The sequence below is a fragment of the Lactuca sativa genome, chromosome 2, assembly GCF_002870075.4.
Source record: "Lactuca sativa cultivar Salinas chromosome 2, Lsat_Salinas_v11, whole genome shotgun sequence".
Classification (NCBI taxonomy): domain Eukaryota; kingdom Viridiplantae; phylum Streptophyta; class Magnoliopsida; order Asterales; family Asteraceae; genus Lactuca; species Lactuca sativa.
In genome coordinates, this window is record NC_056624.2 from 180,743,463 (window position 1) to 180,815,167 (window position 71,705).

Genomic DNA, 71,705 nt, shown 5'->3' on the forward strand with positions numbered 1-71,705 from the left:
ATTTGTCTTGACCATGTGTTTTTTGGCATGGCCCATGCTTTTTGCTAAAATTCCAAAGAGTCTTCACTATTGGCTCCATCTTCATGTTTTCTGCCATGGAATGACCGGTTCATCTTCTCTTCATGTTCCAAAGCTCTACGCTCCAAGCATCCAAGCATCCATGCATCCAAGCTCCACGTTCCATGCTCCATAATGCCTGCAAAATAAATCAAAAATAGTGAATTACCAGGCATTCTTAATGAAATATGTAATTGCCCTAATAATCAACTAAATGCAAGAATTATGAAGTAGAATGCTATAAAAAGACGGAAATAAACATGCAAAATAGGTGCATAAAATGCACCTATCACTAATTCTCGACCGATTTTAAATTTAATAGTAGGAAGAGATTAGACTGTTAAATGACCGCGAAGAATTCGTAACTCCTTCATACGGACTTCGTTTTCGTCTGTCTTTTTACCGTTGAGTTCCTATTAATGAGATCTTCAACTCTAACTTAGGTTGCGTAAGCCAAAAACCGCTCGAACTAAAATTCGAGTTTCGGGCCGTGCACTGCTATGCCAAATCTTAGAAAAATCATAACTTCCTCATACGAAGTCAGATTTGGACGTTCTTTTTATGGACACTCTCAGTTTAACATTTTCTACTACTTTTGTTTAGATGGCTAAGGCTAAAAGTCACTCTATCATAAATTCAGTATTTACGCTTTCCGGTGTCGTGCCGGTACCGTCACGAAACTTTGACGGGTCATAACTTCTTCGTTATAACTCGGATTTCGGCGTTCTTTATTTCTACAGAGCCCTTGATCCATATTATAAAACTTGGTTAAGATTATTTATTCTAAATAATCCTTTGTCGAAAATTCATTTTCGACCCATATTATCTCCAAATTGATTAACCCGGATCTACGAGCGTGACACCACCATCCTAACTACCAAGATGTAATCAATAAACATATCATGCCATAATCCAAATACAAATATATAAAGGGCTAGCCTTGGTGCCTTGGACCCATTGGTATAGTGAGGATAGCTCACAACGCATTGTCGACTCGAAGATAAACTCAAACTCTTGGATTACCGGTACAACTCCACCACCTAAATGCACCATAGAACCATGTTTGTAAATTTCTAATTTCCCAAAATGTTCCTGAAGTCGAAAAGTCAACCCTTGGTCAAGGTCCAAGTCAACTGTCAAAGTCAACAGTCCATGTTGACCTCAACTCGTTGAGTACATCTAGCCACTCGTCGAGTTCCTAACATACTCACCAACTCGCCGAGTCACTTGAGTGACTCGTCGAGTTCCTAGTGTTAGTGGTCCTAACTCCTTGGCCAACTCGGCGAGTTTTCCCCTTACAAATCGCCGCGTTCATACGTGTCCAAAGGTTGGGAAAACTTTAGCCGACTCGTCGAGTCATCGACTGACTCGCCGAGCCCAAGACAATCTTCATCGGACTCGCCGAGTCGTTCATCCGACTCGTCGAGTCCATTCAGTCATTTATCCATACAGAGGCTTTTTAAGCCATGCTAAGGCTCCATATTGTAGATCCAGTCCCCCAAGGCATGTTTATCACGTAAAGTTGCAAATTTTACGTGCATGCAAAGCCCTAAAGTCTTAAAATGACAAACTAAGCTTGCAATGGAGGTTTTGCACTCAAGGAGAGTCTCATCTTTGCAAAAGTTGGAAGCTTTATGGACTTAAAGACCCAAGAGAGTTCAGATCTGAAGTTACAACTTCAGATCTTAGCTTATACACAAGCAAAGCTTCCAAACATACTAGGAAAGTCCTAAAATCCACCCAAAAGAGATCTAGAATGAAATGAGCCAAGGTAACAACCTAATACCTTCAGAAAGGGTGTCCACTGAAGTAGATCTCTGCTTCCCACGAGTTTCTTTGCTTCAATTTACTTGTTTCCCAAGTGTTTCTTCACCAAGATTCCTCTTCTAAGCTTTAACACACCAAAGAAACACACACACACACACACACAATTTAGGGTTTAAGGGTGCCAATGAGCTGTAAAAGGGAGGTTGAGGGAGGCCAATGATCCTTTAAATAGGGTGCAATACCCCGAAATTTAGGGTTTCATCTGCCAGCTCCTACTCGTCGAGTCCCTTCTTGGACTCGGCGAGTAGGTCACAAAATCACGCAGACCAACCCGCTGCTACTCGACGAGTAGGGCGACCAACTCGTCAAATAGACCTTGAAAACAAGAAAATTCTTATAAAATCGATACCTGAGAATTGAGGCATTACAACAACTCAAGGGTTTTATAACTTATGATACCTAATTGATTAATATTTTCTCTATATAACAACATTTTTTGTTTTATTGGTTACTCATACTTGTTGCTATTTTCTTTTTATTTCTGTTATCTACAATGCATAAAAATGAAAAAGAAGGTAGACTAGAAGAAATTTACAAAGAGAAAGATGATTAAAAATGATTTAACATATTTTATATGGGAGTTGATCCGTACACAACAATTTTTCTCCGTACACAACAATTGATGCTTTAAAATGTTGTATTGTACAACTATATAACGCATGAATTGTTGTGTATGATAAAAAACTGTTGTGTACAAATCACTTCCCATTTTATATGTAACGCCCAAAAATTTACAATAAATTTGAACTTTTTAAAACAATATTTATTTCAACCAAGTCATTAACTTTATTATCAAAAAGTTCCATAACCACTCCCAAAATCAACATAAATCTTTAAAACTCATTTGTAAGTTATAAATCCCAAAATTAAACGGAAACATTAATCAAATGTATTATGAAAACTCCAACATAACTAATTTGATCCAATGTATACGGTCACACCTTGCCATCCTTCGTACATGATGATACTAAAATAATATAGTTTTTAAGGGAAAGTGTAAGTACAAAACTTAGTAGATTTCAACACATACACAATATAACATTACACATGTTCTATCCCTTTCATAAGGATACAACTAACATATAACAACATAACCACACATGTAAATCTAAGAACAAATTAAAAAACAAGTATACATTATCTTGGGACACGTCGGCTAATGTTGATCCCATGTTCAGCCCTCCTATATTGCTTAGTTTGTCGAGCAAATGTTCTATATGTATTCCTCGGTATTTTGAGCGAATACCATACGCATATGCCTCATTATGTTGAGCCGATATCGTATACCTACAAGATAGTAACACAACGTAGTACTACCCACATACATCCTACAAGCACACACGAACTAAAATAAATGATTCACAACATCCATACAATATAGTGAGAAACTCATCTCAAACCGCAACGTGAACCTTAACCAAACCTCTTGGAAACCAATGAGACCAATACACCTCTATAATATCATTAAAATTGTATTAATACTAACCGTTTACCCTTAACACAAATATAAGAAATGCACAATTATGAAATATCAAGATGACATGGATTTAACCTAGGAACGTTTACAGAATAACAATGGGTGATAAAAATGAAAAACTTATAATACTTGCCATTCCCCAATGATTCTTGAAAAACACACAAACAAATTCAAGAAGCACAAAAAGAAGCTTCTGCAGAATGATAATGATCTCTTTACAGACTTACTTCGTACTTCTTAAAGATAATGGTCTCCTTCGCATACTCCCACCACCAGTTGGCAAATCTCTCTGGTTATCTCCCTCATCAAGAATCTTCACTTGTGTTTGAACAATGTTTAAAGCCTCATCATCACTAAAACTTTCTATCTCCATAGAACCCTTACCCTTCAATTCTCCTTCCTCAACTTCATTATCATCATCGCTATCATCCTCCAAAGAACTGTTACTAATAGTCGCCATACTTTCTTTCCTTCTTCCACTTTTAAAAGACAAGCTCCCGGATTTCTTATCAGAGAGTGGAATTAGGGATTTTGATTCTTGGGTCGTCGTATCTTTTCCTAAACTGTAAGTGGTGGAAAGCTTCCTCTCTATGTCTTCTCTTTCTCTCACCAAATCCCCGAGTTGTTCAATCTCTTCATTCGATGCTGCTTTTTTCTGAAGCTCGGTTATTGTCCTATCAAACACTTTCTTTTGAATCCGAAGCGATTTCTGCGAAATATGCGACAAATTGTTGGAGAACTCAAGGGTTACAAAATGGAAAGAGATGTGTATAAATAATAGTATACTATAATCCAGCTTACTCTTTTTTCAAGGAACTTGGCAAGATCTTGGTTTTTAACCTTCTTTTTCATCCAAAATATGCAACAAAATTGTACCAGGCCTACTAGTACTATCATTAGTATTGTTTCAAAGAAGAGAAATAATATAATTGCTTTCTCATTGCCTGTGTAGAGTGTAACATGCTTGGTTTCCATCATTGAACATCTTAATGCATGCTTCTCTTCTGTTGAAAATTGAAATATAAAGTTTATATATAAAACAAGATTCGATCTGATTATAACAAAAGTTATTGGATCATTACGTGTGCCAAAGCATGGAAATGGGTTCCCAGTATCTGCATCAAATAGAAACATCAACTTGTAAATCTCAATTGTACTAATTCGACATGACGAGCTCATTGATAACATTAAAAATAAAATAAAAACTTACCTGAAACAGAAAGAAAAGCAAGAAGTACACTCTCATCAAGAAGAAAATGCCTCAGATCACTCTCGTAGAATAAGTTTGACACCGAACCTATCTCGATTAAATTAAAAAAAAGTCAAAATTATGTAACTTTCAATAGTAAGTTGATGCAAGTGACATAGGAAACCAGATCACCAGGATAGCTTGCATTCCAATACACAGATCCTGTTGTAGGAACAACCAACTTGAAATCGGCATTCAATGGCGTCCCTGCTGAAACATAAGTGTATTCACCAATGATTTGGCTAATCTTTCCCTCGAATTTTCTCTGAGAAATATAAACCGCATATCCAGAGCAATCAAGAACCGGATTAACTACCATCACTGTATCATTGACATATATTCTTTGCATCCATATAACAGTTTTCTCTGGGAATTTCTTAAGAGTCCCAGATGGTGAAATTGAATACAGAAACCCATCCAATGAACCGATAGATATCCAACCACTGATATCAACAACTGGATCAGGGTCTTGTGTGCTTAATGGCCCTATATTTTGCGTCCATACAACGCTTCCAGTTCCAGCATCTAAACCAAGAACAATGGCTCTATCTGCTACAGTGATATACACTTTCCCATTGTTTCCAGCTGTAACTGTTAAATTCTTCCCAAATGAGCTAAGATTCTGAATCCACTTAAAATGTGGACTACGAATTGACACTGCATACAGTTCCCCTTGATTATTCCACACCTGTAATTGTAAAAACATCAGAATTTAAGAATTCAAGAGATAAAAAGGAAAGAAGGAGAAGTTGGAAACTTGACATACATAAATGTTAGCATCACAATGATCGATGACAGGGGCTGAATCAAAAAAGCAGTCTGTGAAGTTTTTCCAACAACCTTGGCGATACTTCTTTGATTGAGTAATTACAGGTCCAGTACTCCACCTTAGTTTCCCATCGTAACTGTAAGCAAAGAGTCCCGTTCTTTTTATAGTCACAAGTACACAAAAACTGGTTATGCTTATTGAGAGCCCAATAATCTCATTCATCCCTTCTACACCTGTTTCTGGACCCAAAAACACTTGTGTAGCATTTTTAGAAATTCGGGTGTTGGTAGTATCGACTCTTAGAACTCTGTTCCCTGCAACCAAATACACCTGCCAGTAGAAAAACAGTCATAAACCAGTTTTTATTTGAGGTCCTATGAATCAAGAGTTTGATAGATGCATACTATCTTTCTTGAAGCTCCAAGAACTGGCGTTATACCAAGATTGCATGTGTAATTCAGAGGTATCATCCTGGAAATGGAGCCGGTGTTATGGAAAATCATCAAGTTCTTTTCCAGACATGTGTAAATCTTCTGATCATCACCAATCAAAGGGTTTGATAGCCTGAGTGATTTAGTTGGTCGATCTTTATCTAAAACACATCATATAATTGGTAAAACAAAAAGAAAAAGCATGTATTGCAAATGTAAATTTCGTGAGTACTTTATCAATGCTGTAATCTACATATTATTCTGATCAATGCGGATATGAAGCTCTTCGAATTATACACAAAAGCATAAGTTTACCACATCAAAGAACAGCCAATAGTCGGCCCAAATTTCAATTTAGAATCTAGATATGATCATAAAATGCTAACTTGTTTTTTAACAGAGATCGAAACACCAAGGATAGCAGAAGACACTAAGAATTAATGTAAGATTACTTTGATACTGGAAACAAACCTGATATAAAGTGTTGATACGACGGGAGATTAAGAAAACCAGACTCCGAGGCAGCAGAAACTAATCGGAAAATGAACAGTATAAGAATACTGAAAACTTCAAGAGTAAGAGACATGGTTGAGTAAAAAATCGAGAAGGTTCAAGGGTTTTCATAGGAGAGTGAAGGTAATTCATACTCGAGGATTTCAAATGTACGAACGGTTATTAAACCGTCGCCGGAACAGTGTTCCTGCCGATCCACCTGGAGGAGTGGACTGTCAACTGTGGAGGCTAATTCGTCTCGTGGTCAAAAAAAAAACACAACGCAATGTCTCGAAATGAGGCCCTCTACGTAATGACTTTATTCGGTCAATATATGATGACATGAAACTTTTTTGGTTAAATATTTTTCACACTAAACCCCGTTGTTATTACTCGAATTGGGTTGAAACCTCTGATGTCCTTTAACATAAATAACCTATGCCAAAAATCAATATAAAAAAATATGAATGCAACCAAAACTGTTCAGCTCTATTTACTTTCTTTTTCTATTTCTTTTGAAGTGACAGTGAGTTATGATGTTGGTTTGCCAGAGTTTAAGGGCCAAAAATAGAAGGATGGTGAAGACGTCGATGTCACTAAAGATAGAAAATAAATATAATTTGCGGAGGATGAGAGATGGGATGGTGACCGGTGAGACTCAAATTAAATTTCTCAAATGTGGTTTCAGGTGTACGGTGAGGAGATACAGATATTTAGGGTCTATTAATTTTTTAAAATATATAAAAAATAAATATATAAATAAGAAAACTAATTAAAAAATAAATTAATAAATGCACAATAGTCTTTTTAGGTAAGACAGGGACCAAACGTGCAACAAAAATAAACAGTAGGGACCATTTGAGTTAAAAAAAATAAGTTATGGACCAAAAATATAAATTTTCCCAAACCACATGGATCATTTGTGTAATCTACTTTTACTTTTTCGTTTTGTTCATATTTAGGTAACTATTTTTTTCTATATAAGGTAACGAACTTGTTGAAAGTGTTCATATCTAGGACGTGACCTGCTATAGCTGGTCATAATGGTCATATGTGAACACTTCCAACAAGTTTGTTACCTAGATATGTAAAAAAAAATGAAGAAGATAGTTACCCACCGAGAAGTTAATTACCTTGCCAAGGCAAGTCATTTTCCCTTCTTTTAAATGTTTCCAACTTATAACCAATTATAAGTGGTCAATCTGATACTAGATAGTAACCTTAAGTTCACTTCTTTCTGTTTTGTGCGACCTTAGCATGATCAATAGAAAAGCTGGGAGCGATGTCAATTATTATGCTAATGCTTGTGCGTAGTTTTTTTTTAGCAACTATGTAGTTTTAGGATCGAAATCAAAGACCCAACTCTCTCTATATATACATAGATCTCAATGTATTTGTAAACCTTATTGTGGAATTAATAAACCGTTTTATTTTTACAAGTAATTATGTGTAGGCAAACCTTCATAGTCTTCAAATCGACTACAAGAGATCAAACAACACTAACTTTACAACACCAAACAACAATCGATCTACATACAACATTCCAAACTGTAAATTTAAATGCCTGCTGTGGTTTAATTATAAGTTTTAAGAATATAGTAACTTCCCTCCTTAAAAGGGGCTGAACATGGAAGCTAACATCAACATGGGTTCTGGACAAAGGCGTTTTCTTGGAGGTGCTGTAGCAACCTTAGCAAGTGCATCAGCATCACCACCATGTATGTAATCAACAATGTAATCAAATACCTCATCTTTACCCCCTCTTAGAGCATTCTGTCACAGATTGATGAGTTGGAAAAATCTCAAAAAACAATCAGTATTCAGTAGAGTTAGTTTGAATTAACAGTTAACAGTTAACATCAACTGTCAACTTACTTGAACAAATAAATCTGTATGGCTTTTCCCATTGCATAGTTTCAACTCAGCTCTCACACCAACTCTGTTAAGACTCGCAACAAAACTTATACTGCAAAAAATCAAATAGTATTTTAATTTCTAGATATCCGAATAGTACTAAATGTATCAGAAATCAAACCTTGCATCTGCTGGTATTGAATAGTCTGCAGTTCCATGGAAAAGGATAACATGGGGAAATTTAGAAACAGCATTCATAACACTTGGATCTTCAATCAAGATTTCAGGAGAAAAACGTTTCAACGATTCCTCCCCCTCCATGATACTATTAATTAATTAATTAATTACCAAAATATACCAATTAAAAAAGCATTTGGGATTAAAATTAAAAAAAAAAAAAAAATACTATTAATACCTTAAAAGTATAGAGCGGTGGAAGCCTCGGCTATCAAAATGTTCAACTAGACTTGGTAGATTGTAGCTGCATGAGTTGCAAAGTTTAAAGATTAATGTAATTTCTCATTTTAAAGAAAATAAATAAATAAAATAAGACAGATATATGGATGGTTTTTAGTTTTTACACTCCAGATAAACCAAAATAAGCTTTGATCTGAGAGACACTCCAAGAGATGGTCTCTCCTTTGGATTCCTTAATGGCCTGCTGAAAGAGTACACAAGAAGATATATGGGCACCAGCAGATTGTCCCATTACATAAATCCTGTTAATTAAACAAGGCTGATGTCAGCATATATGTATATAATGTCATACCAAATTTCAATAAATGTTAGTATACAAGTAGCTCACCTATTTGGATCACCTCCATATTCAGCAATGTTTTTGCACACAAAAGATATTCCTTGAGAAATATCTTCAACCATATCACTTATTGTACCCTGAGGATAGTTCCTACATGCAAACCAAATTATCTCTGTTTTAATCATAATTTATCTCTCAAGTCTTATGAATTTGATCAGTCAAGTCACCTGTAGTCAAGAGATGCCACTATGATATCCCTTTCTGCTAACGGAAGAGCGAAAAGGGCACCCAATCCTTTATATCTACATAACAGAAAAAAAATTATTTGGATCATCAAACACAGTGATAATGGAGACATGAAGTTTGAGTGTTTGCTTACCCTATCATCCATGCTCCACCAGTCACAAAGATAATGACAGGTTTCGGGCCATCTTTATCTTTTGGTAAGAATAGATCCAATCTGGAAAATAATCAAACTAAATGCATAAACAAACATAATGTGGCATCTAAATTACGAATCAACATGGCGACATTACCTATTTCTAGGCTGATCACCATAAACCACACTTCTACGGATATGGGTTGAGAGGCAAAATTGATATGCAACTGTAAAATTAAAAGTTAAATTGCAAAACATGATATTTCAAGATTGAGGTTCTAATAATATGTATGAAAAAACTTGATATGAGAGGGAAAAAAGTAACCCATCACCAAACAAACCTTTGAGCAAGCCAGGTGATATCAGCGATGTGTAAACCAAGAGGGAAACAGCCCTCGACTTATTTCGGCCTACCCTGATTCAAAAAAAAAAAAAAAAAAAGAAATTAAAGCGCCACAATTCAATGTAAGAATTGCTAGATTTTTTAATTGTAAACCCATTAAGAAACATCTGAAAGTTCCTCCAGAATGTTATGTTACATTCTGTATGGTCGCAATAACGGTACTCAACTGGAGCAACTCGATTTTTTTCTATGAACATTTCTCGCAATAACAATTTGTATATACAAATTTATGTAAAGAATCAATGAAACGCGTAAAGCTTCTCAAGCTATGTGGAAAACTTGTTCTTCAAACGATTTGAAGTCAACTGATATATAGTACGGAGAATTATAAAAAAAGAATTGTACCCGAGATAGCTGATGAGAGTAAAAATAAGACCAATTATTAAATAAGTTTCAGTAGCAGCATGTATCAAATCGAGACTGAAGGATTCTGATGGAGGTAGGCATTGATCAGAATTTATCACCGGCGAAACATTACTGGAGTTTCTCCGTCTCGTGCCACTGCCAAAGGTAGGGTTGTTGGTTGTCTTCATGTCTTCAGCGAAGCTTCGAAGCCTGCATTAACCAATTCCCGGCGTTTTTTTTTTTTTTGAATAAATGGATAAATTCAAAAATAGCAAGGATGTAAAAATGATATCAGGATAAAAAACTAAAAGAAAATCTTTAGGGAATCCAATTTATAATCCCTGTATAGATAAACGGATTATTTCTAGTGATGTTTGTATAATCCTATCCTTTTTACATAAATTTCAGTTTAAAAATAGATGTAGGTCCGTTATATATCCCAACTAATTGCCTATTGTGGATTCATGATCATTTAAACGTGTATTATATTTCGTTGTTGTTTGCTTATATTGTTTTTAATAATTTAGACGTTTATATGTTAAAAAACGTGTATTGGGTTTCTTAGGGAAAAGCTTATCAAGACAAATGTTGATTTTTGTTGTTTTAAAATTATTTTATTTATTTACTTATTATTATTATTATTATTATTTTATTTATTTAATTACTTAATTAATTAAATGGAAAAAATTTGCCATAAATTTGAGATGTTACAATTACGGAATTACCTACCCTAGGACGATTTCGTGCCCAAAATTGCAATGTCCAAGAACAAGTGGTGATATCTTCTTTTCATTTCCGACCCCGTCTTCCAAAATTCGATCTTGTCGAATGCTTCCACTTCACAAATACCAAGTCAATAATCTTCCTTCTCAACTTCTTGGTTTTCTTATCATGATGACTTCTCCTTCTTCAATTAAACACTTGTTCTCATCTACTCAAATCTCTTGGATAGGTAGTAGTTCCATTTTGTCTCCAAACCTAGCTTATACTCAAATAACACATGGAACACATTATGTATTCTTTCCAACTCCGTTGGTAACTTGAGCTAGTAAGTTTGCTTTTGACACACACCAAGACCTTTAATGGCCCAATGTATTGTGGGTTTAACTTTTCCTTTTTTTCCAAAATGAATTACTCCTCTCGAAGGTGACACCTTGAGCAAAACTTGATCACCTACTTCAAAAGTCATCAGTCAATTCTTAAGGTTTGCATAGCCCTTTTATCATTTTGAGTAGCCAACATCCTTTTGCGAATTATTTCAACCTTTTCTGTCGTCTTGTGAATTAGGCCCGACCCTATAAACACCTTTTCACCCGCTTGTAACCAACATGATGGGGATATACACTTCTTTCCATACAAAGCTTAGTATGGAGCCATCTTAATAGTTGAGTGACAACTATTATTATATGGGAACTCTATTAAGGGTAAATGTTTGTCCAAGCCACCCGTAAACTTCAAAACACAAGCCCTCAACATATCTTCTAATGCCTGAATTGTTCTCTCAGCTCGTCGGCTTATGGATGGTACACAGTACTTAGGCATAATTTTTGTGTCATCAATTCATTCAACTCTAAAGCTGCCAACTGGTAAGGAGCTTTAGCAATTGGTGTCATCCCTTGTGCCAAAGCAATATCAAACCTCACTTGACGATCAAGTGGTAATTCAGACAAGTCTTCCGGAAAGACTTTTGGGTGTTCTTTAACAACTTCAATATATTCCTTAGAAACTTTCTCCTTTGTTGCATCCACCACATATGCCAAATATGCTTGGCATCCCTTCATCAGACATTTACGAGTCTTCATCACATTCATTAGTGCTTTAGGCACCCTTCTTCTATCTACATAAATGTGGATTTGCTTCCCCTAGGTTGCATTTGCTCTAAACATCTTCTTTCCACACAGGATCTTGACTTCGAATTTTGAACTTTGAACTCAACCCCACTGCATTCTAATGTTACATCAGGATATTCTTTTTTTAACAAAAATATTTTTCACATTTGTTATTTCAACCGCCAAACTCTTTTCTAGCACACGCGAAGGAACTTGTAACTTATCACAAAAATCACTAGACGCAAACAAGTGGGTTGCCCCCAAAGCAAAAAGTAATAACTTATAGTAATTCAAAATTTAATAATATCATAATTAACAAAAACAAAACATCATAACAAATAAATAAATCATAAAATGACATGTATATTCATCAACAAAAAGTTATAAACCCATACAAGTTACTACTTACTACGTGTCTTGATTTCAAGGCACATGGAATTATGTGGATTATTTTTAGTTGTCAATCGCATTCCATCACATTTGCTCTTTTGCATCATGCTCTTCTCACTACTAGATTTCAAATATACAAACACATTGTTGACTTTCAAAGTCATACCCCTGAATAAGTGCTGCAGCCTCAATTTCTTAACATACCTTTCATTACAGCACAAAAACACCATAATCCAAAAATTCAAGAGAATCAACAAGATACCATCTCCTACTCAAACAAATAGATCCAAATTGCAAAATCACCAACATACAAATCAAAAACACGATCCAGGTTAGGTTAAACTAACAAGATTCGGATCTTTGTCTCAAAAAATCCTTGATGAAAAATCTTATTCTACTCTTCTCCAATGTTTCCTTTAGTGATGATCATTGCCTAAACCACCATTTTTGTATTGTAGATAAGGGAGTGTATAAAAATGGAGCATATTTATGGATGAGAGGAGTGGCTGTCTTCCCAACTTTAGCCCACACACTTTGATGGTAACCAGCAGTCACAGGTGCATGATACATCAGCTTCAACAGCTGCAAACCCAAAAATATATGCAAAAATTAAATAAATATCACAAAACATGTCACATAATCTAAGAATTATAACCATCAAACTAACCTGCCAATACATAAAAGTTTGTATAATGTTACGCTGCCACCTACATTTGCAAATCAAAGATTTTAGAAAAAGCAGCTCACATAAAGATTTATTTTAACTGATTAATTCTAGATAAATTAGATACTCACGATAAAAGAGAGATAATCAAAAGGAATCCGATTCCAATCTCAGCTTGTGAAGACAATATGCTAAGTGTTGTGGTGTTTGATTCTGCCCAAACACAAGCATCTTCCAAGTACTTCCTGTTGAAAATGGAAAGAAACTATGAAGATGAATACACATAACAATGACTCAAATGTGCAATTATGATGATCATAAAAGAAGAGTGGGGATATCATATCATATAACCTGTACAAGGGTGCTTGACTGAAATTATGTCTGAGGAATTTTGCAGAATGTTCTAAGGCACGACATAAGATGGGAAGCAAAGCAACTGTCATATCATTCAACATTGTAACAAAAATCAGATGCAAAGTTTAAAGACATTTGGAGCATATAAATGAATTTATAAGTAACACTAACATTTAAGTTGAAGATTTGAGGAGACAAAGGTGAGGCAGTAAATGAAGTAGATAAAATCTTTGGTTGCAATTACTGACTGAAGCCACACTTGGACTGCCTGCAAATTCCATGCCCTTGGTTTCTGCAAACGATAAGGAATACCAGCATCATGAAATGACAATCATATAAAAGGTTCAATGATGATGAAATTGAAGGTCATTATTACTCACCCCATATAGAGAGTAGAGGGAATACAAAGATGAACATAGAGTGCCCATAAATGAGAGGCGATATGCCCTATTAGAAAGACTTGCAGGTATGAATGGGAGCATAGCAAGCACAGCCACTGCAATCACCCAAGCATTGACAGAAAATTGTATTGTTTGTCTATCCCAACGCAATGGAGTTGAATTCATAGTCGATGCTCCTGTTGCTTGTGTAGTTGATCCTACAAAGTTCAATACCCCAAGGGGTTGAAGAGTAATGATGCAATTCAGATCAGATAAATGTGAAAGAAGATAATCTACCTGAGTTCTGAGATGGCCTGCGTTCTCTTGTAGATGATGATGGTGGTGGAGGTGATGATCTTGTAGGCTGAGAAGTATTTTGGATTGTCATCGGTTCCACTACAAAATCAGGGTCCTGATAGCGATATAGATTCCAAGTGCAATTAGGAAATGATACATAAATGCTAAATATGAGTTTACATATAAGACTGAACTGAAGATTCTATATTAACAATTGCAAATAAAACCAAAAGTCAAATTTTAAGATCAAAAGATGGTTCAACGTCAAGCTATTCAGTTAATCAAAATACACAAATCAATCAGATTAAAACGCGATGAAGATTGGAAAAATTAGGAGCGAATTGAGAAATGAGGGAGGAAGTGAAAGATGGGTACGGACAATGTAACGCTGATAGAATTTGCGTTTGTAGTGGGTGATAACATCGGAGCGAGAAGCCATATGAGGAGGGATGAGAATATTCGACCAATAATCGGCCCATTTAGGGTCGTTTTCGTAGTCATAGGCCGCCGCCGCTATCTTCTTCATCTTCTGTGGATCTTGTTCTTCCCCCATTATACCTACACTCTTCACTCTTCAATTTGATCGCTGCTTATCTTTATCAAGAAATTCAGCAACCACGACGGAGTTGTGATGATAGTGATACTGCACGATCGGGTAAATAACAAAACACCCCCTAGGTTTTCAGCTATTCACTCTCCAAAGTCCAAACCATTACTGTTGTCCTTTTACAACCAATTATATGATGTCTATTTTAACCCTTCATGAATTTTTGTTCACTCAAAAGATCTTTAAGTTATAGTTTACAAAAAAATGGGTTCAACATCTCTATCACCAGCTGTTGCAACCCTTTCCCGAGTTTTAGCAAAGAAAAAAGAAGTAAGGAGAGAAAAGAATAGAAAGAAAAAAAATTGTATTTTGTGTTCCCGAGTTATGAAGAAGCGAGAGAAAAATTAAACATTTTGTTATTTTTCTTCAAATCCTTCCAAATCGGAAGGAAAGTTAGAAGGAAAAATGATCATTATATTTCCTTCCACTTCATTTATTTAATGAAACTCGAAAACACCAATTTCTTTTACTTTCTTTCCACTTTCATCAATTTCTTTTTATTTATCTCCTTAAGGTAAACTCAGGAACATGAAAGTAACCGAATAAATCCACATTCTCATTTCTATTGGGGATATATAAATGCATCTACGTCTCGATCTTCAAACAATAACCCTAAAATGAAACTAAAGTTCTTTTTCTTGCTACAAAATTACAATTTTTATATAGATAGAAACTCAAAAAAATACAATTACAAATATAAGTTTATATATTTCAGTCGACGAAGAAAAACATTGCTTATCTTACTAACATAAGTTTACAAATTTTAAAATCACAAATATAAATGCGCTCCATGATCTACCTAATACACTCTGGTTTTCATAAATGCAATCCTAACCTTCCACGATGCACTAGAACCTTGCTAAATGCGCTTGAGGTGAGGAGAATGCATTGGTTCTCCTAAAGGTGCACTCTTGTTGTAAAGACCCTCTCTTGGTGCAAAGGTGCTCCATGTGATAGCTCTTCATAAATGCATTGCATGCATGAAGAATGTGCATCATGCATGGTCAAGGGCACTCTAGGTGTTTGGAAGGTGGCCATGCACATTACCTCAATATTGAAGATTCTAGAAGCAGTTGTATGGTGTCATGTGATTGGCTGACATCTATTTAGACCTATGAATAGATGAATATGGCCTATCAGGGTTTCATGTCTTATTCCTAGTCTATAAACATGGGCTACTAGTTAGGATTTATGATGGTCTTTTGTATGATCTTCTGATAGTCATTACGAGGTCTTTGGTTTGTATCGATTGTACAGTTGCTATGTTTGAGCTCACAAACAAGAATAATCTCTCATGTCGTGTAGACATAAGTCTCATTCACCAAACCACATTAAATAGTGTGTGTATGTGTGTGTGATTCTGCATGCTTTCTCGTTTACTTCCTATGGTGAGTACAAGTGTTCAAAACCAGATATCCGAAAATTTGAATATCCGAAATTTCAAATAGTTGATTTTTGGTATTAGATTTTGTATCAGAAATTTCGGATACGGATTCGGATGCCAAAATTGGATATCCAAAAATTTGAAATTTTATTCAAATTTTAAAGACATATAAATTTTTTAAATTAGAAAGACATATTTTTAAATTAAAAATGCATATGAAGTAATATAGGTATTTAATTAAGGGCACCGTGAATATGTTTTAGTTACTAACATTCATATCATAAGACATTTGTGATTAAAATAATAAATAATGTATAAACTAAAATCAAAATTTTCAGATATCGAATATTTGGGTTATCCGAAAAATCTGAAAAACACTATCCAATTCTGATTCCAAAAAATCGGATATTCGAAAATTCGGATAATTTGGATTCAGAAATAAACTTCGAATATGGATATTTTTGAACACCCCTAACGGTGACCATACCCGATGGTCATATAGTTGCTTCCCTTTCTTTTAAAAAATCATATAATTGTAATTTTTAGTTCTCATCATATACATAAAATAGTATAACCATTGATTATCTAGTTCTTGCAATCGTTTCCCTTCCTACAGATTCAACTATTTCCGTCTTTCTTCTAAAATTGTCTTCATTGTTGATGATTTTAGTGTTATCAAGTCATTTAGTATGTTCAGGATTAGCTGGGGAGCTCAATTTTTGCTATATTGTGAACTTAGGAGGTTCCCGAATGTATGATTGCATAAGTTGATTTGATCTCAAGGACACCGGGTGTGAGAACAATGCCTCGGGTGGAGTTTGAGGGGAGTGGGGCAGCACCCCGACCAAAATGATATCCATAGGTATCATGTAGTATATCTTGTTTGTTAGTTTCTTGCCAAAATCAACTGACATGTTTGTTCCCAATAGACACGATTTTCCCAGTCAAGTTTCTAACATAAATATTAATTGTCTTCGTTCTATAAATACTTTCCAAAACCTATAAGTGTATGGTTATGGTTTTACAGGCTTTATTTTTTTCCCTTTATGTTGCAAATTTGTTGTCTTGAAGAACATACAACAATAACATGTATTCTGTTATTTGAATCTTGGATTTTGCCTTAAATCAAGATTGAATTTTTTGGGATTAATTTCATGTAACCTTTTGGCTACAGGGTTGAAATTACATGTTTTGGAATGTGTTTCAAAAACGATCTAAAAAATATCCAAATTCAGTTTGATAATCATTGCCATGTTTTTCTAACAGTCCTTTAAAGATACAAACATCTTGAAAACAAATTTAAATATCCAGAAGATGGTATTAGTGTGGTGTTTGCATAATGTTGATGGAGGAGAGTATTATTAAATTTGGGAAACCAAATGTTACAATTGTCAATTGACTTGTAATATTAAGTATTTATTCGTAAATTTACTTAACTACCTTTACACGATGGTGGTTAATTGTAGGCAGTCGAGTTTGATGTTAGGGAAACAGTGCTAACAGAAACACCAGAACAAAGGATCACAAATACACATTGAAAGAGAAGAATAACAAGAAAAGATTCTTACATTGTTAGATCACATGGACAACAAAATTTACTTACATGGAAAAATTGGCACAAGATTTCCCTCCCATAAAGAATGAACAAGATGGCAACCACCATGTCAATTTTCTATACACCAAACGGGCCAACAGTGTAGTGTATGAGAATCACACAAATAAACAGCTCTGTGGTCACATACATACATACTATCTTAATAATATCTTTACTTGGTGGATAGAGAATTAGAAAAGAATGTGTGTGTTAATTATCAAAACATGTGTCGTGATCCTTCACTCTTCCAACTGGTCTGAGAATTATTATTAAAATATTCAGAACTGTAGTCTTGACTACCAAAAGCCATTCTTTGGAATAATCTAATTTGTGCAGACTGTTCTCGTGAATCAAAGATTTCACTCTGCCCTGGTTTCATCCCGTTTGACAGATCCGTTGTGAACTCAACAATCGAGTCCAAAGCTCTCACCACCTGCACCACTCATGATATTAGGGTTAGGGTTTCCATATTTTCATTTTTACCAGAATGAAGCATGGATGTGATGATTACCTGACTCATTCGTGGCCTTTTTGGGGCTAAATGGCGTATACAGGCTGCAGCTGCTTCAATCATCCGGAACATTTCAACCTGCACATAGTTCTTTTCCAGCCTCGGATCTACCAGTTCTTCAAAATCCTCGTGTTCAAGTGCCTGATTCAGCAATGGTCGAGCCTGAAACCACACATGATGAAGAAGAAAGATTAATTTAATGAAATTTTTTAATTTTTCTAGGTCAAAGATTGCCGAGCGAGTTATAAACCTACCCATTCAACCAGGCTCTCATCCCCCAGGGGCTGAGACCCGTCCACAGGTTTACGCCCTGTGATTAGTTCTAACAGCACTACCCCGAATGAGAAAACATCAGACTTTTCAGTCAACTTCCCGCTTGAAGCATATTCAGGAGCCATATATCTGAAATTTTTCAAAAAATAAATAAATTTAACAAAACAAAACAGGACATTATAACGTCCAAAAAAATGGATATAGTCAAGACTTACCCAAAGGTTCCCATGACACGAGTTGTGACATGCGTGTTAGTATCCATAGCTAACTTTGCAAGCCCAAAATCTGCCACCTGAGTAAGTGCCAATCACACAAATATAAATATGCATTTCAAAAATACTTAAATCACTCTACATTTGCAAACAAACCATTGTTCTTGATTGCAGAAAAAAGAAAACTGCAATACATCTTGCAAACAATGGTTGGAAAGGTTAATAAGATACCTGGGCATCAAAGTTGTCATCCAACAGAATATTTGATGATTTGATATCCCTGTGTATGATCCTCGGATGACCTGATAGATATACAACAAAAACATAACATCTTATCTTATACAATATACAAAATAAATAAATAAATAAATATTGAGAGCGTGAACTTACAATCTTCATGCAAGTAAGCCAAACCACGGGCTGCACCAGCAGCAACTCGAATTCGGGTGGACCACTCCATAACCGGCCTGTCTGGGCCTACAAAGCAAAGGGAGGAGATTTATAATTAAAAAAAAAAAAAAAAGCAAAAAGAAAAAAAAAAAAAAAAAAAAAAATTGGAATGGATTACAGAATTGAAAAGTTACCATGAAGATGGAAATGAAGGGTGTCGTTTGATACAAACTGATAAACAAGTAGTCTTTGATGCTCAGAAATACAATAACCAACAAGTGAAACTAAATGACGATGATGAACACGACTAATGATTTCAACTTCTGCTCTAAATTCACGTTCTCCTTGTCCACCACCAATTTTCAGCTGTTTAACAGCAACTTCTCTCCCATCTGTTAACAACCCCTTGTAAACACACCCAAATCCACCTTCACCTAAAATATTGCTTACTGAAAACCCATCCGTAGCCTCCGATAATTCTTCATACGTAAACCATGCCCTCGAGTTTCCTACACCACCACCCTCCGGTGAGTACATGGAAATGGAATTACTCCCCACCCCTGATGGGCTTCCACCCAATCGGTTATGAGCAGATTGTTGGGAACTAAGAAATTGAGCATCTGTAAGTTAAAAAAACATAAAAACAATATTAATGAACCCAACTAACGCAATAAAGGCATACCAGATGTAATAAATCATAAATGGTTGTGTGGTATAATAAATAATCACCTGATTTTTGGGAGGAAGCAGAAGGTGAAGGCATGATGTAGTTACCAGTAGGGCGTCCACCACGTTTCTTTTGTCTTTTTTTGAACCACACAGCCATTATGAAGAGACTGAGTGTCACAAATGTCACAACAACACCAATTGCCACTGCGCCACCTGTTCTTGGTCCACGGGAACCACCACCGGATGTACCATTTTGGTTAGCATTTGTGGTGGTGTTTGTTGCTCTTGCGGTTGGTTTCTCTGTGGGTGGTGCTAATTGGGATATAGGTGGGGTTCCGAATGCGGGAGTGGAGGAGTTGGTTGGGATTGGGGTTGATGATGGAGGAGGTGAGGATGTTGAAGATGGAGGGGTGATGGAGGTGTTTGAGGGTGGAGCAGGTGGACGTGGTGCGGGGATTTCAGGTGGGTTTGCATGTGGTGGGGGAGGAGAGGTGGAGAGGGGTGGTGGTGATGGAACGTTTTCTGGAGGTGGTGGAGAAGGAGAAACAGGTGCGGGTGGAGATGGAGAGGGGGGAGAGACTGTGTCGTCAGGTTGGTTTGGAGGAGGAGGGGAAGTTGTTGGTTCTGGTGGAGGAGATGCATCTGATGGTGGTGGAGGAGATAAATCTGGAGGAGGTGGTGAGTTTGCAGGTGGAGTGGCGGTGACAGGAGGTGGTAGTGGTGGAGGAGTAGTTGCGGGGGATTCTGGTGGTGGTGCTGCAGGTGATGGAGGAGGAGAAGCAGGTAGTTCCGGTGGTGGTGGTGGTGATGCATCTGGTGGCGGTGATGCATCTGGTGTAGATGGAGGCGGTGGACTGGCGACTGGTAGTGGAGGCAATTGAAGAGGTGGAGCTGAAGGGAGGGCAGGAGGCGGTGGTGATCCGGTGGCCTGATCAGGCTGAGAAACAGGGGAAACAGGCACAGGGTTTGAAGCAACAGGAGGAACCGATGAGGGAGAAGAACCTGGAGAAGGTGATGTCGAAGCCATTGAAATAAGATCAAACTTCTCTTACCAACAAAATGCTTAATTTAAATCCAAAATTCCCATCGATAATGTCACAATGTAGCAGGAAACACCAATCGTTAAATCTCAAGAACCCTAGAAATCTTTGATTTATAGAGTCTACTTATAAATCTAGTAGAGGATTCTCTGATGTAACGAAACCCCAAATCACCCAGTACAGAAATCTCACCCAAATCTCAAAATTCAAGATCTAGGCAAGAACACCAAGAATAATTCCAAACTGAAGATTCAGTAATCAGTAACAAAAAGTCAAAACATTTCACCGAACACCTAGTACGCAATTCTATAATGTAATCGGATCCCAATCTCAAAACTCAAGATTTTGGCAATACCACCATGAAATAACTCAAATCAACCCAAAACCAGAGTTCCAACGAGTAATCAAACGGCCAAAATCCAGATTCAAATGCAAATGCAGCACAAAATCAAGTATGATATAGAGTAGACAACGAAAAACCCTAAAAACTCTGCTTTAAAGCGATAACAAAAATCTTTTATCTCTTGCTATAATTTACCTAACCTTCTCCTTCAACCCACAGTCAAAAGACTGGGACCTTGATCATTCAAGTGAGGGTTTTGAATTTTCGTTAAGATCTTTGCTTTAGAGAAGATGGCAGGGCTGGTGTTGGTGTTGGTGTAGGCCTAGATTTGTGCAAAGTTAACGTGGGAGCGACTTTGAAGAAGTATTGAAACTGTTGATAGTGAAATTGAAGGTGATCGACATCGTAGAAGGGAAGTCAAAGCAAACATCATGAAGGGCATGTATTTGTGGTCTGTCATGTCATGTGATTGCAACCACGATTTCATATACGACCGAATGAAGACACGAACAGGGATAACATTTCATCATTCTAGACATTACTTTATTCAATCCTCCATTTTTGTGCTTTATTTATTTATTTATTTTTATTTATTGATTTTTGTTTGTATTAAACACAACGCACAAACTACAAATTGAAAAAACTTCGTTAGACATTGTATTAATTATCACGAAAAAAAAAAAAGATCAACTTCCAATTTAAATCCTTAAAACCATACTTTCAGATAATTCCAAAATAAAAACGATACATTTTAGGCTAAAAAAATAGTTTTTTTTTAATAACTATTATAAATATCTTGTTAATAGCCGAAACACCGTCAAAACAATACATTCATTTAAATGGAAAATCCATCTAATTAAAATCACATTTTTATTTATCAATACTTAATTGAAAACATTGATTTATAGAGTTATTTTATTAATATTAACTATTTTATCAACAAACTAATATCTAATTATTTTAAGACGACATGCATTAATAATAATGAATTACCTGGGCTTATTCCAAGGTACTTCTCCGACTGGTTTGTTAAACTAATCGTAATAAAATATTTAAAAATAAACAATTTGACAATATATTAATTAAATTATAATATAAACGTAATTGAAGTGTAATGTTGAGGCTATATTGAATAATTCATCATGTTAGTTGAGATCTCCAGCTATAAAATGCCTCTTCACACTCTTTCTTTACTCCACATTTATGCAACATGTCTTTTTTGCCATTTCAATTACTTCGCTGGAACATTTTATTCTTGGTTTGCTTATTTTATAAAAATCTTAATATATGTTATTTTATACGAGATCTGAAGAGTTGTTTGTTTGGATGTATATTTTTATAACATCTCGGTTCATATAAGTCATTTATCAAATCCGAATAAAAGTTTTTCATTAAGTTGAACTTTATGAAGAATTTTGTATAAATATTATATGTGTAAGAACATTTAATTATAATTGTCAATTTATGTGAATACTTTCTTTAAATAAAAGTTTAAGTTATGAAAATTTGTTTAATTTATAATAGGCTAAAGTTCAGGGGGCTTTTCATAAAAGGGTATATAGGGGTTAAGTTTTATAACTTTGGTCATGTTATATGTTACTAGGTGTGAAACTTGTGTATTACACGGATTTATAAAAAAAGTTTAATATAAAATTATAAGCATTATATAGTTTTTAAAATAATAATTTTACATAAATACAAAGAATATAATAAATAAAGCAAGCAATAATTATAATTATCAACTTATGTGAACACTGTCTCGACATAAAAGTATAAGTTGTGAACATTTAATTTATACTGTAAGGGAGCATATTGTAATAAGGCTAAAGTTCAGGGTGCTTTTCACAAAGGGTATATAGGGGTTAAGTTTGAGAACTTTGGTCATGTTTTGATTGATTTCAGTTCATGCGACTGCGAGTGTGTGTTCATGAGCCGTGAAAGGAAAAGGAGTAAACAAATATTTGCATGATAAATTGGATAAAACTTGGATATCTAATGATGGATCAATTGCATAATAAAAGTAAATATCCAATAGATAAAAATAAAAATTAATGTTTAATTGGATCGGTTGACCAAGATTAAAATTGAATAAATTATAATTTCCTAATATTAATCTTATTTCTAAGATTGGTAAAACATTTTTTCTTATTCTTAATATTTAAATTAATATGTATTTTAGTTTTGTGCAGATAAAGTTCTGTGGGCTAGAGATTGAAGAAGATTTGAGCTGCTGTGGAATGGATCTGGGCTTATCTTGTTGCTGGGCTGGAAGGATCAAAGCTTAGGATGTTGCTGAGCTGGAGCAAAAGGGCTTAAGCTGGAGTAGACCAACACAAAAGAACCATTCTTGGACCGGACCCGAAAAAAGACCGAGAATGAACTAGTCTAAAACGAGACCGGACTGAAAAAAGACAAGTCCTAAAAATGACCGGACCGAAAAAAGATCGACATAAGACCGTCCAAGACAGTTTCGAGAAAAACTGAACCGTTCTGAGACCGGTATAGTATTTTTTGGGACTGGTCTCAGAACGGTATAGTATTTTTGGGACCGGTCTCAGAACAGTATTGTATCATTTTTGTATTAATCACGTATTTGTTGAAGGAAAAACTCAAAGTTGAAACTAAAAAAAACAATAAATATAGAAACCGGCCGAAAAAAGCTGAAAACCGAACCGAAAAAAGTGCACGAAAAAGACCGCGAGACCAGACAGAAAAAGATCGAGACTGGTCCCAAAAAAGATCGGACCGAAAGAGACCCGTCTGAAAAAAAAAAAAAAAAAAAAAAAAAGACCGACTTAAAATCGGATGGGACCGATCCGAAAAAAACCGGACCGCTACGAGACCAACTACAAAAAGACCGGACCGTTTCAAGGTCAACACGAGACTGGTCCAGGATCGCAAATGTGCAGGTCTAAGCTAGAGCTTCACGGGTCTAGTCTAAGTTTGGTGGATCCATTCATATACAATAAACGAACTTGTTCATTTGTCATTTGATTCCATAGATTCACAAATACATTCTTCTCTCTTTGCCTCGTTTTCTTTACTTTTGTTTCGTCTTTAGTATTTTGGGTTTACATAATGTAATGCCAATTAGGGCTTCATAAATCTATATCTATATTCTTATTATAGTGCAGCTGTTTTTTTTTTTTTTTTGTTAAGAGTTGATGTGTAACTATTCAGATTTAGCTAGGTGAATCACTTGTTTTGTAATCTCTTGAACATCTGAAGGAGAAACAAAGTTTGTAATATTTTTAGTATTAATTGGATTGGATCGGTCGGAAATATCAAATGTTCAATGGATGTTTGGATTAAATTGGCGGAATAATGACTTAAAATGATAACATATTTTTTGATTTACACACATTTAGTGATTGACTTTTATTTTTCTTTTGTCCATAATGAAACGACCCAAAAATACGACCCAAAATTTTCATTTTTCAATATAACCAAAAACCATAAATCTGAGTATCATATCATAAAACCACACACTATGTTTCTCAACCATAGTAAAAATATTGTGAGGAAAACTGTATCATAACTGTAACATATCCAAAATCAAGAAACTGAATCAACTCCCAGGATAAAAACTGAAGCTGTGGTGTGTGCGATGCCGTCATCCCGAGCTCTTCCCTTTGCTTGCGGAAGTACCTGAAACCAAAACTAAAACTGTAAACACGAAGCTTAGTGAGCTCCCCCAAACTACCACATACCATACAATACATATAAAACACATATTGGGCCTTGCCCACTGCATCGGACCGGAGTCCGGAACCAACTGCATCGGACCGAAGTCCAGAACTAGCTGCATCGGACCGAAGTCCAGAACTAACTACATCGGACCGAAGTCCGGAACTGACTGCATCGGACCGAAGTCCGGAACTACTCATCATAGCATGGCATAACACATATCAACTAACATAAACACACATACTGCATTCTGCATCGGACCATAGTCCGGAACATATAACACACAACGTGCTTGAATCACGGAGACATCAAGCATACTGAACTACTGCTTCGGACTGAAGTCCGGAATTGCTACTAACTAAACGGGCCGGCATTGTGGCCGTAGACCCGTGTCACACCCCAAAACCACAAACGGCGGAAACGTTCAGGGGTGTAGGACGTCATGTACAGTATCACAACAGTGTAATATAATAAACAAGCAACAACATCATCCATTGCATTATAAGTAAAGTTTTATACATGTGTGTTCTTTCATGGTGGTAAGACACCAAAAATATACAATCAAAAATAAAAGACGAGACTTGTCTGCTCCGTCTTCTCAAAACCTGGCCTCCGTACCTGTCTACTGGCGACCTGAGAATACAAGTTATTTTGAAAGAGAGTATTAGCTTTAAAGCTGGTGAGTTCATAAGTATATAAGTGTCATTGCTTTGTTTGTGAAAACCTGCTATGAATGCCATGAAAACCTTTAAGTGAAAATGTTGAGGTAAGTATGAAATCCCTAGAAAAACCCTTATTTTCTATAAGTATGAAGTGTAGTCTTCTACCAAGACCCAGTGTTTTGTATGTATGAAATGCAGTCTTCTACCAAGACCCGAATGTTTTGTATGTATGAAGTGTAGTCTTTTACCAAGACTCGAATGTTATGTATGTATGTAGTGTAGTCTTCTACCAAGACTCGAATGTTTTGTATGTATGAAGTGTAGTCTTCTACCAAGACCCGAATGTTTTGTATGTATGAAGTGCAGTCTTCTACCAAGACCCGAATGTTTTGTATGTATGAAGTGTAGTCTTCTACCAAGACTCGAATGTTTTGTATGTATGAAATGCAGTCTTCTACCAAGACCCGAATGTTATGTATGTATGTAGTGCAGTCTTCTACCAAGACTCAAATGTTTTGTATGTCGGAAGTGCAGTCTTCTACCAAGACTCAAATGTTATGTATGTATGTAGTGCAGTCTTCTACCAAGACTCAAATGTTTTGTATGTCTGAAGTGTTTTTCCTTTGTGTAGACTAGTACTAAAAGTGCTTAGTCTAACTCATCGTTTATGTGAATGCGTCACAAAATAGAGTAAACAGGAAAATATGATATGGTAAGTGTTGTCACTGGGTACTAGGACCAACACTACATCGCATGAAGCGAAAGATAGACCCTGAGGAACATCCGAAGAGTGTCCCCTCATCCCCTATAGCAGCAGCAGGATGGAAGGTGGGTTAGTCCCTGCATCGATCTCTTGACGTAGATCGTCAACTTAATGATCCTCCGAAGATTCACATCTCGTCCACTGTTGCAACAGCGGGCGGAGGGATAGTTAGTCCCGTCACTGACCACAAATCAAGTGACTACCTTAGACATCCGTAGACGCCATCTCTCACTGGCGCTAATCAGTGAGATCCGGAATGGTAAGTCCCGCTGAAAACATCCCCTCGAACGGGAATAGGAAAGACAATTTATACAGTAAATACAAATAAATCATCCTCTTAGATCTAGTTCAAGTATCCAAGGTAAGTAAGTACAGAATAATGTACTTATTAAGAAGTGTCCCTGTCTAGAATTCATGTAAGTGTGTTCCTGTAACAGGTAAGTATATGTAAACATATTCATGTATCATAGAATCCTAAGTACAGGTAATCATGTATCATGTAAGGCATTAGTATAGACTCATGAATGAACTGACTCTTGTTTGATATTCTCTGACTATCCCTATGATAGTTAACTGGAAAGTATGTTGTTGTTCAAGTAGATTTATGCAAGGTGTCTAGGAGCTTTGAACAATAATATAAGGTGACTTGAAGTCATTATACAATTCAAAACTAATACTTCTGTTGTCTAAGTATTTTAAGATAGAAAACCATTTCACGTGACTTCCTTTGAAATATGTGAAATCTACTGAGTGAAAACATAGTTATAAAATACATGAAACTGATTTAATAACATGTTTGTTTCTACTTGTATTCCCCCCCCCCCCCATTAAAGCATTTAAAATCCTTTAAAACATTGATTACGGGGTATGAACTCACCTGTAGTTGGTGATTGGAATGAACTGAACGGTATCGGATTGCTAGGTGTCAAGCGATGACTTGTGCACACACTACGATCCTAATGAACATATAATCACACATATATGCACTCAATTAGACACAAAGACTAATTGATAATGTTTAAGACATCTTAGATATAGATAACACTTTATGTAAGTGTTTTAAGCCGTAAGGACTCCATCTAAGCTATTGTGGGACAGGGTACTTGAGTTTAGGGTTTCCAAAAGGACCCCATATGAGATTTTACTCTCCATATACCATCACACATGGAGTTTACGGTTGTAAACTCTTGAGTTTACGGCCGTAAACTCCCAAACATGTGTGTTTGGTGTGTTTTGAAGTCCAATATGCTTTCTAGAATTATTCTAACCTAGTGGCTATGTTCTTGGAAGGGTTTAAGGCCTAGAAGTACTCCAAATAGGAGTTTACGGCCTAAAGGACATTTCCCTTTGGAGTTTACGGCCGTAAACTCCCTTGGGGTGAATCCTTGGTTGTTTTCAAGCCTCTTGTACTAGTGGGATGTGTTCTAGACTTTTAATCCTAGCATATGAAGGCATTAGGCACCACTTAGTGCCCTTTATAGGAGTTTACGGCCCAAGAACCATGTCTTGGCCGTAAACTCACTTGTTTAAGTGATTTTGGTGTGGTTTGGTCCTTCCATTTAGTGGGTACAATTTCTTGTAAAGGGCTAGGGCCTTAGGTGTCATTAAAACACCCTTTGTGACCATTTACATGGAGTTTACGGCCTAGGAGAGTTCTGGGCCGTAAACTCACTTTCTTTTGTGTCTTTTGAAGTGTTTAAGACCTTAAGCTACTTGGGGAATTAATCTAGATGCAAGCCTTAAAGTCCTTTAGTCCAAAAACCACCATTTAGCCCTTTGAAATGGAGTTTACGGCCTAAGAGAGTTCTGGGCCGTAAACTCCCAATCTTGGGTGGTTTTGTGTGTGATTTCATGTCCCTAATGTGATTACCTAATGTCCTAAGGCCTTATTCTAGTATCAATGTCGGTTTTGGCCTTGTTTCGGGAGTTTACCGCACAAGAACACCTTGGGGAGTAAACTCCTAAATCTCATGATTTAGCCCACTAAATCATGTTATAAGCATCAAATATGTAATCTAGCACTACTAGAAAGAGTTACTCACAATCTGGGATAAAAACCCGAAGATCCGTCAGAGAGAATATGGCTTTTCTCTATTTGGAATTGTGAATAATGAATTAAATAAATTCAGAAAACTATTTATAGTCCTGAAATATTTTGACAGAAAATATTTTTATTCTGAAACTTAGACTGTAACATCATGAAACTTGAAATGACCAAATTTCACAATCTCAGGAGCATCCACTCTCCTGATATCTCCTAAAGTGTAAACCCTAAGGTACACTAACTTGTTCGGAAAAGTCTGAAAATCATTGAAATTGGACTGACTTCCATTGAATAGATATTGTTCATACAAATGGAAATTTCGGGTTGTCACATCATCCCCCCGTTAGAAGGAATTTCGTCCCGAAATTAGAATGTAAGCAATTAAGAAATTACAAATAACAAAGTAAAAAGGTGAGGGTATTTCAGTTTCATCTGATCCTCACGTTCCCAAGTGAATTCCGGTCCACGCTTTGCATTCCAGTGCACCTTCACTATCGGGATACGGCTCTGCTTTGTTCGCTTGACCTCTTGGTCCATGATTTCTACTGGTTCCTCCACGAAGTTGAGGCTCTCTTTGATCTCGATCTCGTCGAGTGGAATGACAATAGTCTCGTCAGATAGGCACTTTTTCAAGTTCGACACGTGGAAGGTAGGATGTATGTTACTGAGTTCTTTTGGTAGATTGAGCTTGTAAGCCACAGGGCCGATTCTCGCGAGAATCTCGAAAGGCCCTATGTATCTTGGATTGAGCTTCCCACGCTTTCCAAAGCGTATCAAGCCCTTCCAGGGTGAGACTTTCAGTAGGACTCGGTCGCCCACCTGGAACTCCAATGGTTTCCTACGCTTGTCGGCGTAGCTTTTCTGTCGGTCTCTAGAGGCTTTTAACCGTTCACGAATTTGAACGATCTTCTCTGTCGTTTCCCGAATGATCTCCGGACCCGTGAGAGTGCTTTCGGGAACTCGTCCCTTAGCTAACTGAGTATCACCCACTTCAGCCCAACACAGAGGGGATCTGCACTTTCGGCCATAGAGGGCCTCGAATGGAGCTGCCTTGATGCTCGTGTGATAACTATTGTTGTAGGAAAATTCAACAAGGGGTAAGTGAGTATCCCAAGCTTTTCCAAAGTCAATCACACAGGCACGCAACATATCTTCTAGGGTTTGGATAGTTCTCTCACTTTGCCCGTCGGTCTGTGGATGGTAGGCTGTACTCATGTCCAGCCTAGTTCCTAGGGAATTTTGTAATGACTGCCAGAACCTCGAAGTGAATCTACTATCTCGGTCTGAGATGATAGATAAAGGAACACCGTGCAGTCTTACAATCTCCCTAATGTAAGTTCTGGTAAGTTTCTCCATCTTGTCTGTTTCCTTGATCGGTAGGAAGTGTGCAGACTTGGTCAGTCTATCGACAATGACCCATATGGAATCAAGTCCGCCCGTTGTCTTGGGCAACTTGGTTATGAAGTCCATAGTGATCCGCTCCCACTTCCATTCTGGTATCTCCGGTTGTTGTAGAAGACCGGAGGGTTTCTGGTATTCGACCTTGACCTTTGCGCAAGTAAGGCATTTACTCACGAAGGTAGCAATATCTGCTTTCATGTTAGGCCACCAGTATAGCTTTTTAAGATCCAGATACATCTTATCTGAACCCGGGTGGACGGAATAACGAGTGTTGTGAGCTTCCGTCATGACCAAGTCTCTGAAGCCACCGTGTTTCGGTGTCCAGATCCGATCCATGAGGTATAAGGCTCCGCCACCCTTGGCTTCCAAGTTCTTATCCATCCCTCTAAGGGATTCACCCGCCACATTTTCAGGTTTCAAAGCGTCGAGCTGAGCCTCCTTTATTTGTGTGGACAAGTGTGAGTGGATGGTTAGAGTCAAGGATTTGACTCTACGACCAGTATATTCCTTCCGACTTAGGGCGTCGGCTACTACATTGGCTTTACCCGGATGATAACGAATTTCGCATTCGTAATCACTAAGTAGCTCGACCCACCGTCGTTGTCTCATGTTGAGCTCTTTCTGGTCGAAGATGTGCTGTAGACTCTTATGGTCTGTAAAGATCGTGCTTTTGGTACCGTATAAGTAATGTCGCCAGATCTTCAGAGCAAATACAACTGCTCCTAGCTCGAGATCGTGGGTTGTGTAATTAACGTCATGTGTCTTCAGCTGTCTCGAGACATAGGCTATAACCTTACCTCGCTGCATCAGAACACATCCGAGTCCTTGATTGGATGCATCGCAATAGACAATGAAGTCTTCTATTCCTTCGGGAAGGGATAGTATTGGGGCGGTGCACAAGGCTCGTTTGAGCGTTTGGAACGCTCTTTCCTGTTTCTCCTCCCAGTCGAAGGCCACGCCTTTCTGGGTCAGGGTTGTAAGAGGTTTCGCTATGCTGGAGAAGTTCTGAATGAACCTGCGATAGTAGCCAGCTAGACCTAGAAATTGACGAATTTCGGTAGGTGTCTTTGGTGCTGACCAGTTCTCGATGGCCTTAATTTTGGAAGAGTCCACGTGTATACCTTCTTCGCTAACCACATGGCCCAAAAATTCGACTCGCCGAATCCAAAATTCGCACTTCGAGAACTTTGCGTAGAGCTTCTCCGCACGCAATGTTTCTAAGATTTTTCGGAGATGTTGACCATGCTCCTCCTTACTTCGAGAGTAGATGAGTATGTCATCAATGAAGACGATGACAAACTGATCTAAGTAAGTACGACACACCCTATTCATCAGATCCATGAATACTGCGGGCGCGTTACTTAATCCGAATGGCATCACTACAAACTCGTAGTGCCCGTAACGAGTTCGGAAGGCTGTCTTGGGAACATCCTCCTCTAACACTCGTAGTTGGTGGTATCCGGATCGTAGATCTATCTTCGAGAAGTAGTTGGCTCCTTGAAGTTGATCAAATAAATCGTCAATACGGGGCAAGGGATAACGATTCTTAATGGTAAGTTTGTTGAGTTCTCTATAGTCTATGCACATGCGAAACGATCCATCTTTCTTCTTGACGAACAAGACCGGTGCTCCCCATGGTGAGAAGCTTGGTCGAATGAATCCCTTCTTGAGAAGTTCGTTAAGTTGACTGGAAAGTTCTTGCATTTCAGCCGGTGCAAGACGATAAGGAGATTTGGCTACGGGGGTAGCCCCTGGCACTAAGTCGATTCTGAACTCGACTTGGCGTTGTGGTGGTAAACCGGGAAGTTCTTCTGGGAATATGTCGGGAAAGTCGCGTACTTCTGGGATTTTCTGGATGTCTTTCTGTTCTTGGCTGGTATCGACGACGTGTGCGAGAAATGCATGGTACTCCTTCCGCAAACACTTTTGTGCTTGAATGCACGAAATGATGCGAAGGCTAGTACTAGGTTTGTCGCCGTAGATAATTAAAGTTTCGTTGTTAGGAAGGTTAAGACGAACTGCTTTTTCGAAGCACATAATGTCGGCACGCAGAAGACTCAACCAATCCATACCGATGATAACGTCGAAACATTTAATGGTAACTGGCATAAGATCTATCTTGAAGGTATGGCTATCTAAAGTTAAAGTACAACCTATGTATATGTAGTTTGTACTCTCTGTTTTCCCGTTAGCCATTTCTACCGTGAATGAACTATCTAATGCACATGGTTTTTGTTTAAGAAGGTGTGCAAATTTGTGACTTACAAAACTTTTCTCGGCTCCACTATCGAAAAGTATGCAAGCATAAGAGTTATCGAGGAGGAACGTACCAGTAACTATCGTTGGATCAGCTACTGCTTCCTCGTGGCCTAGAGCCATAACTCTTCCCACTCCTCCAGCCATCCCTGCTTTGGGGCAGTTCCTCTTGTAATGGCCCACTTCGCCACATCCGTAGCAAGCGTGGCCCATCCCGGTGTTAGGAACTTGAGCAGCTTGAGCTGTTGGAATTTTGCAGAAGCGGACGGTGTGTCCCTTCTTGTTGCAGTTAGAGCAATGCATCTCCCTGCAAGGTCCGAGGTGATGGAAGTTGCACTTGGTGCACCTCGGGAGGGTTCCAGCATATGCCCTTGCTGGTAAGAGGTTGGCAGGGGCAACAGGAGTAACTGTGGCAGCATTGATCGCCACATATTGTTGTTTCTTGGAGGACCCTTGCCGAGCCCCTCCTTTCCTCTTATTCCACCCCTTCTTGTGGTAGTCGGGGTTGGACTTTTGTGGTACAGGGGTAGGAATGGTTATGTTCTGAGGTTTCCGGTGATCGATAAGAGAATGTGCCAGTTCCTTGGCACTATCAAAAGTAATAGGCCTGGAAGTGATCACACTTGACTGGATCTGGGGTGACAGTCCCCAGATATACCTCTCGATCTTTTTGCTCTGGAGAGCAACCATGTCGGGGCATAAGTTCGCCAAATCACAAAACCTATTTGTGTAGGTAGTGATGTCGGATCCAACCATTTGAAGACCCCAGAATTCCTGCTCGAGTTTTTGTACTTCGCCTCGAGGACAGTATTCTTTCATGAGCATCTCCTTCAATTTCTCCCAGCCAATGGAATATGCCACCGTCAGAGTTAGATAGTTAACATGGCTGTTCCACCATGTTAGTGCTCGGTCAGAGAAGGTACAAGCTGCGAACTTGACCTTGCTGCCCTCCTGACATGAGCAGATCTCGAAGACAGATTCCATCTTCTCGATCCATTGTCTCAACACCATAACACCCCCAGTTCCGTTGAAGCTGCGGGGTTTGGCGTTAGTAAAATCCTTGTAGGTGCATTCCCGAGGGTGTCCATGGCTTTCGCCGTGGTTTGAAGGTGGTGCACCTGTTCCTGATCCACTAGGGGCAGGAGCGTTGATTGCTGACACAGCAGCTACCACTGCTGCTGTGAAAGCTGCCTGGAACATAGTGGCATCAAAAGGATTTGGAGTTTGAAGAGGTACAGGTGGTGGTGGAGGTGGAGGTGGTGGTATAGGTGCTTCGTTGTTTGGATTCCTCCTAGGGTTCCTGCATGGCGGCATCTTTAACTATACGTTTAAAAGATGACAACATGGATAAGAATACATGATAAATGAATGTGTCTCATGGACTAAATCGCCATAGTCCAACAACAGAAAGAATAGCATGACTAAATGAAGAGGATAACATTTGGATAATAATTTCCATAAGATTAGATATCTGTCAATAAAACTGGAATTACAGATGTAACAAGTTCGGGAAAAATGGTCTCAGAGTAGACCTTACATCAACCAAGATGGAAAATTCTGACAGACTTAAGATCAGATAAAGACCTAACAGGTCTAAGATTTACATAGACAGGAAATTAGACCTAAGTTTTACATAAACTAGGTTATATCCAAAAGATGGGATAACGATATTCTATCGGCGACGAGAACTACTAGCATGAGTCCTTGATTCCGACAGTAGACGTTCGATGTCCCTTATACGTCTGCCCGACCTTGCTTGTTGAGCACGAAGTTCTCTAACCTCAGCTCGGGTTTCAGCAAGTTCTCTTTGCAGATTTACATTCCGGGCCAGAGTCCTTTCATGAGCAGACTCTAGTTGGCGAATATGGACAGTGTTAACACCAGAGTTGGCATCAACTTCCAAGACTTGATTGATAGCTGCCTGAGCTATCATCGTGTTCCTAGACATCCTACTCACCATGATTGGTAGGACTCTATCGGCAGAACCTCCTTCTGTGAGGTTGTAGAAACTTCGGTCCCCATTGTAGGGAATGGGTTGACCCTGTTCATGACTCCATGTTATCAAGTTAGTGGCCCACAGAGGTGTGGGTCCTTGAAACACAGGGTGAGGGTTCAGGTTTGGGTTTTGAGCAGCCGGGGGTAGGTTATTGACTTCTGGCTCCGAGTCGGAACTATCGGAAAAGCCCTCAGCATGGTGATTATCCAAAGGGATTGGGTGATCATCTTCTGGCTCAGCCTGTAGCCAACCAACATTGCCTTGGTTCGGAAAGTACGGGTCGCCGTGGGGAAATCCAGCCATCTTAATCTACGCGAGAAAAGGGATATAAGAGATAGCTAAAATAGACTAACTAACTAAGATAATTACAGTAAGATCAAATACCCATATGGTATTTCTTTGTGGTTGTGTTGGTAAGTTTTTAGACTTGTTGCCACATCACAACCATTCTTGGGCATATGCTAATCACTCCTTGGACCAGCATAGTTGATCAGGCTATGCCATTCCTAAGACTGACTATATATCCCCAGGCTTACTTGTGATATCCAACAATCGTAATACTTTTGTTCTTGTCGTTGTGACACTGATTTTAGTATGAATGCAGGCACGTATACTTTCTTAAATATTTTATTATTTAAAAGTATAACTCTTAGACAGAGTGTTTTAATCCCATGTATTTATAGTTAGTATATCTTTTATGGGTTGATATACTATATTCACTATAAACAAAGCTCTGATACCAATCTGTCACACCCCAAAACCACGAACGGCGGAAACGTTCAGGGGTGTAGGACGTCATGTACAGTATCACAACAGTGTAATACAATAAACAAGCAACAACATCATCCATTGCATTATAAGTAAAGTTTTATACATGTGTGTTCTTTCATGGTGGTAAGACACCAAAAATATACAATCAAAAATAAAAGACGAGACTTGTCTGCTCCGTCTTCTCAAAACCTGTCCTCCGTACCTGTCTACTGGCGACCTGAGAATACAAGTTATTTTGAAAGAGAGTATCAGCTTTAAAGCTGGTGAGTTCATAAGTATATAAGTGTCATTGCTTTGTTTGTGAAAACCTGCTATGAATGCCATGAAAACCTTTAAGTGAAAATGTTGAGGTAAGTATGAAATCCCTAGAAAAACCCTTATTTTCTATAAGTATGAAGTGTAGTCTTCTACCAAGACCCAGTGTTTTGTATGTATGAAATGCAGTGTTCTACCAAGACCCGAATGTTTTGTATGTATGAAGTGTAGTCTTTTACCAAGACTCGAATGTTATGTATGTATGTAGTGTAGTCTTCTACAAAGACTCGAATGTTTTGTATGTATGAAGTGTAGTCTTCTACCAAGACCCGAATGTTTTGTATGTATGAAGTGCAGTCTTCTACCAAGACCCGAATGTTTTGTATGTATGAAGTGTAGTCTTCTACCAAGACTCGAATGTTTTGTATGTATGAAATGCAGTCTTCTACCAAGACCCGAATGTTATGTATGTATGTAGTGCAGTCTTCTACCAAGACTCAAATGTTTTGTATGTCGGAAGTGCAGTCTTCTACCAAGACTCAAATGTTATGTATGTATGTAGTGCAGTCTTCTACCAAGACTCAAATGTTTTGTATGTCTGAAGTGTTTTTCCTTTGTGTAGACTAGTACTAAAAGTGCTTAGTCTAACTCATCGTTTATGTGAATGCGTCACAAAATAGAGTAAACAGGAAAATATGATATGGTAAGTGTTGTCACTGGGTACTAGGACCAACACTACATCGCATGAAGCGAAAGATAGACCCTGAGGAACATCCGAAGAGTGTCCCCTCATCCCCTGTAGCAGCAGCAGGATGGAAGGAGGGTTAGTCCCTGCATCGATCTCTTGACGTAGATCGTCAACTTAATGATCCTCCGAAGATCCACATCTCGTCCACTGTTGCAACAGCGGGCGGAGGGATAGTTAGTCCTGTCACTGACCACAAATCAAGTGACTACCTTAGACATCCGTAGACGCCATCTCTCACTGGCGCTAATCAGTGAGATCCGGAATGGTAAGTCCCGCTGAAAACATCCCCTCGAACGGGAATAGGAAAGACAATTTATACAGTAAATACAAATAAATCATCCTCTTAGATCTAGTTCAAGTATCCAAGGTAAGTAAGTACAGAATAATGTACTTATTAAGAAGTGTCCCTGTCTAGAATTCATGTAAGTGTGTTCCTGTAACAGGTAAGTATATGTAAACATATTCATGTATCATAGAATCCTAAGTACAGGTAATCATGTATCATGTAAGGCATTAGTATAGACTCATGAATAAACTGACTCTTGTTTGATATTCTCTGACTATCCCTATGATAGTTAACTGGAAAGTATGTTGTTGTTCAAGTAGATTTATGCAAGGTGTCTAGGAGCTTTGAACGATAATATAAGGTGACTTGAAGTCATTATATAATTCAAAACTAATAGTTCTGTTGTCTAAGTATTTTAAGATAGAAAACCATTTCACGTGACTTCCTTTGAAATATGTGAAATCTACTGAGTGAAAACATAGTTATAAAATACATGAAACTGATTTAATAACATGTTTGTTTCTACTTGTATTCCCCCCCCATTAAAGCATTTAAAATCCTTTAAAACATTGATTACGGGGTATGAACTCACCTGTAGTTGGTGATTGGAATGAACTGAACGGTATCGGATTGCTAGGTGTCAAGCGATGACTTGTGCACACACTACGATCCTAATGAACATATAATCACACATATATGCACTCAATTAGACACAAAGACTAATTGATAATGTTTAAGACATCTTAGATATAGATAACACTTTATGTAAGTGTTTTAAGCCGTAAGGACTCCATCTAAGCTATTGTGGGACAGGGTACTTGAGTTTAGGGTTTCCAAAAGGACCCCATATGAGAGTTTACTCTCCATATACCATCACACATGGAGTTTACGGTAGTAAACTCTTGAGTTTACGGCCGTAAACTCCCAAACATGTGTGTTTGGTGTGTTTTGAAGTCCAATATGCTTTCTAGAATTATTCTAACCTAGTGGCTATGTTCTTGGAAGGGTTTAAGGCCTAGAAGTACTCCAAATAGGAGTTTACGCCCTAAAGGACATTTCCCTTTGGAGTTTACGGCCGTAAACTCCCTTGGGGTGAATCCTTGGTTGTTTTCAAGCCTCTTGTACTAGTGGGATGTGTTCTAGACTTTTAATCCTAGCATATGAAGGCATTAGGCACCACTTAGTGCCCTTTATAGGAGTTTACGGCCCAAGAACCATGTCTTGGCCGTAAACTCACTTGGTTAAGTGATTTTGGTGTGGTTTGGTCCTTCCATTTAGTGGGTACAATTTCTTGTAAAGGGCTAGGGCCTTAGGTGTCATTAAAACACCCTTTGTGACCATTTACATGGAGTTTACGGCCTAGGAGAGTTCTGGGCCGTAAACTCACTTTCTTTTGTGTCTTTTGAAGTGTTTAAGACCTTAAGCTACTTGGGGAATTAATCTAGATGCAAGCCTTAAAGTCCTTTAGTCCAAAAACCACCATTTAGCCCTTTGAAATGGAGTTTACGGCCTAAGAGAGTTCTGGGCCGTAAACTCCCAATCTTGGGTGGTTTTGTGTGTGTTCATGTCCCTAATGTGATTACCTAATGTCCTAAGGCCTTATTCTAGTATCAATGTCGGTTTTGGCCTTGTTTCGGGAGTTTACCGCCCAAGAACACCTTGGGGAGTAAACTCCTAAATCTCATGATTTAGCCCACTAAATCATGTTATAAGCATCAAATATGTAATCTAGCACTACTAGAAAGAGTTACTCACAATCTGGGATAAAAACCCGAAGATCCGTCAGAGAGAATATGGCTTTTCTCTATTTGGAATTGTGAATAATGAATTAAATAAATTCAGAAAACTATTTATAGTCCTGAAATATTTTGACAGAAAATATTTTTATTCTGAAACTTAGACTGTAACATCATGAAACTTGAAATGACCAAATTTCACAATCTCAGGAGCATCCACTCTCCTGATATCTCCTAAAGTGTAAACCCTAAGGTACACTAACTTGTTCGGAAAAGTCTGAAAATCATTGAAATTGGACTGACTTCCATTGAATAGATATTGTTCGTACAAATGGAAATTTCGGGTTGTCACAACCCGTTCCTACTGGAAGGAAACTCACCTCGTGAACTGGCTGCTGTGTGTATGGCTCTGGAAGCTAACTGCTGCTGCTCCGGTATCTCCCCGGCTACAAATCCATAACACACTGAATCAAATGCTAATCACTGCACTGGGGTAAAATGACTCTTTTACCCTTGGTCAAAGTCAACTCTCCTGGTCAAAGTCAGCCCACAGTTGACCTGACTCGCCGAGTTGGGTCGCCAACTCGCCGAGTCCCTATTCTCACTTCTCAACCCTACTCGCTGCTACTCGTCGAGTATGGCATCAACTCGACGAGTTCCCTTTCGAATCAACAACTCAGGCAATCTGCATCCGACTCGCCGAGTCGTATGAACAACTCGACGAGTTGTTCTTCGAGCTAAGAAGATTGCCTTGGACTCGCCGAGTTGTATGAACAACTCGCCGAGTCCCTCCATTACTGAGTCTGACCTCAAACTCGCTGAGTCCACTCTACCACTCACTGGTCCCACTCGGCATCACTCAAAAAGGGAAAATCGGGGACTCGCGACTCGACTCGCCGAGTCGTTCTTCCGACTCGCCGAGTCGCTTGCATGCAGCAACTCAAAACTCGATTCTGCTTGAATCCAGTGTATAAAACTTATAGGTCTGGACTTCCTTAACTCGATTGGCACGTAAAGATTCTATCTTTACGTGCCCATATGCATCCATGAAGATAAAAGGGCTCAAAAAGCATAATAAAGGCTAGATCTAGGGTTTTCATGCAAAGTATCATCAAAAAGGCAATAGATCCGGGCTCTACAACTCCTAAATGAACAGATCTAAGGATATCTCGACCTATTAGGGCATCCATACAATCATAAGGCTTGAGAAAAGCATCAAACTAGATCTAGAAGAGTTCTAATGGAGGTTTAAAGCATAAAAGGGGAGGAAATCTGAAGAATACCTCAATGAACTCTGATTTGCCCTTGGATCTTTGCTCTACACCTCTTCTCCTTGCTCCTATCTTCTTCTTCTTCTTCAAGCCTTCAAAATTTCACACAAGAACACTTAGATCACTCAAGGATGGATTAGGGTTTTCTCACAGCTCTCTGAGGGTGAAGGAGGCGAGATTGGGGGCTATAAGGTGGTTTAAATAGTGAGCAACCCGGGGATTTAGGGTTTCTTCCAGGCAGGCAGACTCGCCGAGTCCCGAATATGGACTCGCTGAGTCGCTGACTAACACGTGCTCGAAATCCCGTCCCTACTCGGCGAGTCAGGCTATGAACTCGCCGAGTCCCTCTTACAAACTTCTAATTAAATACTATGGAATCATCGTACCGGAGACGGGTCGTTACAATTCTCCCCCACTTGTCTCAGACTTCGTCCTCGAAGTCTGCTACGGCTGAATCTGCAAATATCTCCGGATAGTGCTCTCTTATCTCCTCCTCGGCCTCCCACGTCCACTCAGACCCCTTCCGGTGCTGCCACTGCATCTTCACTAACTGAATTTCCTTGTTCCTCAAGGTCTTTGTCTTCCGGTCCAAAATCGCGACCGGCCTCTCAATATAATTCAGACTGTTATCAACCTGAATATCCTCTAGGGGAACGACTGCTAACTCATCCACCAAACACTTCCTCAACTGAGACACATGGAAAGTGTTGTGGATCTGACTAAGCTCCTCAGGAAGATCCAACCGATAAGCAACCCGACCCACCCGGGCCAAAACCCTGAAAGGACCAATAAACCTGGGACCCAACTTGCCCCTCTTCCGGAACCTGATGACACCCTTCCAAGGTGAGACCTTCAGAAGGACCATTTCACCCACCCGAAACTCCAAGTCTGAACGCCTCCTGTCGGCGTAGCTCTTCTGCCGACTCTGCGCAGTCTGCAGTCTACTACGGACCTGCTGGATCAACTCGGTCGTCTTGAGCACCACCTATGTGCTCCCGATGACTCGCTGACCGACCTCGCCCCAACAAATCGGGGTCCTACACTTCCTCCCATAAAGCATCTCAAAGGGAGGTCGATCAATGCTCGCATGATAACTGTTGTTATACGAAAATTCCGCTAACGGAAGATACGTATCCCAACTGCCACCGAAATCTAAAACACATGCCATGAGCATGTCCTTGAGAGTCTGAATCGTCCTCTCGCTCTGCTCGTCCGTCTGAGGGTGGAAAGCGGTGCTGAAATGGAGACGAGTACCCATCTCGTCGTGGAACCGCTTCCAAAATCTGGATGTAAAACGGACATCTCGGTCTGACACCACCGATACCGGCACTCCATGGCGTGCCACAATCTTTCGCACATAGATATCGGCTAACTTCTCTGCCGATACACTCTCCTGGATCGGGATAAAATGAGCACTCTTCGTCAACCGACCCACTACTACCCATATCGAATCTACTCCTCGTGCGGTCCTGGGAAGCTTGGTGACAAAATCCATGGTGATGTCCTCCCATTTCCACACTGGAATGTCTAACGGCTGCATCTTGCCGTGAGGCCTCTGGTGCTCCGCCTTGACCTTCCTGCAGGTCAGGCATCTCTCAACATACCAGGCGACGTCCCGCTTCATGCAGGGCCACCAATAATCGGGTCGAAGATCTCGATACATCTTCGTCGCCCCTGGGTGGATCGACAATCGAGACTTATGAGCCTCATCCATCAACACCTGCCGTACCCCACCCCAGTACGGTACCCACACTCTCCCGTGAAGCGTCAACAACCCCCGACTGTCATAATCGAACGAAGCTACTCGGCCCACTATCCTTTCACACTTTTGTCTCTCCTCCTTGAGGCCCTCAACCTGAGCCTCCTTGATCCGCTCCAACAATGGAGTGATCACTGTCATCCTCAAACACAGATCTCTGATAGGGGTTGCCGACACTTTGCGGCTTAGGGCGTCGGCCACCACGTTGGCCTTTCCTGGATGGTAAAGGATCTCACAATCATAATCCTTTAGCACATCCAACCATCTCCTCTGCCTCATGTTCAGACTCGGCTGATCCATAAGGTACCTCAAACTCTTGTGATCCGTGTAGATAGTACAACGGACCCCATAAAGATAATGCCTCCAAATCTTGAGGGCAAACACAACCGCTCCCAGCTCTAAATCATGGGTAGGATAGTTAGCCTTGTGAGGCTTCAACTGTCTCGAGGCGTAAGCTATTACATGGCCTCGCTGCATCAACACTGCTCCCATACCTGTGATTGAGGCATCACAGTAGACTACGAAGTCCTCTACTCCCTCTGGCAAGGTAAGGGTCGGAGCCTCGCACAATCTTTGTCTGAGGGTCTCGAACGCTGCCTGCTGCTCAGGGCCCCAATGAAATACCACCGACTTCTTGGTTAGTCGGGTGAGCGGCACTGCTATCTTGGAGAAATCCCGAATGAATCTCCGGTAATACCCTGCCAACCCTAGGAAGCTCCGAATCTCAGATGGAGACTTCGGGACCTCCCACTGCATCACGGTCTCTATCTTGGCCGGATCTACCAAAATACCCTTCTGGTTGACGAGGTGACCAAGGAACTGCACCTCGCGCAACTAGAACTCACACTTGGAGAACTTTGCGAAAAGTCTCTCTCTCCTCAAAACCTCCAGCACCTCCCGCAGGTGCTCCTCGTGCTACTCCTGCGTCTTGGAATACACCAAGATATCATGTATGAATACTATCACTGACCGATCCAGCATCGGCCTGCACACGCGATTCATGAGATCCATGAACGCGGCTGGAGCATTGGTGAGCCCAAATGGCATCACCACAAACTCATAATGACCATACCTGGTCCTGAAAACAGTCTTCTGCACATCCTCATCTCTAACCCGCATCTGATGGTAACCGGAGCGTAGATCGATCTTGGAGAACCAAGACGCTCCCTGAAGCTGATCAAACAAATCATCTATCCTCGGAAGTGGGTAATGGTTCTTTACCGTTACCTTATTCAACTCCCGGTAATCTATACACATACGATGCGACCCATCCTTCTTCCTCACAAACAGGATCGGCACTCCCCAAGGCGAACTACTCGGCCGAATGAAACCTTTGTCTAGCAGCTCTTGCAGCTGCGTAGACAACTCCTGCATCTCAGGGGGAGCTAGTCGATACGGTGCCTTGGCTATCGGAGCCGTACCAGGAATCAGGTCGATCTTGAACTTAACCTGCCTCTCAGGAGGTATTCCCGGTAAATCCTCGGGAAATACATCCGGGTAGTCTCGCACTACCGGAACATCGTCTACTGCTACCTTACCCTTCTCCCGGGCATCTACTACATAAGCTATATACCCAGCACAACCCTGCTGGAAATAACGTCTCGCTCTCGCGGCGGAACAAAAGGTCGGTCCGCGCTGTGGCCTCTCGCCCTGAATCACTAACTCTCCCCCACTAGGAGTGCGAACCCTCACTAACTGCTGCTCACAATCAATCACCGCCCCATTGGGGCTCAACCAATCCATGCCTACTATAACCTTATTCCCTCGCAGAGGAATAGGAACCAGGTCCACCGAAAACTGTTCGTCAAACAACTGAAGCGAACACCCTCTGAATACTCTGGCGACCCTCACGGTCCTATCATCTGCTATCTCGACCTCTAGTGGACAGTCCAACTCCCCTGGAGCTCTACTAAATCTCTTGCTAAGCGCAAGTGATACAAAGGATCGGGTAGCCCCCGAATCGAATAATACCATAGCAGAAATGTCGTTTACAGAGAACGACCTTATACAAAACATATAATCATAAGCAACAACAATCAGTAAAAATAGAGATGAAGGGAAGATACATACCCGTCACCACATTAGGAGTCGCTCGCGCCTCCTCTGCTGTCATTTGAAACGCCCTACTCTTCGCCACTGGCGCATCAGCTCGGCCCTGCCGGCCATCTGTAATCCTCAAGGTAGCAGGGGCAGGTGCAGCCACCTTCCCTGCTGCGGCTAAACTCGGACACTGGGACTTTTTATGTCCCCTCTGATTGCACTGAAAGCAAATCAGATCTGATGCTACAACGGCAGTAGCAGGGGCCGTGCAATCCCTGCTCAAATGCCCAATCCGACCGCACTTGTAGCAGCCGGAGCTCCCTGCCTTGCACGCCCCCTCGTGCAATCTCCCACACTTGCCACATCGACCGTGGCTCTGCTGACTCCTAGATCTGTGATCTGAAACCATGGGCTTTTTTCCCGAACTACCTGTACCCGAAACCGCCTCCGGTTTCCTCTTCTTCTCCATCTCGAGATGAATCTCCCTCTCCCGAGCCCTAGCAATCATGTCATCCAGCGTTTTACATCTGGACCAGCTCACAAACTGGCGGATATCGCTCCGCAACATCTCATGATAACGGGCCTTCTTTATCTCCTCATCGGTTGCATACTGAGGAACGAGAAGAGCCCTCTCCCTGAACTTGGCGGTGATCTCCGCCACTGTCTCTGTAGTCTGGGTGAGGTCCTGAAACTCTCTAGCTAACTGCTGCACCTCAATAACCGGTGCAAACTCCACCCTGAACCTGGTAGAGAAGTCAGCCCAGGTCATGGCGTCCAATGCTGCATCATCTCCAATGGTATGTCTGACCTCCTCCCACCAATCCCGTGCCCTGTCCTTCAGAAGACAGGACGCCAATCTGACCTTGTCCCCCTCGGGACACCTGCTAGTGTGGAAAGCGTTGGCCACATCCGCCAACCATCTAGTACTCGCTATGGGGTCTCGCGCCCCGTGATAGTCTGGAGCTCCACATGCCCTGAACTCCCTGAATGTAAGGGTGCGCGATCCCATCATGGCCGCCACCTCGGCACGAAAGGTGCCCAATCTCTCATCCATCAGCTCTAGGATTCCCTCCTTGATCGAACCGAAGATCACAGGAGTCTGCTCTATAATGATACGCGTAATCTCTGAAGAAAGAAACTCTCGAGTCTGCTCATCCATGCGCTCGTCCCCCGAGCCTGAACCTGATCCTTCCCCGGCACCTCCACTGCCGGCTGCTGGTCTCGAACGCAAAACCACCATTCTGAAACACATCACAACGACATCAGAAAACTGAAATATCTCGAGGGATCATTGATACTACGACTAGCTTCCCGGTCTTGTCTCGGCCTTTCTTGATTCGAGTACGGATCCTCTGCTTTCAGTAGTACGGGCCCATACTACCTGCCACATCTATCCGTACTTTCCTCAAGAACTGCCTTGACTCCACCAAGTCACTTCTACTACTACTGATCTCTGCTACTCTCATCCTAGGCTTGCCCTAGGGAAATCTCTGACTCCACTCAACCAGTCCTCACCTGCTGAAGGCCTCCTTATAATGCTAATTAGCCACCACCTAAACACCATCACATGTGACGAGGCTCAAATAATCCTTCAAGTAAAAGAATCGTCCCTACAACGGTTGGACTCAGACAAGAGCTGCGCAATAGGGCCAATTCCAGCACTCTGAGATTATTCAACCCTGATCACATGTGGTGTGATGTATTCACCTAATGGCTAACTCCCATGACTCAGAGTCCCACAAAGCACAAAGCAAGCAGCATTCGAACACAAGAAACTACTCAAGCAATCCTTTCCCCATAATGAGGAAACTGTACTAGCATACAATGCTAAGCTCATACTATCAGGCATAACCTAAACAGGCTATCCTACTGCTGTCTACTCAATACTAGCATGCAATACTCATAAAGCTATAACACATAAAGCAGACACATAAGGCATCCTCCTAGATCCTTAGTCCTATACTAGCATGCTGTTCTACTGAAACTGAAACTGAACAAATAACTTGTATGGGTAATTTGGGAGTACTTACTTGAGCTCGGCTGATCGCATGCACCACACCCTTATCTCGTTTAAAATTTTCTTTCTTTCTAAGTGCTTTCAAAATTCTTTAGAAAACATTTTCCTTTTTTTTTTAAAATCTTTTTATCTTCCCCTTAGTTTGAGTTCAGATACACCCAGACGTGTATCCGAATCCCTCAAATCAAGGCTCTGATACCAACTTGAAACGACCCAAAAATTTCATTTTTCAATATAACCAAAAACCATAAATCTGAGTATCATATCATAAAACCACACACTATGTTTCTCAACCATAGTAAAAATACTATGAGGAAAACTGTATCATAACTGTAACATATCCAAAATCAAGAAACTGAATCAACTCCCAGGATAAAAACTAAAGCTGTGGTGTGTGCGATGCCATCATCCCGAGCTCTTCCCTTTGCTTGCGGAAGTACCTGAAACCAAAACTGAAACTGTAAGCACAAAGCTTAGTGAGCTCCCCCAAACTACCACATACCATACAATACATATAAAACACATACTGGGCCTTGCCCACTGCATCGGACCGGAGTCCAGAACCAGCTGCATCGGACCGAAGTCCGGAACTGACTGCATGGGACCGAAGTTCGGAACTGACTGCATCGGACCGAAGTCCGGAACTAATCATCATAGCATGGCATAACACATATCAACTAACATAAACACACATACTGCATTCTGCATCGGACCATAGTCCGGAACATATAACACACAACGTGCTTGAATCACGGAGACATCAAGCATACTGAACTACTGCTTCGGACTGAAGTCCGGAACTGCTACTAACTAAACGGGCCGGCATTGTGGCCGTAGACCCGTTCCTACTGGAAGGAAACTCACCTCGTGAACTGGCTGCTGTGTATGGCTCTGGAAGCTAACTGCTGCTGCTCCGGTATCTCCCCGGCTACAAATCCATAACACACTGAATCAAATGCTAATCACTGCACTGGGGTAAAATGACTCTTTTACCCTTGGTCAAAGTCAACTCTCCTGATCAAAGTCAACTCTCCTGGTCAAAGTCAACTCTCCTGGTCAAAGTCAACCCACAGTTGACCTGACTCGCCGAGTCCATATTCTCACTTCTCAACCCTACTCGCTGCTACTCGTCGAGTATGGCATCAACTCGACGAGTTCCCTTTTGAATCAACAACTCAGGCAATCTGCATCTGACTCGCCGAGTCGTATGAACAACTCGACGAGTTGTTCTTCGAGCTAAGAAGATTGCCTTGGACTCGCCGAGTTGTATGAACAACTCGCCGAGTCCCTCCATTACTGAGTCTGACCTCAAACTCGCTGAGTCCACTCTACCACTCACTGGTCCCACTCGGCATCACTCAAAAAGGGAAAATCAGGGACTCGCGACTCGACTCGCCGAGTCGTTCTTCCGACTCGTCGAGTCGCTTGCATGCAGCAACTCAAAACTCGATTCTGCTTGAATCCAGTGTATAAAACTTATAGATCTGGACTTCCTTAACTCGATTAGCACGTAAAGATTCTATCTTTACGTGCCCATATGCATCCATGAAGATAAAATGGCTCACAAAGCATAATAAAGGCTAGATCTAGGGTTTTCATGCAAAGTATCATCAAAAAGGCAATAGATCCGGGCTCTACAACTCCTAAATGAACAGATCTAAGGATATCTCGACCTATTAGGGCATCCATACAATCATAAGGCTTGAGAAAAGCATCAAACTAGATCTAGAAGAGTTCTAATGAAGGTTTAAAGCATAAAAGGGGAGGAAATCCGAAGAATACCTCAATGAACTCTGATTTTCCCTTGGATCTTTGCTCTACACCTCTTCTCCTTGCTCCTATCTTCTTCTTCTTCTTCTTCTTCTTCTTCAAGCCTTCAAAATTTCACACAAGAACACTTGGATCACTCAAGGATGGATTAGGGTTTTCTCACAGCTCTCTGAGGGTGAAGGAGGCGAGATTGGGGGCTATAAGGTGGTTTAAATAGTGAGCAACCCGGGGATTTAGGGTTTCTTCCAGGCAGGCAGACTTGCCGAGTCCCGAATATGGACTCGCCGAGTCGCCGACTAACACGTGCTTGAAATCCCGTCCCTACTCGGCGAGTCAGGCTATGAACTCGCCGAGTCCCTCTTACAAACTTCTAATTAAATACTATGGAATCATCGTATCGGAGACGGGTCGTTACACATAATTTCCCATTGAACTTGTTAAATTGTTCAAAATATATCATTATGACTTGTTATCGGAGGTTTAGTCAGTTTCCGACATATTTGGCAGCTCCGGCGAGACTCCGATCGTCTTCTCCGGCAAGTATCCGACCATAAATCTAAAGTAATTTAATTTTTTATTTTTAGATCAACAACACACACAATACTCCATCTCTAATGCAAAAATCTATAACAAACATGAACTTAAGAACATAAATCCAAAAATCTGCTGAAGAACATGAAGACAAACCCAGAAATCAAAGTTGTGTTCTCGAACATAAATGGAAAATCGAACACCCTACAAAATCGAACATCCTACAAAAACTTCATATTGTGCTTCAGCTTGAAGACCAAACATTCTACACTCAAAAATCGTTTTTTAAGGGAGAAATAACGATGTATGTGTAACACTTGTGTTTCTCGCTATGCATTAATTAGATGATTAGGGTCAACAATTGTAACTTATTTGATATAATAAAAGGAAACTATTTTAGTAATATTGATTTATGTGCAATTATTTGTAGTATACATGCTTACGACAATATAATAAAATAAGGATAAAATATGTGTCCAAAACAGAATAATAATTAGGTTAAATACCCTTGACGAAAGTTGAAGTAGTTGTGACAAGGATTCTGGGGATATAACGAACGCTTAAATCAGACTTATACTGAATAATTTATGGTCTGTCGAAGTTTCGTGATTCGACTCGATTCCGCAAAGCGCGTTGTAAATAATAATTTTTAGTTAGATTACTTTTTTAGCCTTAGTGATCTAAACAAAAGTAATAATAGTCATTAAACCTAGAGCGTATATATTGATGACATCCAAATCTAACTTCAGTTAGGAAGTTAACGATGTTTCTAAGATTCAACGTAGTAGTAGACATCTCAAATATTGAATTTTAGATCGTTTGATTGTTAGCTGAAACAATCTGAACGAGAGTCAGAGATCTCGTTAATAGGAGTCCAATGATAAGAAGACAGTCAAAAACGGACATCGGATGACAAAGTTATGCATTTTATACGAGCCTTAACAGTCTAAGCCTGTGTAAAATAAATAAAGTCAAAACTAGCCAACAGAGTATAAATAAAAGTTGTAGATATCGCCAATAGATACATGTTGATATAAAGAACGTCAAAAAAGGAGCTCGTATGAAGAAGTTACATAATTTTAAAGTTTGAAATTTTCCGCATGTGTTTGCGCCCCGCACACGACCTTTTAGAAGCTGCCATGACACCCCAGCTATTGATTGCCGAATGCCAGCGCACCTGAGGGGCCACATCGACCCTTTGTGTGGCGGGTATGGACTTTGCACGACGCGCATGGTCGCTGATCAACCTATAAATAGACGCCATAAGCTCAATCCTTTTCCACAACATTCGATTCTCTCTCTCTCTCTCTCACATACACACACACACACACATCTCCCTAAGAATACATGTATTCTTGAAAAACGTCAACATAATGTTGGTGAGTGCACAAGTTTTTTATAGTTTTCAGCTTTTATTGGGTTGTATTATTTTAAGAATCATTTTTATTTCAGAAAAACATTTCCTAAAGTATTTTATCAACCCTAGCTTACTATCTTTTAGGATATCTAACGATCATATCTTGTTATCTTTTAGAATATCTAATGATCATATCTTATTAACTTATTATGATATATTTTATTAATCCTTATTTACTATCTTTGTAAGATATCTAACGATCCTAACGTATTTTATCATGAGCCCCCATAATCGACACTCTTTGACTAATAATTGTGCCCCGCCACGACGCTTCACGGACGTCGAATAGTAAATAATAAGAAAATTATACTGTCGGGATTGTAGCTAGCAATCGCATGTGGGGTTGTCAAACCCCGTATAGATCTATAAATATCTTTCTAGCTCTCGCAAGATTAACGATTATAGGTATCTATAAATATCTTTCTAGCTCTCGCACTGACCTTAGGTATTTATCTTTTATCTTTTACCTTAATCATTCCTAGGGATTTCCTATAACTATCACAATATAAATCTTTTATCTTATATTTGACAAGTATAACCTTTGATCTCATAATTATTTTGTATAGATTAATATTCATATATACCCTAATTATGTTTATTTGAAAACATGATATTTGGGCAAAGTAACAACTAAGTACATTGTATATCCTTATATTTGACCAACATAACTTCTAGGTATCACGTTATCCTAGGGATTTGGCCATTATAACATCTAGGTTTTATCTCTTCCTAGACTATTAGACATCATATCTCTTAGGCATAATATCATAGCTTAACACCAGGCATAGTATCTACAGCTACACTATCCTAAGGTTTTAAGCTTTATAAAATGATTTGATATTTATAACAATAAACATATTTTGATAAAACCATTTTATAAGCATGTATCCCCCTCCCCAGTAAAACATTTAAAACAGTAAAATAGGGGTCGTGTACTCACCCTAGTCGTGTGAAACCTTTGATGTAAGGTTGAATCGGGCTCAGGACTCTGGGGATCGCTCCATATGGAAACTACTTAGAGACTTAAAGAGAGAGAAGTTTGAGTGTGTGTGAAGCAGGAATAGCACAACCCTCTATTTATAGTCGAGTTTTAGAGGTGCACGTCAGGCAGATATCTACGTGCACCGCGCGTAACAATCATGGCCCAATCTGGAAGTTTCCACATGTCACTCCCCCACTCGGCCACGTCTTTCACAATCTACTCAAATTCGTGCGAGCTCCGATCTAAACCCTTTCTATATCTATGTGATGATCTCAATGGGTACTATAACTCTCATTTAGGTTGTTTTGGCTAGTTTTAACTTTCATTTTTGTGCCTAACGGGGTTGAAAATTAATGATTTTAGGTTAAAAATTAATGATTTTATAAAAATCATATCTCTCTCGTATGAACTCCATTTTCGGCAAACTTTTTCTTAAAGTTTATTTCGAGGAGTACTACGAAACTCCTTTTTGCACTTTTAGTAAAAACTCAACCAATCTCTAAGTACCGTTTTGACGTAATTAAGTTTAATTACGAGGTTGATTTCTATTTTTATAAAATCCATAACTCTTTCCCTTGGAGTCGGAGTTTTACGAATTTTATATCATTGAGATCACGTTAACGCGTACTATCCAATTATGTTAACCATCTAAGAAAACGTTACAATTTTCCGGACGTTGATTTTTGAGCATAATGGATGTTTTTATCAAATAAATGTAATAGCACATTTAATTCTTATTATCTTTAAAAATCAGATTTTACGATACTAAGCTATTACATATATTTTCTACTCTTTCGTAATGGCGATCAGCGACGGAAACCTCTCGGTTGTCATAGAGCTATGCTGACAGACGTCGATCTGAGTTGGAATTTCATGTCAACAATATGATTTTACTGAAGGTATCACCCTGGAAGGGTGTAATACGCTTCAGGAATAGGGCAGTTTGGGGCATCAATATAGTGGGCCGTTTCAAGTTCTAGCCAGGGTAGGCAGGGTAACCTATCGATTGGATTTGCCTGGGGAGCTTAGTCAGATTCATAACACCTTCCATGTTTCTTAGCTTCGGAAGTGTATGGCTAATAATTCAACAACTGTTCCTTTGGATGATATTCAGGTTGATGATCGCCTGAATTATGTTGAGACACCAGTGGCGATTCTGGATAGGAAGAAGAAGGCATTGCGTAACAAGGTGGTTCCATTGGTCAAGGTTCAGTGGCAGCATCGGAAGGGTTCCGAATGGACTTGGGAACCCGAGGCAGAGATGTGAGAGCTCTGCCCCACGTTATTCGCAAAAGCGGACTTTAAGGACGAAGTCTGATTCAAGTGGGGGAGAATTATAGCACCTTGATCTAGGTATTTTCCATTTCTACCCTTAAGTATGAAATTTGTTGCAAATTGGTCCCGTTGTCATTTAAATGAGAAACGCGTGATCTGTTGAGTACGTTGGGCGTACTCAAATGTACGTAAAGCGTACGTGGCTGGTGGTCAAATGTAACACCGTGAAAATTTACAACCAATTTAAACTTTTCAAAGACAATCCATATTCATTAAGTTATTACAAAAAGGTTTACAACTCATTTATTATCAGTGTGTTCCAAGACATCAACATAAAACTGAAGAGCGGTACGATCACGCCTTCGCCTTGCCACGATCTCCTGAAGTACCTGAAACAATACACCGAAACTGTAAGCCCAAAAGCTTAGTGAGTTACCCCCAAAATACCAACCACAATACCATACACATATCATATCATATCATAAATAGAAAAACCATGCATATCGATTCTACAGTGTGACTGGTCCGCCTGCACCAGGCCTTCAGTCCACCCGGTCCACTCTCTCTCCGAGTCTGCAGTATGACTGGTCCGCCCATACCGGGCCTTCAGTCCACATGGTCCACTCTCTGAGTCTACAGTGTGACTGGTCTGCCCGCACCGGGCCTTCAGTCTGTCTGGTCCATTCTCCGAGCCTCGGCACGTCTGGTCCACCCTCTTGGGGCCTTCAGCCTACCGCTCGTTGGGCCTTCGGTCTAACCGGTCCGCCCTGGGTATGTTGGCCTACAACACAAAGCAGGACCCGCCTCAACCCAGCCCAAGTCCAACAACCATGTGCACATAAACATATAATCATATAACATCACACAACTAATCAAACCGAACCAATATATCACATAACATAGCAATATCCTAACCAGGATACCGACCTAACCGGTCACTAGCATAGCATCATCCTGTATACTAGGATACCGACCTTCACTAGGTCTCTATCATATACCATCCTAACTACCAGGATGCAGACATAGCAAAGCAATAACATAACAACAACTACCCGGATTTCTATCCAATAAAGGGTCAACCTTGGTGCCTTGGACCCTGTTGATATAGTGAGGATAACTCACCTGCAACTGCCAACTTGAAGAAACAAGACCATGCTGCTCCAACCACCAGCACGAACTCCACCACTGATCATTACCAAATAACCAAAACCAATAAACTCCAATAATTACCAAAATACCCTTGGAAGTCAAACTGGTCAACCCTTGGTCCAAGTTAAAGTCCTCACTCAAAGTCAACCTTCTTGGTTGACCCTACTCGTCGAATCAACCCGTCGACTCGTCGAGTTCCTTTACTCAGAACTCCCATAAAACGACTCAACTCGCCGAGTTGCCCCAAGACTCGTCGAGTCCGACAATCTCAGAGTCCCATCCTGCTTAACTCACCGAGTCGTCCCTCAACTCACTGATTAGAGGCTTAACCAGAAAAGGTTAGGGTTCCACGACCAGACTCGCCGAGTCCAAGAACAGACTCGCCGAGTCCAAGACAATCTTCAACAGACTCGCCGAGTTGTTCTTCCAACTCGCCGAGTCCAAACGCGACATCTTCATTCAGACGATTTCAGGCCATTTCAATACTTCCAATACATAGATCTGGACTCCTAGGGCCAGATTCACACATAAAGTTTCCAACTTTACGTGCATGTAAGGCTCAGCAAGCTCCAATCAAGCTAAAAGGAGGTTTTGGGAGAAAGATACTCTAAATCAAGCCCCATGGTTGATGCTTTAAGCTTCCATGGCTCACTATTAACCTAGATCTGAAGTTGCAACTTCAGATCTTACCTCTAAACACGAAATAGATTCCAATCAAGCTAAAATTCCCAAAACAACAACCAAGAATGGATCTAGAAGGAGAAAGCTCAAGGTAACGACTTGTTACCTTAGAAATGTGCCCAAGAAGGAGTAGATTCCGGATTTACAAAGATCCCCCGATGCTAGGCTCTTGATCTTCTAACTTTCTCCTCTTAAATTCTTCTTCCAAGCTCAAACTTTAACAATGGAGGCTCACACACACTAATTAGGGTTTCTGGAACTCAAATGGGCAGTAAAGAGGTTGAAGGTGGCTATAATGTGCTTTATATAGGGCACAACTCCCGGAATTAGGGTTTTCTCCCTTCAGCACCAACTCGCCGAGTCCAACTTCCAACTCGCCGAGTTGGTCACTTAACACATGACCAGAATTGCAACTCGACTCGCCGAGTCGACCTTCCTTATTTACACTAAGAACCCTGAACTTACAATTCTGAACTCGGGGTGTTACATCAAACCCTAATTTTTAGGGTTTTAGCCCTTATTTAAGCATCATTAACTTCTCAAGACCCTTTCCCTCATCAACCTCCACCACCCAAATCGTCCCTTGAAAATCCTAATCCATTGTGTGTGCATATTTGAGCTTGAGAGTGCATTTTTGGTGTTCTTGAATGAAGAAGAATGAAGTTGGATCATCTTGGAGGCTCAAGGCATCTTGGATCTAGAAGTGTTTCGCCTTCAAGTATCCTTTGAAGGTATAAAGTTTGAAACTTCATGAGTTATTTGCTTAGATCTTGCTAGCCTAGTGTTTGTGTTCATTTTTGGTCCCATAAGCTTGGCGTTCATGAGTATAGCTTACTCTATGTAGCACCTGGTTCCTGGTATGTAAGATTATTTGAGTATTTTCCATTTTTAGCCTTGGACTCGGCGAGTCATAGGTCCAACTCGCCGAGTAGAGACGGGACCCGGGACATGTTTAAGTTGGCGACTCGGCGAGTCTATATTCTGGACTCGGCGAGTCACTGCTGTTTGATGAAACCCTAAGTTTCAGGGGTTTGCACCCTATTTAAGCCCTCATTTCCGCCCCAAGCCAGCCCCCTTCACCCTCTGCAGCTCTCCATATGTTCTAACCCCTTGTTCTTGTGAGTTTGAGACCTTTTGGGTGTTTTCTTGAATATTTTGAGAAGGAAGAGGAGTAGATCAAGAGGAAGGGAAGGAAGCCAAGCATCTTCGTGTTCTCTCAGTGATTTCTTTGAGGTATAACTCGTTTTCCCTTTGTTTCTATGCTTTTTACTCCATTAAGTCCTTCTTGAGCCCTTCCCTAAGCTTTGCATGTGCTATATAATTCGTAATAAGCTGATTGGCCTCTAGATCTAGGCATGGTTGAGCTCTAGGAGCTCAGATCTACTGCCTTTATGGACCCATATTGCATGAAGACCCTAAATCTACTCATTTGGTGCATTTTGAACCCTAAAACTCTCATTGGTGAATATCTACACGTAAAGTTGGGAACTTTACGTGTTATTCATGCTCTAGGAACCCAGATCTGTGGATAGCATAAGCTGGATTCAAGCAGAATCCAGCATATAGTGATTGCATGGTAACGACTCAGCGAGTCGTTCATCTGACTCGGCGAGTCTGCTCACGAGTCTCCGAGTTTGTCCCTTTTTCGTTGTTTGAGTGGGAGTAGTGAGTCACAGGGTGTGACTCAGTGAGTTGGAAGCCAAACTCATCCATGGAGGAACTCGGCGAGTCAATGCCCTGACTCGGCGAGTTCAAGGCAATCTTCTTAGATCAAGAACAGAATCGGCGAGTTGTTCATACAACTCGGCGAGTCGCAGCATAAGTGTTCTTCGGATGAAGACGATCTCGGCGAGTTGTTCATACAACTCGGCGAGTAGGATGAAGGACTTGAACCTCAGTTTAGAAGAAGAACTCGTCGAGTCAACGCCTAACTTGACGAGTAGGGACGGGATTCAGGACAATCGAGTGGATAGGGACTCGGCGAGTTGGGGAGCCAACTCGGCGAGTCGGGTCAACTGAAAGTTGACTCTGACTTTGACTTATGACATGATCAGGGGTAAAATGGTCATTTTACCCAAAGGTCAGATAGCAGTGATTGACTGAGTATGCCGCCATAATGCCGGCCCACCAGTAGGAGTCGTATGTTAGATGATTGTCTTTGTGATGTCATCTAGGTTTGCTACTACCTGATATGTTATATGCTAGCATGACATGTTTTATGTGATAGAAGTAGAGCTCAGTTGTTAGGACCGAAGGGTAGTACAGACACCCCAGAAATGTCTGACAGTATATGATGATATGTTTGCATGCTGGCTTGTATGTTATATGCGATAGAGGTAGTAGGAGGGGACTAGTCCCCGAGGATCGGTTGTCAGGACCGACGGGTAGTCAGCACCCCAGAATAGCTTGACACGGGTAGTCAGCACCCCAGAATGGCTTGACACGGGTAGGACGGCACCCCAGAATGGCCGCACGGGTAGTCGGCGCCCCAGAATGGCCGTACCGGGTAGTTAGGCACCCCAGAATAGCCTGGGAGTATGTGCGTTATGTGTTTGCTTGGTATGTGGTACGGTGGGGGAACTCACTAAGCTTTGTGCTTACGTTTTTCAGTTGTTGTTTCAGGTACCTCTTCAGCTAAGGGGAAGGAGCAGGCGCGGTAGCGGCTCATCACATGCACTCCTTGATTCCGCATTTATGAGTTTGCCTTGGGATTGATACTCTGATATTTTGGTTGTTTAACTGTTATGGATTTCAAATTCGGTTTTCAATGTAAAATGGTTTAATCAAGCAATATTTTAATTATTAATGTTTTCGAAAGTAATGTTTTAAAAACGAAATTTTTGGACGTGAAAATTGGATCGTTACACTCTAACCAGAAGAGCTGTCCTTTCAGACTTTTTGAGGTGCTAAGAACCATAAAAATGTGATCTTATCCTTTTATCCCTCCCATGAAAGAGTTATGATATCTTAAAGGAATAATAAGTTAGGGTTTTAGCTTTTGGACCTTTTCTAGCCATGGAGAGTCATAATAGTGGAAACTTTATGACTTAGAATGATGTTTTGGGACTAGATCTGAATTTAGATTAATGATATTTAAGAAACAAGCACTTAATGATAATGAGTCGGTCTAGGCGGAGTACGTCGGTCGTACCAAGTGGTAGGTTGCACATACTGGGTTGAAGCCCCGATAATTGCTTAGGTCGCGACTACGCCCAACGTAGTAACTAAGCACACAGGGCGTACTCAGCCAGCTTGACTTTCCTTGACTTTTTGACTTTCTGACTTCGACCTTTGCCCTGAGGTCTGACCAAGTTTGACCTAGGGGCAATTTGGGTATTTTGAGTTGTAGTTTGAGTTTAGTTCACTGTTTGTTGTATAGGTGACCTGTAGAGTTGGCATTTGGAGCAACGTTCTTTTCTGCTATCTTTTCAGACTGTGAGGTGAGTTTTCCTCACTATACTTGTGGGTCGAAGGCACCAATGTCGGGCCAGTAGAGTATGTATCCTGTTGCTATGCTGTAGTGATCTGATGAGATCTACATGTTTATCTGTTTTTTGTAATATATTTATTTGTTGCATATGTCGACATAGGGTGGCTTGGTTTGAGGGTGCACTGCTTTGTGTTGTCGGCCAACAAACCCGATGGCAATCCAATCCAGAGATTGTGGGCCAAAGTGGCAATCTAACTGGGAGGTTGTGGGCCCGGGTAATCCAATCGAGAGATGTGGACCCATCATGTATTTTGTATAATTGTTTGGTTGTGTGTGGCATTCGAGGGAACTAACTAAGCTTTGACTTATAGTTTAAGTTTTATGTTTTAGGTAATTCAGATGATCAGGACAAGACGAATGCTTGATCGTGCATATCCTTCAGTTTTTATGAGATTTGATTTTGGGATACTCTGATTTGTGATTTTGACTTTTGGAAACTAAGTTTTGTAAACATTTATAATTTGTGGTTTGATTTTGAAAAATAAAAATTTTACTTTGATTTTTGGGATGTTACAAATATAACCATAATTAAATGTTAACTACATTTATTATGGAGATTATTAATGTATTTCACATTTAATTATGATAATATTTCTCATAATAAATGAATTTCATATTTAATCTCTAATATTATTAAAAGATCCACAGCAAATTTGGAAGATCTCCTCGAAAATCAAACTTTTCGCGGGCAGAGCTTCGGCTCGGGAACCGCACTTCTCAGGATCTTCGGGATCTCGGGACTTGCCTCGGGGCTCGGGAATATTACCGGGGCTTCGGGATGGAATCGGCACGCAACACGAGGCAAAGGACTAGAGAGAAGAGAAGAAATGAACAAAAATTTTGGCTGCCTTGGGATCCCCTTTTATAGTGCTGGACCCTCGCACGAACGCGGGGCGTACAGGGCTCCGAATCGTCACTGCATGCGTCATCCGAAATGTCGACACCCTTCGGAGTACGTGGGGCGTACTTGAGTACGCAGCGCGTACCTCGGATCAGATCAATGACTCGCTTCGGATAATGCTTCCGAATTTTGATTTAAATTTAAATACAAAATGATTAATAAACTTCAGAAATTCATAACTTCTTCATACAAACTCCGTTTTCGACGTTCTTTATATCCACGCGAAGGTGAGACTACGCTCTACGACTTTCGTTTAGACTCCGTCGGCTAATTTTGACTTTATTTTTATTATTTATTTTTAATAGGCCGCGACAGACAAACTTCGTTATAAATTCATAACTTCTTCGTTTGACGTCCGTTCTCGCCTAACTTTTTATCGCTTCGATACCAACAATGAGATCTTCGATTCTCATTTAGATTGCTTCGGCTAAAAACCCCTCGATCTCAAATCGAGTAAAACAGGCTGCATACTGCTAAGCCGAAACTTCGATAAATCATAACTTCCTCATACGAAGTCAGATTTGGGCGTTCTATATATATTCGGAAACCTCGTTTCAACTACTACAACATAAATCAAAGTTATTAAGTTTATTTTACACTTAAATTTTGACGCTTATTTTTATTCTTAATTAATCAAACCACATAATTAAGCAATTAAGCACAAAACACATAATACTCAAATAATACAATCTTATTACTTCAAAATGGGTACAAAGGTTAACCTAGACTATTACATTGCTAAAAGTGGCAAGCCCGGAAACACAGACGTTACAATTCTCTCCACCTTAGAATGATTCCGTCGCCGGAATCACACATCAACAAACAAATGCGGATAGCGACTCAACATGTCACTCTCCGTTTCCCAGGTGAGATTCGGCCCATTCGTGTGTTTCCATCGGACAAGCACTAACCCAACCATTTTGCGCCGCAACTTCTTAGTCTTTCGGTCAACAATTGCCTCTGGTTCTTCAATCAACCTTTTGTTCTCATCAATTCTCAATTCAGAAATTGGAATTATATCGGGAACTTCCCCCGTGAACTTCCTCAAATAACACACATGAAAAGTGTTGTGAATTCCATGCAGTTCTTCGGGTAATTCGAGCTTGTAAGCTTGGTTCCCTATTCTCTGAAGAACTTTAAACGGTCCAATAAACCTTGGACTCAACTTTCCCCTTTTACCAAATCTTATAAGTCCCTTCCACGGCGAGACTTTAAGCAAAACCGAATCTCCAACCTCAAAAGTCATCGGTCTTCGCTTCTTGTCAGCATAGCTCTTTTGACGATCTTGAGCTGCTAACATTCTTTCCCTAATTATTTTCAATTTTTCAGCAGTTTGATGAACCATCTCTGGTCCCATAAACTGCTTTTCCCCAGCCTCAAGCCAACAAGACGGCGTACGACACTTCTGTCCATACAAAGCTTGATAAGGTGCCATCTTAATGCTCGAGTGAAAACTATTATTATAGGAAAATTCTACCAAAGGTAAATGTTCATCTCAATTACCTAGGAATTCCAAGGTACATGCTCTCAGCATATCTTCAAGTGTTTGTATTGTTCTTTCACTCTGACCATCAGTCTGCGGATGGTAAGCTGTGCTTAAACATAACTTGGTACCCATTTCCTCTTGTAGACTTTTCCAAAACCTTGAGGTGAAGCGGCTATCACGATCCGATAAAATCGTTAACGGAACACCGTGAAGCCTCACAATTTCCTTCACGTAAGAATTTGCAAGCTTTTCCATAGACCATTTCTCCTTGGCTGCTATGAAATGCGCACTCTTAGTGAATCGATCAACGACCACCCAAATCATGTCGTGACCATTCTTTGTTCTGGGCAGTTTAGTGACAAAATCCATAGCAATGTCTTCCCACTTACCCATAGGCACAGGCAATGGTTCTAAACTCCCGTAAGGTTTCTGATGTTGTGTCTTGACTCTCGCACAAGTCACACACTCGGCCACATACTTTGCAACATCAAGCTTCATCGTCGGCCACCAGTAGTAGGGTTTTAGGTCCCTATACATTTTAGTGCTACCAGGATGAATCGAGTACATGGTCTTGTGAGCTTCTTCCATCAGAAGATCCCTAATTCCTCCTGACTTAGGTACCCAAATACGATCTTGGAATACCTTCAGTCCATGACCATTAGTACCAAACACCAACGTTTTACCCAAACGTTCCTCCTTTCGGTCATTTTTCTCAGAAGCTTCCTCTTGAGCTTTCTTTATACTTTCCACAATGGTCGAGACAACTTCACTTCTCAACGCTTTTGGCCTCCTCCTTTCAAGATTGACATTCCGACTGAGAGCATCAGCAACAACATTAGCTTTACCGGGGTGGTAAAGTATCTCGCAGTCGTAGTCTTTAAGTAATTCTAGCCAGCGTCGTTGCTTCATCTTCAATTCTTTCTGATTAAAGAGGTATTGGAGACTCTTATGATCAGTGAAAAGTTTGCACTTCGTGCCATAGAGGTAATGCCTCCATATTTTCAGAGCAAAAACTACCGCTGCCAACTCCAAATTCATGAGTCGGGTAATTCTTTTCATGCTCTTTCAGCTGTCGAGACGCATATGCTATCACCTTTTCTCTTTGGGTCAAAACACAACCCAATCCAACACCAGATGCATCGCTATAAACAGCAAAGTCTTCAACTCCATCGGGTAGAGAAAGTATCGGTGCCTCGCATAGCTTCTTCTTTAACTTCTCGAATGCTTCTTTATGCTTCTCACTCCAAGCATAAGTAGCTCCTTTGTGGGTCAAAGCTGTCAATGGAGTAGCAATCGAAGAAAAGCCTTGGATAAACCTGCGGTAATATCCGGCTAATCCCAAAAAGCTTCGAATCTCCGTGGGACTTTTCGGTTGTTCCCACTTTGTCACAGCTTCGATCTTCGCTGGATCAACCATTATCCCTTCTTGGTTGACCACGTGACCCAAGAATTGGACCTCACGAATCCAAAAATCACATTTGGAGAACTTTGCATAAAGCTTCTCCTTCTTCAAAACTTCTAACACTTCTCGCAAGTGCCTGCCATGCTCCTCCTGGCTTTTCGAGTAAATCAGAATGTCGTCTATGAACACTATCACAGATTTATCAAGGAACGGGTTACAAACCCTATTCATCAAATCCATGAACGCTGCTGGAGCATTGGTTAGTCCAAACGACATAACCAAGAACTCGTAGTGTCCATATCTAGTTCTGAATGCAGTCTTCTCGATATCTTGCTCTCTTACTTTCAGCTGATGATATCCTGACCTAAGATCGATCTTCGAGAAATAGCTCGAACCTTGCAATTGATCAAACAGGTCATCAATCCTCGGCAACGGATATCTATTCTTTATTGTTGCCTTGTTCAGCTCTCTGTAATCGATGCACATTCTCATACTTCCATCTTTCTTCTTTACAAATAACACCGGAGCTCCCCAGGGCGATGAACTAGGTCTAATGAAACATTTGTCCAATAACTCCTGAAGTTGCATCATCAGCTCCTTCATCTCCGTCGGTGCTAATCGATAAAGTGCTTTTGCTATTGGCGTGGTTCCTGGTAACAAGTCTATTCTGAAATCCACTTGTCTATCAGGTGGTAATCCAGGAAGATCCTCGGGGAACACTTCTGGAAAATCACACACCACTGGAATGCTCTGCATCACCTTCTTTTCTTTCTTAGCATCAATCACAAACGCTAAATATGATGTACATCCCTTGGTCAAACACTTTCTGGATTTCATTAGAGAAATGATCCCAGAATTCACTCGCCGTTTGTCCCCATACACCATAAACGAATCTTTTCCAGGCGGGTTTACTTTAACTATCTTTTTCTTGCATAAAATTTCGGCATCATTGGCGCTAAGCCAATCCATTCCCAAGACGATATCGAAACCATTAAGTTCGATAGGCAATAACGCCTCGTGAAACTTATTCCCATTAAGGTCAATCAAGATGTTTTTCATACGATGGCTAACAGGTACAAACTTGCCACTAGCTACTTCAACTAATAAAGCATTATCTAGTCTATCAACAGGCAAAGCTAGCTTTCTACCAAACTCATGCGAAATAAAGGAGTAGTTGGCTCCAGAATCAAACAATATATGAGCAGGTAATTCGTTTACGAGAAAGGTACCTGAAGCGACATCAACTTCATCCTTTGCAGCCTCAAGTGTCATCTGGAAAGCTCTCGCCTTCGGCTTTGGTGGAATGTTGGGCTTTGCTGCCTCTTTCTTCTTCGGACAGTCCTTCAAAATGTGCCCCTCTTCATTACACCCAAAACACATCCTTTTGTTGTTCGGATATTCATTGGCAAAATGTCCAACCTTTCCACACTTGTAGCAGGTCACATCCTCGCTACATTTCCCTAAGTGCTTTTTCTTACACTTATCACACCACTTCGCCTCGCCTCCTTTTCCCCCAAACTTTTTCGAATCAGATTTCGAAAATTTTCCTTTCTTACCGGAACCAAATGTTCCTTAAAACTTTCTTTTCTCACCAACATCAACCTTGTTGGTGGTTCTCCCCTTGATCATGTTCTCAACAGACTTGGTAGCCCAGATAGCTGCCTCTAGAGTAAGTGCCTGACGTACTGGCACCTCGTACTCCCATGGGAGTCCCTTCGCATACCGATCCACCTTTGTCAACTCTTCTGGGACGATACGCAAGGCAAACTACATCTTATCGGTGAAGTTATTGGTGTACTCATCCACTGACATGCTACCCTTCGTCAATGTCAAAAACTTATTCTCCAACTCCAACAGATTTTGAGCCGAGCAGAACTTGCGCTTGAACTGCACCAAGAGCTCTGCCCATGACAATTGCAGTGGCTCATTAGGGCTTAAGGTCTTCCCTATAGTGTTCCACCAACGAACGGCTCCACCTCGGAATTGACGCACTGCATAGATAGTTTGCAACTTACCTCTGCAGCCACACGTCATGAAGGCTAGCTCCATTTGGGAGATCCAATCCATAACCCCAATCGGATCCTCCTTTCTATTGAAGGTCGATGGTTTGCAAGTCAAAAAGTCCTTGTACTTGCATCCCATTCCATCATTCCTTCCTTCACGGTTATCTTGCCTAACTATCGGTGGGTTGGCTGGACCAACAGACCCACTGAAGTTTCCACCTTCCGAGTGCCCTTCATTTAATTCAGGCTCTTCCACACGAACTGACAGTTCTTCACGATTCTGTTGAAGCAACCGTCTAGTTTCATCCATCTGACGGTCCAACATCGTCTGAATCATCAATTGCACACCAACCATGGTTATTGGCTCAGGTGCTGCTGCTACGACAGGTATTGGCTCAATCACTGGTGGTTGATTCCTGTTTTCGTCAGCATTTCCAACTCCACTTCTTGTTCTCACCATTTTGATCTACACACCGAATAAGGTGAAATTAGATCCTCAATCACGATAGATATTCAAATCATCCTTATCACTCCGAAACGTTTACATGCTAGTTCTAATATCGTAGACGTACGCTTAGAATCCTACACACATAAGGTTTCTAGATCCGGTCGGCAACAGACCATAGATCCGAACAAATAATATCATATATGGCAACATATAACGTTTAGCACATAAAGCATTTTAGGCAACTTTCTTAAAATAAACAAGTGCTCGTGTCTAAACCACAACAGACACACATCTCAAAATTTCACTTAGCATTCTAAGTTTAAGTCTAGAAATCCTACAAATTCCTAGTTCGCTTAAACTAATGCTCTGATACCAACTGTGACATCCCCAAAATCTCGGCCAGAAAAGACCGATTTTCATTTATGCTTTTAAAATATTTTTAGAGTAAATCCTTTTGATTTGAAAGAGTTGCGGAATTTGTTCCCAAAAACAAAACATGATAAAACAATGTTTACCAAAGCATTTCATAAAAGAAATGTATTTTCATTATAATCAAAACTCGGGGTGTCATGTTCCGATACAGACCAATAAGCATAAACGAATACATTACAAGTCATTCAACAAATATAAACATATATAGACTTGTAAACAAAACAACTTGATGGTTCATCCATCTCATGCCCTTCCGCCACTTCCTGTAATACAATTTAAAACTGAGAGGGTCAGGCTTGGGAGCCTGGTGAGCATATAGGGTTTTCAACCCACAATAAATATCATATTTAATTTTCACCAACCAACAATAACCCAATTATCCATTCCCGTTATTCTCACTTTAATGTCCCTAATACAACTAATCATAAGGGACCTAGTCTAAGAATATTTCATCGGGGCGACAACACATGCTTCGGGGGTACCTCAGCAATATAAGTCAAATAAGGCAACCATGAGGGGGATGGAGTACAGCGAATGAACACCCAAGTTCATTAACACCTACAGGTGGCGAACCTGCTAATGTTTCCACAAGACTATCTAGAAAAGTATGTGGTCGTCATCTAAACTCCGCTAGATGACTAGATCAAACAACAACGAGGCCTCTCATCTGTTTATTACACACCAACTATCTACCCATGTTCTACCCAACATATTAGTAGATAAAAATTATACAATTTGTATACATGGTTTAAAAACCTGTATAGCATGCTTTAATCAACCCATATTTCACATAACAGATGAGGCACACACACACATAACACATATCTCATAGAGAATAAATCATATCTATGAGTTAGAAGAAAGTGAATACACATTCACACACATAACCACAAAATTATACACATAATACGTATTCCGTATAAAATACTTCATAATTATGCGTTAGAAGAAAGTAACTACACACTCACACTTATAAACAACAATATACTTAATACACTCGAACCAAACTTGTATTATTATCGTGTTTATGAAAGTTAGTATACACTCACTTGATCAGAAGATGATCGGACAGCACTACGACTTGCAGAAGTAGTAATCCACAGCAAATTTGGAAGATCTCCTCGAAAATCAAACTTTTCGCGGGCAGAGCTTTGGCTCGGGAACCGCACTTCTCAGGATCTTCGGGATCTCGGGACTTGCCTCGGGGCTCGGGAATATTACCGGGGCTTCGGGATGGAATCGGCACGCAAAACGAGGCAAAGGACTAGAGAGAAGAGAAGAAATGAACAAAAATTTTGGCTGCCTTCGGATCCCCTTTTATAGTGCTGGACCCTCGCACGAACGCGGGGCGTACAGGGCTCCGAATCGTCACTGCATGCGTCATCCGAAATGTCGACACCCTTCGGAGTACGCGGGGCGTACTCGAGTACGCAGCGCGTACCTCGGATCAGATCAATGACTCGCTTCGGATAATGCTTCCGAATTTTGATTTAAATTTAAATACAAAATGATTAATAAACTTCGGAAATTCATAACTTCTTCATACAAACTCCGTTTTCGACGTTCTTTATATCCACGCGAAGGTGAGACTACGCTCTACGACTTTCGTTTAGACTCCGTTGGCTAATTTTGACTTTATTTTTATTATTTATTTTTAATAGGCCGCGACAGACAAACTTCGTTATAAATTCATAACTTCTTCGTTTGACGTCCGTTCTCGCCTAACTTTTTATCGCTTCGATACCAACAATGAGATCTTCGATTCTCATTTAGATTGTTTCGGCTAAAAACCCCTCGATCTCAAATCGAGTAAAACAGGCTGCATACTGCTAAGCCGAAACTTCGATAAATCATAACTTCCTCATACGAAGTCAGATTTGGGCGTTCTATATATATTCGGAAACCTCGTTTCAACTACTACAACATAAATCAAAGTTATTAAGTTTATTTTACACTTAAATTTTGACGCTTATTTTTATTCTTAATTAATCAAACCACATAATTAAGCAATTAAGCACAAAACACATAATACTCAAATAATACAATCTTATTACTTCAAAATGGGTTACAAAGGTTAACCTAGACTATTACATTGCTAAAAGTGGCAAGCCCGGAAACACAGGCGTTACATAGATGCATATTATACATTACTATAAATCAATCATTTTTCATCAGAAATCTTATTTTCCTTAAATTACCATTTGAATTCTTCTTGAGCTAATTATTTGTCTATGCAACCCATCATCCAAGCATAAATGCTTCTATAGAGCTTTTGAGAAAGGTTTGTTCTAGAATGTGTCTACACTTTGAATCCAAAAGTTAAAAAGGTTCTTAAATTCTCTATCTCATATTCTGAATAAATTATGACATAAAGATTCTGAACATCGATCCTTATAATGAAGATGAACGGACTGGTTATTTGGGATATGTTTAGGTGCAACATATTTTCAATCTAAATTAAGCATAATTATAAATCAAGAAGTAAGTGATATGTCTATATGCTAATTTAATTGTTATCTACGTAGATGGTTGTCACTACAATCAACATATCTCTCCCTACTTCTGAGAGATATAGAAGTGGTTAGTTTTTATCACTTATTCAAAACACATGTTGGACAACTTAGCCACAGTAACAATTTTTAACAATATTTTTTTTAATATTATAATATTAACTTAAACACTTCATTAAGTAAGCTTAAAGTTTGATTTTAATATACTCCCATTTGTTTCTTTGTGTCTTATCTTGTAGTTCATGTGGAGAAACCAGGGACAAACAACATGGTGTTTTTAATTCATTTTGTTTGGGAAAACTTCCAAATATCCACAAACAATGTAAGTGGTACACCTCTTTTTGTTATTGTTAGTTTGTTATTCAAATTACTTATGTTTTCATTTATGATGCATTATTTTTTGGAAACAGATGGACACATCTATTAGGAGAAAGGGGCTCTTGGGAGCATGTTGTAGGAATTGATGTCTGTTTGGCTCCTTCTAGCTTTGGCAAAGAAAATACAAGTGCAAAACCGTAAAAACCCTATCTATAGTGGTTATCTTTCATTCCTATTATTCTTATCTTGTATTTTTCTGGTAAATGTGATTGTTTTTGTTTTTCAGACTATTGATTCTTTTTTTCAAAAACTACATAAAATTTTCCCTCTTGGTGCATCAGTTATCGATCTATATGTTGGAGCTGGAGTCATTGGACTGTCACTTGCTTCCTCAAGAAAATGCAAGGAAGAAGTGTTTGTGATTATTTTGAAGTTTAATTTCATTACCCACATGTTCTCAATCTTAATAATTGTCAGATTGGTTGGATGTGTTGAGATCAATAAAGAATTTAAGCTAGCTTTTGAGAAGACAATTGACCAATTACCAAGCTCCAGTTATAGCAACATTAGTTGGCATCTTGCCGACCCTCCAATTGTTGGTCTTAAACTCTTCATCTCCATATCCATATTATCTATTTAATTTTCCCTCTGTGTGAAAATGAATGAAAGTTGATAGGGAACTACAAAATGACCAAAATTGCAAGAGGGACCAATTTGGGACCAAAATTGAAAATATATATATATATATATATATATATATATATATATATATATATATATATATATATTTAAGGATCATTTGTGTAATTTTCTTATCTATAATATCTTTCAAGAACCACTTTCTTAGCTTGTGGGATCAAAAGTTCTTATAGTTGATCCTCCCAAAAGAGGGATTGATGGCTTGACCCATCTTTTATTAGTGTCTTACAATCTATAAATATCAGCTGAGTGTAAAGCCATGATACTTTTAAAGCTATAATTAGTCAATAAGTTAGTTGACTTTTTTTAGTAGTTAGAACTTTTCTAATAAGTGAACAATCTAAAGTTTGTTTTTTTGTGTCATTGTAGCCCAAACCTTCAACTTAAAAGATAAAAAAAGACTTTAGATTTTAAGACCAAGAGAAGATTCAATTCAACTCACAAGTGGAACAATACAAGAAGAAAGTCGGTAACTACCTCAAACACTTATTATATAGCATTACTTTGTTAGGTCTTATTTAGCATTTGAATTGATAATATTTTCCGATCCGTTGAAGTATTTTCATTTCGGTCAGATTGAGTCAATTCATTTCACATGCAGATAAAACCATACGAATATATCTGATGTGTTTTAGGACATTAATCACGTGTAGATTATACTATATTATGTTATAAGGGATGTGGATCTACAAGGCTTTAGAGCTTTGGAATCATACACTCAACATGGTCCTTGAGTATCGTTCTTTTTTGTAATTTTGATCCCAAAAAATAGTTTTTTTTTTTTTTTTTTTTTTTTTTTTTTTTTTTTGAAGTTTTGATTCTTATTTGAGTTTCGTAACATTTTGGTCGATGTTCCAAGTAAATTGACTATATTACCTGTTTGTGATTTATTTATCTTATTTAATGTTAATTTCAAAAATATAAAGATCATACATATGAAAAAATTTGTAAAAAAAATGAAAATAAAGGGTAATATACTCAATATATTTGGAACATAAACCAAAATTGCTAAGAAACATAAAAATAAGGACCAAAATTGCAAATATAAGCAATTTATGACCAAAATTACAATAAAAAAAACGATAATCATGGACCATTTTGTAGTTTATTATTTTTTTTTTCCTTTCTTCTTCTTGCTAATGTTTTTTCTTTCAATAACTTCAATGTTAAATATGACTTCGTCGATTCTATCTTTGCAGATATTTAATCTTAGGAAGTAAATGCAACAATTTTGATCTGATGTGGAGCCCAGTTTCAATAAATTCAAAGTAAAATCCATCTTGGATGATTATGCCCTTGCATATATTTTCCCATGTGACTTTGAAGCACCTGGTCATGGTTTGGAAAATGGACATGCCGTAACAAATTCATTGTTTTATCGCACTTGGTCAATTATACCCTTGAAGGTGTTGTACCTATCACGTTGATATCAATGTGATGTTGAAGCCCCTAGTCATTGTCAAAGAAAAAAGATTGCTTTTATTGGAATTTATATCTTGATGTTTATAAAGTATGACATTTTACCCTTAGAGTCTACAAACTTTGTTGTTATTATTGGTTTCTTCCACAATATATGTTTCCACTTAGATCATTTATTCCATAATTTGTTGTAAGTTTCACCGGCTTTGTAATTTCTTTTTGTATTGTTTATTGTCCAATCATTTTCCTTAATATAAAACTTATATTATTTTTATAATTCTATTTTTTAACTATTGAACATGGGTTTACACTCTCAAAAGTCAAAATTTTCATATATATATATATATATATATATATATATATATATATATATATATATATATATATATATATATACTAGATTATGACCCGCGTTAAACGCGGGGAACGCATAAAAAAGAATAAAGTAATATAAAGAGACTTCGTGTTATTGATTATTATAATGTCTAAAAAGATAAAATGAAATGTTTGATTATCTATAATTGTTGAAGGACTTCTTTGCAGACAATATTTTTTGTTTTATTGGTTGGACGGCCTTTATCATCACATATGAGTAAATCTGAAAAAAATACACAAAAATACGCCAGTGAAAAATACATATCTTGCAATAATATTTCTTTAGCGGCGTGTAGATCATCTAATAATAGTTGTAAAAGTGTTATTAGACAGAGATCGGGACTTTTGTGAAGCGAAAAAGATTTACAATTTTCTCACTCAAAACGTGGGGTAACTTGCTCTCTATTTGTCATATGCAGATTAGACGTGAATACCCTATTCATCCTTATTATAATGAAAATGAAAATAGAAGTGGAAAACAGTAAAAATGGAAAATAGCAAAAACATGTAAAATTGGAAAATGGTAAATACATGTGAAACTGCACAATCTCAAAGTAGGATGCTATTTAACAGATTTTCCAACTTCAAAATCTGTCAAAAAAGTAACATACTTTGAAAAATCTTGAAATAAAGTGTTTTTTTGTTCGTTTTTCAAAAAACAAATAGAAATGTTACAAATTGGTTATTTTTTGTAGATAAAGAAATGTGTCATTTTGGGTATTTCTTTTTACAAAAAAGTAGCAATTGCCAATTATGACATTTTTTGGAATTTTATTTCTCTTATGGACTTTTATTCTATCAATGGGTTTTGACAACCGTTTTGGTCATTTTACCTGAAAACATAGAATTTGTCAGTTTTATTAGATAACTGAAACAAAAAATATTTATGTTGTAATTTTTGTTTATATGGACTTTTTAAAAAGAGAATACCTACAAATATTCGAAGGATTGCAAGTGAAAATTTGTCGATATATATATATATATATATATATATATATATATATATATATATATATATATATATATATATATATATATATATATATATATATATATATATATATATATATATATATTTGCATTTTTTGTCCTTATTACATGTTCTAACATGTTTTCATGCTAAACACAACATAGATTTGCTTTAGTCATTTTTCAACAAAACACATACACATGAAAATACAATGTTATAATCAACCACTAAATGAAAGTATGCTGCTATAATGACAACAATGTACTTTAATATATATTTTTCTGATTACAGGATCCTATTTTCATTCATGGACCAAAATCATTATGAAATAACAAAATTAGGAAACAAATTTCAAATTGATTCCTACTTTTGGTACCAAATCTGGAAGAAAAAATTAAAAATGTGGTCCTTGTGAATACTATCTTTTTCCTACATCTTAAAAAAAAGTTAGGGATGTCATACTGTGTAAAATGCATCCAATCATGGCATTGTACTTCCACTTATTTTCTTACTATGACATTCTAATTTGAAAATGATAACCAACACCACAATGAAAATTGTTTTGTATCCCTGTCTAAAAAAATTAACTAATATAGACATTGTTAACAAATTAAAAGTGTAAAATACTAAAATAAAAAACATAGATAAAATCTATATAAGGGATAAAATCAAGGCTTTCTACGACTATGTTTTCAAAGGTTTTCAAAGTGCATAAAAGGAAAAATACAATTTTATCAAGTAGATTAATAAAAATACTAAGTGGAAGTATAAACACTGAGCACTCGTACATAACTTAATATACAAACTACTATTTAACTTACCAATTGCCAATTGTGTCATTTTTTTACTTGTCAATTGAGTTTCTTTTTTAATATACTAAATGTGTTTATTAATATTAAGCATAATTAATACTCCAAATTATTAGTTGTATTTCATAATTCGGTTTCTTTTTTTCTTCATATTTACGTTTCTTTTATAATTTGCATTATTTAACATTTAAAGTTTTGATGTGCAAAATCTATCACCATTCCATCATTTTTCTTTAAAGTTACATACTCAAGATATTCGTTGTCCAACAAAAATATATAAAAAAAAGTTTATTACTTCAGATGAAAAAAATAACAACAAAATAGTATATATGCACACTTTAAGTTATATCAAAAGGTAAGAACCTAATGAAATTCAGAAAAAAAATTGAAATGTGTTGTAATATTATAATAAAAATTACTCAAAAACCATTTACAGTCAATCCCTTTATTGATTCTAAAAGATTGGCGGCCAATCTTGAACTTAGAACTCCTCCATAAAAGAAAATACCAAAATTACCCTTTTGTCAAATAAAACCAAATAACACAATAAAATTGACTACACTTGAACCAAGCAACGTTGATTTCAATAAAAATAAGTTTCTCGCTTAATCATTAAAATGTCAGGAGCAATATAAGAACAGGAAACTAAACCAATTTCAAAACCATTTTGACCAAAATTCCCCTGATTCAACAACCAATAGCAATGATAAAAACATAACCCAATCTTGATCTCCATGCTATCATTATAAGCAGTGTTTCTGTCGAAAGAATCCCAGAAACACCAATAAACCTAGGAATAGGGAACCAACCAAAAATCTTCCAAAAATATCCTCCAAACCAAGAGGTAGAATTGTCACTGATAAAACAAAATCTGTCATTACCCTCTACGAAATCCAAGCTGACAAACCCAAAAAAATTTGTACATGGTCTAATAAAAATCCCAGACATAGTATTCCGTTTATTTAAAAGACTGAAATACCCCTATTCATTACAAATCGACTTGCTGTTGTGAATAAAACTCTGACAAGCACATCGAAACTTCTTAAAATATCAGGATGATTCCCCATGAATCTGATATTCAAGTTATTTGAGCAAAAGCAGGTGATACAACATAATCGGAAAGAAAAAATCTGAAATTGACCACAATACCCTTTAAATCAGTTGGCAAAAGAAACACTATTTTCATTCTCAACCCTCATTTTCCTTATCTTAACATGATCAGAATAGGGCCATTTAATTCTAATTATCATCTTCCTAATCCAACACCAATTATTCCTCAATTTTCCTTTGCTTTTCCTGTTATTACAATCTGCAGGCTTGTGAAACCTTTTGTATTTGTTTCCCCATGGCTGTAATTCTTCCATCTAAACTTCCAACCTAAATCAGACAAGATTTTAATCCCCATGAAAACATCCATCATTTTGATCTGTAATATTCTAGTTTTTATAGATTTCCATATTCAGACCCAAATAACCCAATTGGAGACCAGGCAACTTTATTCTAATATACTCCAAAATTCTTTGAACCACAAATCAACAGAATTAGTTTCATTCCCGAATATGGTTTGATAATCAACAAAATTAGTTTCATTCTTATAAAAATTAATATACCTAAACAAATGAAACCTTTCCAGATTACCAACCTTTTTCACATCTTTATCAATGTTGTCGTTCTGCTCATAACCCACTGTAAATGTTACAAGGTACCTTGGTTTGATAATCAAGTCCAGCAAAATACAAAATTTCACCCTATCAACTAAATGTAATTAACTAAGCGGTAAATATACCTGGTGGTAGTCTTTCAACACCTTGAGGATGTGTTGATACCCATATTTGCATTACAATTTAAAAGCCTTTACACACAAATAAAACACACAAAGATACACAAAATGGAATAAAAACAAACAAAATTACCTTTTTGTCCTCGGGTTCATATGATGTTAATCCCTTGTAATACCTTATTAAAGACC

General features: G+C 39.0%; 4 protein-coding genes across 7 annotated transcripts; all 4 read right to left on the reverse strand.

Moving 5' to 3' along the window:
* Positions 1-3,336: 3,336 nt before the first annotated feature.
* Positions 3,337-7,346, reverse strand: LOC111876680 (protein GAMETE EXPRESSED 3). Of its 4 annotated transcripts, none has more exons than XM_023873243.3 (9): positions 6,458-7,340; positions 6,282-6,341; positions 5,784-5,971; positions 5,377-5,709; positions 4,743-5,298; positions 4,572-4,658; positions 4,444-4,476; positions 4,163-4,365; positions 3,337-4,070 (listed from the first exon to the last, which is right to left on the reverse strand). In XM_023873243.3, exons 3-9 carry the CDS (start codon positions 5,880-5,882, stop codon positions 3,585-3,587), a joined length of 1,797 nt encoding a protein of 598 aa, XP_023729011.1. In that variant the 5' UTR covers positions 5,883-5,971; positions 6,282-6,341; positions 6,458-7,340; the 3' UTR covers positions 3,337-3,584. The 4 variants fall into 4 exon arrangements, with proteins under 4 accessions (XP_023729011.1, XP_042755224.1, XP_023729009.1 ...); XM_042899290.2 differs by having other exon boundaries at positions 6,282-6,370; XM_023873241.3 differs by having other exon boundaries at positions 6,282-7,346.
* A 347-nt stretch (positions 7,347-7,693) lies between these two features.
* Positions 7,694-10,444, reverse strand: LOC111876679 (probable isoprenylcysteine alpha-carbonyl methylesterase ICMEL2). Its single transcript, XM_023873240.3, has 11 exons — positions 10,041-10,444; positions 9,634-9,707; positions 9,450-9,519; positions 9,293-9,373; positions 9,141-9,215; positions 8,962-9,063; positions 8,738-8,875; positions 8,572-8,637; positions 8,338-8,481; positions 8,178-8,268; positions 7,694-8,075 (listed from the first exon to the last, which is right to left on the reverse strand). Exons 1-11 carry the CDS (start codon positions 10,226-10,228, stop codon positions 7,914-7,916), a joined length of 1,191 nt encoding a protein of 396 aa, XP_023729008.1. The 5' UTR covers positions 10,229-10,444; the 3' UTR covers positions 7,694-7,913.
* A 2,006-nt stretch (positions 10,445-12,450) lies between these two features.
* Positions 12,451-14,641, reverse strand: LOC111876677 (uncharacterized). Its single transcript, XM_023873239.3, has 8 exons — positions 14,334-14,641; positions 13,955-14,069; positions 13,658-13,875; positions 13,449-13,569; positions 13,275-13,359; positions 13,055-13,168; positions 12,927-12,966; positions 12,451-12,841 (listed from the first exon to the last, which is right to left on the reverse strand). Exons 1-8 carry the CDS (start codon positions 14,505-14,507, stop codon positions 12,686-12,688), a joined length of 1,023 nt encoding a protein of 340 aa, XP_023729007.1. The 5' UTR covers positions 14,508-14,641; the 3' UTR covers positions 12,451-12,685.
* A 2,832-nt stretch (positions 14,642-17,473) lies between these two features.
* On the reverse strand, positions 17,474-21,496 carry LOC111876676 (proline-rich receptor-like protein kinase PERK8). The gene is made up of 8 exons (XM_023873238.3): positions 19,655-21,496; positions 19,120-19,545; positions 18,926-19,012; positions 18,767-18,837; positions 18,539-18,615; positions 18,305-18,452; positions 18,051-18,212; positions 17,474-17,972 (listed from the first exon to the last, which is right to left on the reverse strand). The coding sequence occupies exons 1-8, from the start codon at positions 20,619-20,621 to the stop codon at positions 17,757-17,759; spliced, it is 2,154 nt and encodes a 717-aa protein (XP_023729006.1). The 5' UTR covers positions 20,622-21,496; the 3' UTR covers positions 17,474-17,756.
* Positions 21,497-71,705: the final 50,209 nt, after the last annotated feature.

Coding starts and splice junctions, on each gene's coding strand:
- LOC111876680 (XM_023873241.3), bottom strand. CDS start 6,396: ATGTCTCTTACTCTTGAAGTTTTCAGTATTCTTATACTGTTCATTTTC. Junction 4,659..4,742: donor TTGGAATGCAAGCTATCCTG/GTGATCTGGTTT, acceptor TAATCGAGATAG/GTTCGGTGTCAAACTTATTC. Junction 4,366..4,443: donor ATTTCCATGCTTTGGCACAC/GTAATGATCCAA, acceptor AATTTTCAACAG/AAGAGAAGCATGCATTAAGA.
- LOC111876679 (XM_023873240.3), bottom strand. CDS start 10,228: ATGAAGACAACCAACAACCCTACCTTTGGCAGTGGCACGAGACGGAGA. Junction 8,638..8,737: donor TATTTTGGTTTATCTGGAGT/GTAAAAACTAAA, acceptor CAACTCATGCAG/CTACAATCTACCAAGTCTAG. Junction 8,269..8,337: donor TCAATACCAGCAGATGCAAG/GTTTGATTTCTG, acceptor GATTTTTTGCAG/TATAAGTTTTGTTGCGAGTC.
- LOC111876677 (XM_023873239.3), bottom strand. CDS start 14,507: ATGGGGGAAGAACAAGATCCACAGAAGATGAAGAAGATAGCGGCGGCG. Junction 14,070..14,333: donor AATTCTATCAGCGTTACATT/GTCCGTACCCAT, acceptor TATCGCTATCAG/GACCCTGATTTTGTAGTGGA. Junction 12,842..12,926: donor AAACTTTTATGTATTGGCAG/GTTAGTTTGATG, acceptor TTGGGTTTGCAG/CTGTTGAAGCTGATGTATCA.
- LOC111876676 (XM_023873238.3), bottom strand. CDS start 20,621: ATGGCTTCGACATCACCTTCTCCAGGTTCTTCTCCCTCATCGGTTCCT. Junction 19,546..19,654: donor TGCTTCCTCCCAAAAATCAG/GTGATTATTTAT, acceptor TTTAACTTACAG/ATGCTCAATTTCTTAGTTCC. Junction 17,973..18,050: donor AAAGGCCACGAATGAGTCAG/GTAATCATCACA, acceptor TGAGTGGTGCAG/GTGGTGAGAGCTTTGGACTC.